This window comes from Cajanus cajan, chromosome 5 (assembly GCF_000230855.2).
Source record: "Cajanus cajan strain Asha chromosome 5, NIPB_CcT2T_4, whole genome shotgun sequence".
Classification (NCBI taxonomy): Eukaryota; Viridiplantae; Streptophyta; class Magnoliopsida; order Fabales; family Fabaceae; genus Cajanus; species Cajanus cajan.
The window spans coordinates 57,629,604-57,701,692 of NC_138521.1; the positions used below are offsets into that span (position 1 = coordinate 57,629,604).

At 29.7% G+C, this 72,089-nt stretch overlaps 5 protein-coding genes across 10 annotated transcripts in view; 3 read left to right on the forward strand and 2 right to left on the reverse strand.

The window, feature by feature from the left end:
- Nucleotides 1-5,254: 5,254 nt before the first annotated feature.
- LOC109797957 (amine oxidase [copper-containing] zeta, peroxisomal) lies at nucleotides 5,255-10,177 on the forward strand. 2 transcript variants are annotated; one of them, XM_029270907.2, is made up of 12 exons: nucleotides 5,255-5,501; nucleotides 5,768-5,877; nucleotides 6,031-6,336; nucleotides 6,670-6,782; nucleotides 6,890-7,220; nucleotides 7,317-7,532; nucleotides 7,632-7,868; nucleotides 8,096-8,281; nucleotides 8,686-8,826; nucleotides 9,229-9,497; nucleotides 9,627-9,708; nucleotides 9,797-10,177. In XM_029270907.2, exons 2-12 carry the CDS (start codon nucleotides 5,770-5,772, stop codon nucleotides 9,920-9,922), a joined length of 2,115 nt encoding a protein of 704 aa, XP_029126740.1. In that variant the 5' UTR covers nucleotides 5,255-5,501; nucleotides 5,768-5,769; the 3' UTR covers nucleotides 9,923-10,177. The 2 variants fall into 2 exon arrangements, with proteins under 2 accessions (XP_029126740.1, XP_020213728.1); XM_020358139.3 differs by lacking the exon at nucleotides 5,255-5,501 and having other exon boundaries at nucleotides 5,514-5,877.
- Nucleotides 10,178-14,496: 4,319 nt separating this feature from the next.
- Nucleotides 14,497-19,704, forward strand: LOC109796218 (uncharacterized). 5 transcript variants are annotated; one of them, XR_014434141.1, is made up of 5 exons: nucleotides 14,497-14,771; nucleotides 14,871-16,978; nucleotides 18,270-19,080; nucleotides 19,274-19,364; nucleotides 19,459-19,704. XR_014434141.1 is itself a non-coding variant. In XM_083075445.1 (2 exons), the coding sequence occupies exon 2, from the start codon at nucleotides 15,143-15,145 to the stop codon at nucleotides 16,940-16,942; it is 1,800 nt and encodes a 599-aa protein (XP_082931571.1). In that variant the 5' UTR covers nucleotides 14,497-14,771; nucleotides 14,871-15,142; the 3' UTR covers nucleotides 16,943-17,223. The 5 variants fall into 5 exon arrangements, 1 of the variants encoding a protein (XP_082931571.1); XR_014434143.1 differs by having other exon boundaries at nucleotides 19,572-19,704; XR_014434142.1 differs by having other exon boundaries at nucleotides 14,871-14,986; nucleotides 15,088-16,978; nucleotides 19,274-19,704.
- A 6,015-nt stretch (nucleotides 19,705-25,719) lies between these two features.
- Nucleotides 25,720-27,532, reverse strand: LOC109797173 (uncharacterized). The gene is made up of 3 exons (XM_020357120.3): nucleotides 27,090-27,532; nucleotides 26,858-26,987; nucleotides 25,720-26,763 (listed from the first exon to the last, which is right to left on the reverse strand). The coding sequence occupies exons 1-3, from the start codon at nucleotides 27,220-27,222 to the stop codon at nucleotides 25,926-25,928; spliced, it is 1,101 nt and encodes a 366-aa protein (XP_020212709.1). The 5' UTR covers nucleotides 27,223-27,532; the 3' UTR covers nucleotides 25,720-25,925.
- A 20,295-nt stretch (nucleotides 27,533-47,827) lies between these two features.
- On the reverse strand, nucleotides 47,828-49,113 carry LOC145958385 (small ribosomal subunit protein uS4-like). Its single transcript, XM_083075446.1, has 2 exons — nucleotides 48,846-49,113; nucleotides 47,828-48,167 (listed from the first exon to the last, which is right to left on the reverse strand). The coding sequence occupies exons 1-2, from the start codon at nucleotides 49,010-49,012 to the stop codon at nucleotides 47,984-47,986; spliced, it is 351 nt and encodes a 116-aa protein (XP_082931572.1). The 5' UTR covers nucleotides 49,013-49,113; the 3' UTR covers nucleotides 47,828-47,983.
- A 22,321-nt stretch (nucleotides 49,114-71,434) lies between these two features.
- Nucleotides 71,435-72,089, forward strand: part of HDA6 (histone deacetylase 6) — a 3,524-nt gene continuing 2,869 nt past the window's right edge. The window contains exon 1 of the mRNA XM_020358213.3: nucleotides 71,435-72,089. This exon is cut by the window's right edge and continues 118 nt beyond it. Coding sequence (XP_020213802.1) covers nucleotides 71,638-72,089 — 452 coding nt within the window. The 5' untranslated portion in view covers nucleotides 71,435-71,637.

Consider the following 72,089-nt stretch of genomic DNA (forward strand, 5'->3'; position numbering starts at 1 on the left):
CAACTATTAAACAAGTGGACTAACCGGTATGAAGTGGTCTCAAATTCTAATAATACTTTTGATATCTTAATAATTTTGTAATAAAAAATATAAGAATAATATTTAAATAATTGAGACATAATATTTCTAGTTTGATTGGGTCCTTAAAAACCTCATGACAAAAGAAATTATACTAAAAATAACATGTTAATTCTTTTAACGAAGATTATTCATTAATAATATGAATAAATACTTAAAAGTAATAATAATACGTCAATTATAATTATACCTCAGTTTATATTATGATTGAAGATGATTAACAATGTTTCTATATTTGTGAGGCAAATCCTAAGAGAGCATAACAACACATTGTGCGAATCAAATCTAACTCGAACTCAGTGAGTCACACAGCGCTAGGGAATGATTATAGCTTTGAAGAGGAGAGCTTCGACAGTGAGTCAAATCAGAGTTTTCTAATGGCTTATTTGGATTAGCTTTTAATTCATCTGACACTCTTTGATCAGAGAGACCAAAATAAGGAATACAATCCGAGACAAAAAATTTCAGTTCACAAAATTTACCTTAATCACTCAAACTCAAATTTCTAAAACTTCAATTTCAAGGAATCAATTATTTCATGTAAATTAAACACGCCGAACATGAACATAAAGTTACCATAAACATATCATATATAAATGATCTAGTGGTTCTTGTAAAAAATGAATAAAATGATCTAGTGGTAGGTTAATATTGAAAAGCAATGGTCTAGTAGTAGGGTAATATTAAAAAGCATATAGGAATATAATTAACAGCTAATCAACTTCTTCATATTTTATTGTATTTTGAAATGTATATTATGTTTATTTTAAATTTATATAAATAATATTAGATTATTTTAAATTAATATAGAATTTTGTATGTATGTTTTAAAAGTAAAAAAATTTCAATCTAATGATAATTTTTTAAAAATAATCATTTAATTAAAAATTATTATATAATATAACAGTTGATAAAAATTACAATGTATCATTTAATTTCTCTTTCATTAAATAAATATTATTTCATGTGAATTTTATCCTTTTTGATATTTGACACATCAAGCATAGACGGTGAAAAAGTAACAATTAATATGAAAAAAAATTACAAAAAACAAAAGTTAAACAAAAAAGTTTTTCATGACAAAAGGCGAAAACAAGTATATTACTAATATTATCTACCAACATGATAATTAAAATGTGAATACAAGATAATTAATAGATGCTTAAGAATCAAACTTATCTACTAATTATAATACATTTAAATTAATAAAAGATTAAATGTTATCATAAATTCTAAATATTTATTGTACTGATTATAAAATTTACTTATTATTTTAAAATTTTAAAATGAAATTTTATTACCATATTATTATATTAAAATAATATTTGTGTGTCATAATTGTACCTGTTAGAGGGCACACTCAATCTTCTGTTGGGAAGGGCCGAACGAGATCTTCTAATGCACTCTTCGGAGAAGGGGGAGGTACCTGCAAAAGACACTCCGACGTTCAAGTTAGGGCAAACACTATTTTCTAGGGTAATTAAAATGAACAGTGACATACCTCGCTACAAGCGACCTATTTATAACACCTGACATGGGCCTGAGCGTGGTGAGCCTATTCTGACACTTACCAAATTAGGTAATACGGTGTTAATCGGCAAGTTATGCCTTAATTGTGCTTTGTTCCTTGTTAACTATGATCGCTATCCTAATTACTCAATGTTGACTTTTGGCCGAGCCGATACAAAACGACCGAAACGTTTTCTCTCGGCTTTCGACCGAGCCGATAGGGGTGGAGTACAGCTTCGAACTCCTTGCCGAGTCGAAGTGGTATCTAGGCTGCGTCATGTTACGTGTCGGTCCATGTGGCCGATCCAAGTGGTCGGGCCGAGGTGATGTTTGGGCTGCGTCGATATCTGATAGGACATGACGTGTCGATCCACGTGGCCGGTCCACGTGGCCGAGAGGGTCCTTCCGGTACAATAATAATTCATATATTTTTTGTATTCTAAATAAAATTAATTAAATTATTAAAATAATATTTTTTTTCTATTGTAACAGCTACAGTAAAAATTTTATTGATTCACCATGATCATATGACGGCACAGGTTCACGGTAGCCGGCGCCTAACAAAAGAACTGCTATTAGTTTCATAAAATAAAAAAGTCATACATGTTGAAAAAAAAAATCACATGTTGGTTAAAAAAACTCAAAATATACCCTTCTTTTTAAAAGAAAAAAGTTCTTTCACAAAATTTTCTTTAAACTGCACTTATCATTGGACTAATGCATGCACATTTAAATTTAAGAATTATATATTTATGTGTTTTCTTTTTGTGCTACTCTACTATCAAAATTAGAGTTTTATTATAATAATTTATACTAACATTTAATGCAAATATTTATCATGCTTGTTATTAAGACAAAATTTTAATTAAAAAAACACAAGAAGCATTTATAAAATTGCATCTAAATTTTGTTTTCATATTTATGCCGTCCCTCTCCGTTTGGAGATACCATCCATTTCCTTGCGACTTGGGATAAAATAAAAAAATAAAAAAATAAAAAAAGACAATTTGAAGTTATTATATTGCATAAACATTCTGTCCAATTGTATACTAAAGTATCCTTAGTGGAAACACAACTAATGCAAAGGACTTCATATTCTCTCGTTCTTTATTATAGTATACACTATACACAAGGTAATTTTTAAGTCAATATAAAAACTTTATTTGAGTAGGATATTCCTTCCTTTGATTTATGGGCTATAGATTCATTCCCAACTCTATAGATTGCTTAGGTGGATCTTTAATTAACCTTTGGAAGTTAGTGGTGTTCTTTTAGAGATATCAACCCACAGCAAAAAAAAGGCGACACATAAATTAATTTGTAGGACTAGGTGTTCTTTGTATATTAATAATTTTTTTAATTTTATTTATAATTATTAACTAAGGTTAAGTTAATTTTTAAAATAATTATGACATATAAAAATATATTTAGGAGTACAAATTATTTAAAATGATTATTGTATATATTATTTAAGTATAATTTTAGGCAAAAATGAAAAAGAGAGATGGTGTGGCCTCTTTGCTGCTCATCAAAATAATTTCATATTTCATTTTGAGTAGTTCCTAGGCCTTCCGAGTTGTGGTGCTAAAAATCAGTACAAATGGGCGGTGATTTGGTTGGCTTCAATTTGAAGTATTTTGTTGGCGAGAAATGAAGCTGTATTTACTAATAAATTCACATCTCCAAATGATCTGGTCGAATTGATAAAACTACGCTCTTGGAAGTGGCTGAAAGCTAAATATCTTGATTTTTACTATCCATTCTCTTGTTGGTTAAGGGAACCTGCTGCATGTCTTAATCTTTATTAAGTTAACTATATATGGGTTGGAGTACCCCTTGTACTCGCTTTTAATATATTTCATTTTGCCTAGCAACAAAAAAATGAAAAAGAGAGGATGAAATATTCATTTCCAATAAATATTTTGTAATTTGATAATTTTTAAAAAAAAATAAAATGATAAATTGATAGTAATTTGATGTTTTAAGTAGTGTTTGACCTAATTTCTTTTAGAACTTAAAAGTTATTTTAAAATTGAAGTTAAAATAACCTTAAATTTTAAAGTTATTTGGTAATTGTATAGTTTTTTAAACTAAAAAAAATACTTTTAATTATCTCTCTCTTTCTCTGTCTCTCTATTGTATCCTTGAATCTTAATATTTAAAATAAGAAATAGAACTCAATAACTCTTAAAATTATCATCTTTTTAACACTTTTTTTTCTCAAAGTTTTTCAACATTTTTGTTAAAAATACTGTTTTCTTTAAAAATTATTTGGCTTAAACTATCCTTAAAAATAGATAAGTTCAAAATAAATTGAGTTAGAAACTACTTTAATCCTTTTATGTGCTTTTATAAGTATTATATAATTCTCATAAATTAAAAATAAAATCCCCCCTTTTTTTTATAAAGTTTAATTATTAATTTTATCTTTTATATTTGTACAAATTTTCCATTCTAGTCTCTGTATTTATATATTATTTATTTTAGTCCTATAATTATGGTCACTGAAGAATAAAACAGATTAAAGAGTATAAAAGTATAAGTGTACAGGCTAAAATAGATAATTGTTATATTTAAGGACTAAAATGTAAGAACTGTATATGTATCAGAATACAGCGAGTAATTAAATTTTTTTATTAAGAAAAAAAAAACTAGTCCTGAATAGATATGAATCATCTTAGAAAAAAGTTTCCCACGATCTTTCCACTCTACCTTTTTTTTTTCTTCTTCTTCTTCTTCATATTTCTCTATCATTTATTTTATTTTATTTATTATTGTATTTCTTCCTCTTGATTGGAGATGCATGAACTGATATAATATCCCCCTAAATATATCCTAAATAATCTCCAATTTTATTTTTCACACGAATTAAATGGTTAGAATTAACTTTTAGTAACATCTAAACTATGAAGTGTCATATAACAGTTTTTTAACTCGCAAATATATATTTATCTCTCTCGTTTCACAATGACACATATAATCAATTAGCATCTTCTGGTACAAAAATTATTATTATTATTATTATAAAAATAATTATTATGATAATAAAAATAAAAAGAATAAATATAATAATAAATTATTATTAGATATATATAATTTTTTTTATTTAAAAAATAATTTGAAATATAACAATGAAAATAATAATAAAAATATTTAATAGGTTAAAAAATTTCAATTTAATTTAATATAAATTAATTAAAAAAATTATCTTCTCTTTCTATTTTCCCTATCAAAACTACCTTAATTTCTTACCTAATTCATTTATCTTCCCTTTAGCCTCCCTTCCAAACATAACATTAGGGAAATGAATAGTCATCAAGTGTGCAGCTGTTTTCCTTTTTGTTGGATTGTTCTGTCGACAAAAGGGACATTTCTTTCACGATCACGTCATGTTGGATTAACAAACTTTTTTGACATTTCAACATAAAAAAATAAGAATAAATTATGTACTCCATTAATTTCTTTATAGTTTTATTTTATAAATATCTCTTCTTGACCATTGTTTCATCAATTAGTTCTTAAATTTATTGCAAGTGTTAGTTAACCTGTGGAGGATTTTGTGAGTGGAAATTAAATTAAAGTTTTGATTAAGAATAGTTAGGGTCTGAGTCTGATTATACTGATCTATTATTTATTGTGACTAGGTGGAGTTAATTGGTTTAAAAATGTGCATTATAAAAAGCAGACCCTCCTATCAACTCCCACTTATCGTATTGGTCCCCGCTGATAAGCATCCCTTCCATCAACTTTTTACGATCAACCTTAAATGAATCATTACAATGCACCACTATACTAACCATGCATGATGCATCCCTCCTTCTTCTTTATCCTTATTATCAACGCATAACAAACAAAAAGTCACAAAAAGAAAAAAAAGAAAACAGAGATATACACTGCAGTGCGTATAGAGAGCTGTAAGCACATGTTTTTCAGCTTCAGTTTCACGTTCATGTTGCATTATTATATATAACATGTCCCTCTTACCACACATTCTTGTGTTGTAACCTATTATTATTGCCTTTCTATACATGTTCATGCCTCCAAATCACTTCTTCGTACCAACGCCATTTCCATTTCCATACATAAAATTCTCAGAGCTAGAGAACCTTCCACTGATGCCCTTCTCCCGTGTTTTTGTCTGCGTGTTTTCTTATATTACATGTGTTGCAACATTAAACAGGAATGAGTATAATGGCTAGGACCCAATCAAGCCACCCTTTGGACCCTTTATCTGCAGCCGAAATCTCTGTGGCAGTGGCAACTGTTAGGGAAACTGGAGCCACTCCTGAGGTTAACTACACTATGACATGTTTGATTAAAAGATATATTTGTAATTTTGTACATTTGTTTTTTCTTATACAGATAATTAAAATTGAGCCTCTGTACTTTGAAGCAGTTGCCCCTAATGATTCTTTTTCCCCCAAATGTCTTTATATCTTATAGCACAGAGACAGTATGCGCTTTATTGAAGTAGTTTTGTTGGAACCAGATAAACATGTTGTTGCACTGGCAGATGCTTATTTCTTTCCACCTTTCCAACCTTCATTACTTCCTATAGCTAAAGGAGGGGCAGTAATTCCCGTTAAACTTCCCCCAAGACGTGCTAGACTCGTTGTTTACTATAGGAAGACAAATGAGACTAGTATATGGATTGTTGAATTATCACAAGTACATGCAGTAACTCGAGGAGGTCATAACCGTGGGAAAGTCATTTCATCACACGTTGTTCCAGATGTTCAGCCTCCAATTGTATGTTCGTTTGTCCTTATTCTGACTCAATTTCTTAAAATTGTCAACTAGTATCAGTATTTGAAAGCAATTTAATTCCTTACTTTGGCTTCTGCTGAGAAACTTGCATAGAATATGTTATACCAACAGGAACAACGTCTGTAGAAGCATTTTACCTTGTTACTTTTTCATTTGTTTATGAATGAGAATTCCATAATAAGTATTGAATAAAAGATCAGCTCACAATCTTCAAATTCAAGTGGTTCAAGATCTTTACATATTTGTATTTTGTTTGCCTTTTATGTGATAAGTTGCAATTTCAATTCCCTAATGTTTTATTCTGTCCATCTTCAGGATGCTATGGAGTATGCAGAATGTGAAGCTGTTGTTAAAGATTTTACTCCATTTAGAGAGGCCATGAAGAAAAGGGGCATTGAAGACATGAACCTCGTAATGGTTGATGCATGGTAATTTTAGTTGTGTCCATTGTTTATAGATCTTTGTTAGGATAAGTTGCTATCTTTTGTTATGCATTTTCTGTATTTAAACTTTGTACTTCATAATTCTTCTGCAGGTGTGTTGGTTATTACAGTGAAGCAGATGGTCCGAATCGTAGACTTTCTAAGCCACTTATATTTTGCCGAGCCTCAAGTGACTGCCCTATGGAAAATGGCTATGCACGCCCAGTTGAGGGCATCTATGTGCTTGTTGATATGCAAAACATGTCAGTCATTGAATTTGAAGACTATAAACATGTTCCTCTGCCTCCGGTTGATCCCTTGAGGAACTATACACATGGTGAAACAAGTGGTGGATCTGATAGAAGTGATATAAAACCCTTGCAAATTGTTCAGCTTGAAGGTCCAAGCTTTCGGGTTGATGGGTCTTATGTTGAATGGCAAAAGGTTGATGTTGAATTGCTTCTTTATTGAGTTAGTTACTTATTTTGCTAATGTCCAACTAGTTGTATAACTGCCACTTTGTTCTTTTCCCGTTAATAGTGGAACTTTCGTGTTGGATTTACGCCCAGAGAAGGTTTGGTTATATATTCGGTTGCGTATGTTGATGGTAGTCAAGGGAGAAGGTCTGTAGCTCATAGGCTGAGTTTTGTGGAGATGGTTGTACCATATGGAGATCCTAATGAGCCACACTATAGGAAGAATAGTTTTGATGCTGGGGAAAATGGCTTGGGGAAAAATGCACATTCTCTCAAGAAGGTTTAAGTAGCCTTTAACCATCCTTTTGAATGTGTTTTATTTACCAAACTCATCTTTCTGATTGATTTTCAATCGGTCTAAAGTCAACTTTTGTTACAGGGATGTGATTGTTTGGGCTACATTAAATACTTTGATGCTCATTTCACAAATTTCACTGGTGGAGTTGAGACAATTGAAAATTGCGTTTGTTTGCACGAAGAGGATCATGGAATTCTGTGGAAGCATCAAGACTGGAGAACTGGCTTAGCAGAAGTCCGAAGGTCTAGAAGACTTTCAGTTTCTTTTATGTGCACTGTGGCTAACTATGAGTATGGATTTTTTTGGTACTTTTATCAGGCAAGTCAAACACCATATATTTGTAAGAGATAAATATGCTTAAAATTAATGACATCATATATTATCTGGTTTTTCTTATTGCATACTTTCACAAATATCCAATCTTACATCATCCTTTGAATTATAGTGAGGCAACTAACAGCCATTTATAAAATGTGATCACATCTTTATGCCCTATTAGTTGGTATTCCTTTGATTCAGAATTATTTTTATTAATCTTGTTCCAGGATGGAAAAATTGAAGCTGAGGTTAAGCTAACTGGAATTCTAAGCTTAGGAACCTTGTTACCCGGAGAGTTTCGTAAATATGGAACCATGATTGCCCCAGGTCTTTATGCTCCAGTTCATCAACACTTCTTTGTAGCTCGCATGAATATGGCTGTGGATTCTAAACATGGTGATGCTTTGAATCAGGTACTTTCAGTGGAAATGCAAAAAAAAATTTTTGTCCTACACTCGTACTATTTCAGTTTATGCTGCTAGTGTTGAACACTAATTAGCAGTGATCTTAAGTAATTTAAGTCATAGTTACCATTTTGAAGATTTCTTATATCTGAATTATGTGCAACTAAGTCAGGATTATTGATTGTATCAAAACTAGTGTCTTCTTCTTGTCTGTCTTGTTTCTCACTTTCTTTGATAAGGGGCTGCTTCGTTTTAAAGTTACATAAATGTGGCTACTTCCAAAATTTCATATTCATTCGAAATTGTACTTGTAATTAGAACTCTCATCTTCTAATAAACTTACATAACTTTGCTACTACATTTTTGTTTCTTTTCCATGTCCTCATTCTAAGCACTATCAAGATGCTTGGTAGGTCGTGGAGATCAATGTCAAAGTTGAGGAACCAGGGGAGCATAATGCTCACAACAATGCATTTTTTGCTCAAGAGACTCTGCTCAGATCTGAATTGGAAGCCATGCGTGATTGCAATCCTTTGACTGCTCGACATTGGATTGTAAGGCTTTCCCTTTTCCTAGGGCCAAATTCTCTATTCCATGTTTTTTCATACTTTGAAACTTAATTCTTATTTTCTATGGTGAAATAATCGATGTTTTTCTTGCTATCCAGTATCCACCAACAATTTTGCACGTAGTTTTACTTTCTTCATAAAATTTAGTTTTATTTTAACAAATCAGTTTAATCTACTTTTAGAAGTATTAGGCCAGTGTAATTTAAAATAAAAATATTAATGAGATGAGTCTACTAAGTGAGTACAACTTATCTCATATTAGTAAATTTTCTAAATCTATATCAGTTCGGTAATTTTGATAGCAAACTACATTAATTTGGTAAAAAACAGTTAAAATCATGTGTCTTGGAACATAGTTTTTGACTTGGTTCTTTAATGATGCTTCAGGTAAGGAACACAAGAATAGGCAATAGAACTGGACAGTTGACAGGCTATAAGCTAGTACCTGGTTCAAATTGTTTACCTTTAGCAGGTTCTGATGCCAAATTTTTAAGAAGAGCTGCTTTCTTGAGGCATAATCTTTGGGTAACACCCAATTCACACGATGAAATGTTTCCCGGAGGAGAATTTCCTAATCAAAATCCACGTGCCAACGAAGGAGTAGCTACATGGGTTAAGCAAAACCGATCTTTGGAAGAAACTGATATAGTTCTTTGGTCCTCTCTTTCTCACGCACATCCATTTTATGAAAATTTTGTTAAACGAAATTAGTAAAGTACCACTAGACAAGAAAAAATTTCCTATACGTATAACATAATGCATATAACTTTGTTAATTAATTTCAGGTATGTATTTGGAATGACACACATCCCTCGTTTAGAAGAGTGGCCAGTTATGCCAGTAGAACGCATTGGTTTCATGCTCATGGTAATTGTCTCGTTGATTTTTTCATATGTTTTTTTGTCTTAAACTGAGTGTGGGGTTTGTGTGACTGATCCGGTGTTGGTGGGTGCAGCCTCATGGATTCTTCAACTGTTCACCTGCAGTGGATGCCCCTCCTAGTCCATGTGAGTTGGATTCTAAAGATAGTGACATGAACGATACCAAGAAAACTGAGGGTGGCTTAGTGGCAAAACTTTAGACACTTGTTTTATACTCTTATGGTCACGTGTTGTCACGTAAAATTGTGGCTCATATTCTGTCATCGACTCTGAAACATCAAGTAGCTAGTGCAGTGCATGCAGATTATCTTTTTCAATCCATAGGATCTTAGTCGTGTTATATCCGTGTGTTTGTTGTGTTGTCTGCTCTCGTAGTACACGGATTCAAATACTTCTTTTAGAAGGTAAATATTCAACGTGCTTTAGAGCTGTTCTAGTGTTCTACGTAAAATAAAGAGCATACTTTAACTAATCAAAACCGGAAAAGCTCTTACCAAAAAGAGCAAAATTCTTTACGCATTCAACTAATCAATATCATCTTTCATATAATTTTTAAGATAATTATTATACAATTCAATAAATTTACAATAAAATATAGTTTGTGATTAAATGACATGTAAAATAATTTTACACTATTAATACATAGTCTTTTCTTGATGTTTTATTATTTTTATAAGAACCAATTTAAAATGTTTTATGCATTAACTTTTTTTTTTCTTTTCTTTTTTCAGGAAATGCTCTTATTAAAATCCTCTTAATTAAATCAGTAAGATAAACGTTTCATCAAGTTGTTGTTCAATTTTAATAAAATTTGACATACACATATAAATTGATATGAACTTTCAATCTAACGGTTGGATTTACAAAATTCACATTTAATTTAAAGTTATTGAACGGTGTAACACTTAGTAAAAGTTACATCAGTGTCATTTGAACTCTCCTCTCTCTCTCTCTCTCTCTATATATATATATATATATATATATAAAGAACATTTAAAATGTTCAGGTTTTTGTGGAATCAAAAATTTAATTACATAAGAGCATCTACAACACTGTTATATTACTCATAAGCAATTTATATTACATTTTTATAATTTTTACTCTAATGAAAGTTGTTTATAAGCACCTTTACTTTTTAATCACTCATATTTTATTTTTAATAAATTTTAAAAAAATTAATTATTATAGTTATTGACATCAATAAAGGAAAGAAATATTAAATTATTTTTTTATTCTTAAGCAACCGTCTCTTATATAAGCAACGATGCTTAAATTTTAGTAATTTGACCTACCATGTCAGCATGCACTAATGTAGGTTTCTTATAAGCAATGCGAGTTTAAAATTAAGAAGCAGATAAGAACCTAACATTATAGATGCTCTAAGAGCTTAGTTCAAAAGAAGGAAAATAAAAGAGCGCTTGAAAAATTATAAAAAAAAGAATTTCACATGAGATTAATATAATAATTGTTATTACAAATTAATGGAAAAGGGTATATATTTTATTTAAATAAAAATAAAGAATAAAACAGAAAATAGATGAAAAGAAATAAGTAAGTCAGAGTTTCGAGAGATAAATTAATCTTAATTAGTATTTTAGCATGTGTAATGTACATATTAAATATTTACCATATATAACTAAATTTAAAATAAACTATTCATATAAATAATTATTATATTTGAATATATAAATTTATAATAATTTAAATAAATAAATATTTTTAAATATCTAAATTATATTTTTCATTTATGATACATAATCTATATTGTAGTATAAAATTATATTTATTTATTGATAATTTATTTTAAAATATTAAAATTTAATTCATAAATACTTATGATAAATGAAAATTGAATTAGATGTGAAATTAAAAAAATCTATAAAACTGTTTCTCGCATAAAATAACAGTCTGTGTTTTATATAGGAGTTGATAAAAATGGGGCAAAGTAAGGATTTTGGTATCCCCTTTATAATATGTATAAATTTATTTAATTATAAAATAAAAATAAAAAATGAAAGAGAAAATAGATGAAATAAAATAAGAGAGTGAAAGTTTTAAGAGGTAAATTAGTCATAATAAAAATAGAGATGTAAAGATTCTGATATCCTTGTTATAATATTAACTGACCTTATTTTAAGAGGATGACCGACCAATCTATCATGTCAATTACAATGACTAAATTAAAAAGTTGAATTTAAAATAGGAACCACTACTTAATAAGTACGTTCGAGATATGTGAAACCTAAAAATCATGGATATAATAGAAAAACGTTGAGATCAACAAAACTCTACCATTAGGTCAAAAAGAAGAAGACGTTGGATATCAGGTAGGTATTCATTGAAGGAGAAACACATCTAAAGAAGAAAGAGAGAGAAAAACTATTGAATTCTTCAATGATAATATCTTCTTTATAATGGGAACAAATATGTATGTATGGATAATAAAAATGATTAAAGATTTTGATATCCCTTATATAATATGTATAAATATATAGACAATATATGAAATATTATTAATATACTTTTATCATAAGTTTAATAATTTTTTATTCATTAATTTTTTAATTAAATATCTTTAACATACTAATTATCAATATGTTTACTAGTCTTTCTACTCTAAAATTTGTGATACTTTATTTTTTTTTAATCTAAAACAAATGGTATTTTTAAAATTCTCAAGTTTTATTAATTATTTTTTGTACATATTTTATTTAGTAATTATTATTAAAATTCTTTAAAATAATTATATACCTACACTTTATTTAAAAGACACGTTAACATAAGTTAACACTTATCAAGAATAATAGGAGGGAAGACTTAGAGGGCCATGGTCGTTCTATTTATTTAAAAATGTATCAAATTTAATTTAAAAATATTTTTTTTCTTCTTAAATTTATATAAAAAATATATATTATAGATTGATAAATAAAAATTATCATATTAATTTATATTTTTTTTTCTAAAAAAATGAGATTAATATATAATATGATAGAAAGAGTGATAAAAAATATAAATAATAATGAATTATTTATAATATTAAATTATTTACGTATAGTTAAAAAAAATCTTGATTCACAAAGATCTAGCATCGCTCTTAAACCTTATAAATTAAAAATATTTTAAATTAAAGATAATAATATGTTATACTTATTAATATAATTTTGAAATATAATTTTGAATTTATCATGAGCCTTTGATGAGGTTCTACATAAAAAGCAGTCAAGTCCATTGCCATTGGGCCCGAATATGAAACTCATTGTTTTGTTTTGAGCGACATTATTGAAGCCATGTTGCACGCCACGGCAGCAGCGTCAGTGAAAACGTAACAAGCAGGTTATTTGAGAGAGACGTGGCACCCTCTCATTTGCATCTTCTACTAAACGACAATTTATGCCCACGTCAGATTTCAATTATGAGAAAAAGCTACCTCAACTCCTCAAATACTCTACCCCAGACTTAGACTTTTCTTTTCTATATTTAAAAGTTGCTAATTAAAAATGAAAACTTCAATTTGTTTTTTTATTTATATATTTTTTTAATTCATTTTAAGTTAATAGTACATTTTAATTTGAAATAAAAAATAAAAAACAAAAAATATTCAATTTAAATTTCTAATTTTATTTAAAGTTATATTTTGAAAATTAATTCTTTTTAAAATTATATATTTCAAGACATTTGTTTCAACCTAAATAATTAATTCAGGTTCAAGTCATATGAATATCCGATTGCTTTAAATACTTGAAGAAGGTTGTACATAGTAGTTTTTCTTGACTTAAACAGTTAAACATGACTGTTTTAATTGAAGATATATGTTGTTTATATTAAAAAGATTACTTACCTCAAAGTTTTCAAAGAAAAAAGTACATATTAACATAACATCCTTTAATGAAGAATGTTTTGACTTTTGAAGTAAATGCTTTTAAAATAACTAAATAATTTTTTAATTTTAATTTCAACTTTTAAAACTTTTAAGCAATTATATCTCCTAACCTCTTGTTTATTTTAGAAGTAAATTTAATGAATAATTTTAAATTTTTATAATAATGTATTTCACAATAATCTTTTAGGAGTTTCTCTTTTAATATGAAAATATTTTTAAGTGTTTTCTTTGAGAGAATTTTCTTTTTAACTTCTTATCTATTTTAAATTTTATTTATTTTTAAAATAAATTATCAATAATAAAAATAATCTTATGTCATAATATAAATTATATACCATAAATTTTATAATATAATTTATATAGTTAAAATAACTTATATATTTAAATATAATATTTATTTGTATATAAAATTTATTATAGATTTTAGTTATATATAATAAATATTTAATCTATATATCGTACAAATTAAAATATTAATATAAAATTAAAATATAAAAAAATCGAGAAGAAAGAGTGAAAATGAAATAGAAATTAAGAAGTGAAAGTTTTTTTATTTTTTTATTTTTTATAAATGAAACAGGTAGAAAAGAAATAAAAATGAGACAGGACCCAAAATAAAGTTTTTCACACAAAGAAGTTGTAAGCAACGAAGAAATTCTCACACATTGAAATTTAATTGATTAAATTATATAGTTAATCAATTGAATTTCATATTTTCAATTAAAATCTTTTGTTTTTCTAAATTTAATTAATTAAAATTTTAATTCAATTGATTAAATAAAAAATGATGAATTAAAAATTATTTTTCAGAATCTTTGTTTTCCCTATATGAATTCACCTTTGTTTTTTTCTTACGTTTTATCTTCCTAGGAAACGCATTTCATGATTTGGGACAAGGGACGAAAGAATCGTGTTCTAAAGTATGAATATTTGGATTTGGCTTTGCATTGTCAACAACAACCTTTAGTTGACTGGAGTCCAAGTCTCTAACGGGCAACGCTGATGATCCATCCTCGCATCTCGATTCTTCTCATTTAATATTATTCTATTCTCTTACTCCTTTCCTTCCTACCATTTCCTCTGCATCTTCTTCAATCTCATCTATCAATAAAAAAAGACCTTCACAGTCCACACTCTCCCTTTTTTGGTAAAAAATATGATCAACGAATGTATGTTTGTCCTTTATTTGAATTTTCCCTATCTATATTAATATTAATCATTTTTATATTATTAATATATTAATATTAGTGACTTACTACTATTCACAGACGGAGAGTCGTGTAGGAAGGAGGCAGCAACAAACAACGTTTTACTGCTGCAATCAACATTCAACTCGTACAGTAGGAGGAGTACTAGATTAGCATTTAGCAGCCTACTCCTCTTTGTTTGTTTCTTCCTTCCACAATTTCTCCTTTTCTTCGTTATTCAGCAAAATTAAAAAACAAGGATCATCATTTGCTTCTATCTCTCTGCTTCATTATATAGATAAGATAAGAGACGGAGAGTGAGGAGGGGAGTAGTGTTGGGTCTCCACTCTCCGATGATGGGTAAACCTAACCCTAACCCGGAAGAGGAAAAGAGCCTCCGGGAGGAGCTGTTGGGTCCCATCTTGCTGGGAGAGCGCATCATAAAACTGGCTCAGGAGGCAGAGTCGTCCAAGGTGGACTGCGCGGAGCTGGCGCGGAAGGTGCAGGTGGTGTGCGACAACCTGCGGTCGGTGGTGCGCGTGGTGTCGGGGAGCCAGTGCGGCGTGAACGAGCGTCCCATCCGGCGCATAGTGGGCGAGGTATCGAAAAACCTAGAGCGCACGGTGGCGCTGGTCCGCAAGTGCAAGAAGCACGGCGGCGTCCTCCGGCAGGTGTTCTCGATGACGAGCACGGGCGACTTCCGGAAGGTGTGGAACCTTCTGGAATCTTCGAGCGGCGACATGGAGTGGCTCCTGAGCATCTTCGAGTCGAAGGGCTCCAACGTGTCCCTCCCCCCCATCGCCAGCAACGACCCCATCCTGGCTTGGGTCTGGACCTTCATCTACACTCTCCAATTGGGCCAGCCCAAGGACCGCGCCGAAGCCGCCACGGAGCTTGGTTCCCTGGCCCGAGACAACGACCGTACCAAGTTCATCATTTTGGAAGAAGGTGGGGTTCTTCCCCTCCTCAAGCTTCTCAAGGAAGGCTCTTCCCCCGACGCTCAAGTCGCTGCTTCCAATGCTCTCGTCAACATCACCACCAACCAAGACAGGGTCGTTGCTTTCCTTGTCGACTCCCATGCTGTCCCCACCCTTGTTCAGGTCCTTGGTGACTCCCCCATGAGGGTTCGTGTCTCTGTTGCCAATTTAGTCTCTGCCATGGCTGAGCAATGTGTTGTCGCTCGCGAGGAGTTCGTCAGGGCCAATGTCACTAGACCCCTTGTGTCATTGTTGTCCATGGACACCGTCCTCGCCGACCCCATGGCCGGCCGCGCTAGCCTTCATTCGCTTGTTCTCAATTTGTCCAATGCCGGTGACGCCACCTCCGATGGGAGTAGCCGAGGCTCCAGCCACCATAGGAGGGACAGAGAAAGGGAGGTTGAGAGCCCCGAGTTGAGGTATCATGTCAAGGTCTGTTGTGCTAAGGCTCTTTGGAAACTCTCCAAAGGGTGTCTTCTAACTTTCAAGAAGATTACCGAGACCAAAGGCTTGCTTTGTCTCGCCAAGATCATTGAGTCTGAGACTGGGGAATTGCAGCTCAATTGTCTCATGGCTGTCATGGAGATCGCTGCGGTGGCCGAGTCCAATGCTGATCTTAGAAGAGCTGCTTTTAAGCGAACTGCGCCCGCCCCCAAGGCGGTTTTGGATCAGCTTTTGAGGGTGGTTAAGGAAGAGACCAATCCAGCATTGCAGATTCCTGCCATTAAGGCAATTGGTTCCTTGGCTAGAAATTTCTCGGGAAAGGATCCGCAAGTTCTTGCTCCTTTGGTTGCTCAGCTTGGTAATAGAGATGTTGATGTAGCCAGTGAGGCTGCCATTGCCTTGGGGAAGTTTGTGTGCCAGGAGAATTATAACTATGGTGACCATTCTAAGGCAATAGTTGAGGAGCTTGATGGAATTCCTAAGCTAATGAGCCTGCTGCAGATAAATCATCGGCAACAAGTGCATGGCCTGAAATTACTTTGTTTCCTTGCCATAAATGTAGGCAACAGTAAGGTCCTTGAGCAAGAACGTGTCTTGGGTACCCTAGAGAGGCTTGCTCGTCCTGTTCAATCTCAACATCCTGAATTGAAGGATCTCTTCGCAAAGGCCATACACCACCTCACTCTTTATCAGCCAGGAGCTCAATTGCACAGACAGCCCTTGGGGCTGTAAGCACCGCTGATTTCGTTAATCAAAATAATGATCCTTGTAAGTCTTTTGAATGAAAAAGTAAGAGTGTATTGTATTTAGAAAATGATTTATTACATTTCAAAAATGTCAATATTTCAATTTAAGCAGCCACTTTATTTGTGGTGTTCACTGATTGGTCATCCAAATTATACATAAAGCTGGTTGGCTCAACAAGACGAGTAAATTTTCGAATATGATTTCGGAAATGTTGCACATGGTATATAACTTGGAAAGTATAATTGATGGCATTTCCAAATTTTCTATTTCTTGTGACTTCTTTGCCCTTCCTTTCTTCTCCCGATAAGCAACCCTGCATCAATTTGATGTCTATTTGATAGACTTCTGTTCTGTGTTTTACTTGGTGTATACAATATATACATGTACAAAGCCATAGTTGCAACTTATGGAGATTAAAACGCGACATTGACCTTCCCTTGAAAAGAAAATAAATGACACAGCCTTGAATTATGTCTACATGCATGACAACATTTTACTATGAGTTTATCCCTCTGAATTTATGCTCTTCCCACATGTTGATGCAGGGTCCGATTGTTTGTGCTTTTCTTATAGAAAAAGTGGTATTATAATTGAAAAAATGTAAAAAAAAAATTATAATAATTATATTAGTATGTCAAAAAAAGCTGTTTTAGTACCTTTATCAGAAGCTAAAAATAGCAGCTTCCGAAAGAGCTCTTAAGGTCTATTTAGATAAAATTCTGCATAAGTATAGTATTCATAGGGGAAAAAAATCAAAAAGAAAAAATGAAATAAGTTTCTTTATAAGTTAAAATTAACTTACATAAAAGTTAAAAATAAGTATAGGGTTTAAAATTTAAAAATAAGTTTTTGTAGAAACTAATAAGAGAGTTTCTATTAACTAACTTATGCAGTTGTGCATAATAAGCTCGTTTTAAGATATGAAAAAATTTATTTTATTTTTCTTTCTATTTTTTTCCTCTTATGAGTAAGTACTCACAGAAATTTAATTAAAAATACCCTTTAAAAAGTTATATCAGTAAAGAAAAGCCTTTATTTTTTTTCCCATAGTGGGAAAAAAATGTACTCATAGGATTATGGCTCTATTTTATGCTCCGTGCCTATATCTACATTAAAAGTTATAATACTGTTATATTTGGTGAAACTTTTTGTCTAAAATCAAAATAAAAGTGGTTAGATTAATGCTTTATCTGCTTACCCTGGGAAAATAAATCTTATTCACTGCATGGATATCAATGTACTTAATTTTTTTCAGTTGCAATTATTCATTTGTATTGACAAATTTTATCACCGAAATGTCCCACTTTCTCAGGATTTCCTTCTAGAGATCTAAATTCCTGCAGAGATGATATGAATAAACTGAAGGCACGTATTCCTCAGATTTAACTACCTCTGTAATCAAATTCGGAAGAAAAAGAAAGGAGAAAAGAATAATAGATTTCAAATTGTTGTGTTATTAAGTGTGAAGGGAGGAAGGGTATGAATATTTTGCATTGTTTGGTCGAAGCATATCAGGAACTTGTACAATATTACTGATGACGTAAGTTAGCCTGAGGATTTCTTGGGATGTACTTCAATAGGCAATCTATCTTATGCTTGAAGAGGGTAGTGGCAGTCATAATTTTGATTCAAAATTTATCTTGGTTGCCATATCTGTAGAGTTCCTTGTTATTGTTCACTATATGAACCTACATATAATGCAATGGGTAAGGTTTGTACAAAGTTATCATGTTATGGATTAGTAGAGTGTCTTCGAAGTTTGCAGCTTGCACTCTGGATAGCACTAGTATGTTGTTTTTAACAGCGGGCATGAGCATCTTGCGTTGTTTTGTGGAAGCATAATATCAACTTGTACAACAGAATTGATCATAAATGTTGACATGAGGATATCTTGGGATGTTCTGAGAGGCAATCCAATATTTTAGAAGAGTGGCGGTTGGTGAGGAATTCAAGACAAGCTTACTGGCAATATTGATTCAGAAATTATCCTGTAAAAATTCTAAAGAATTCCTTGGTATTATGGACTGCATAAATCTACATAATGGACTGTCTGAAGTTTGTACAAAATTGTCATGGATTAAAAGGGTCTCCAAAGCTTGCAGCTGCCTTTCTGGATAGACAAGGTGAATATTTGTACAAATATGTCGTTTAAAGCCATGAACGTGTAGTTTTATTATGTTTTTATTTATTTCAATCGGGGTACATTTTTGCTAAATTATTCTGAATCATTTTCATTTTGCTAATGCATGGTATATACTGAAAAAGAATTAAGTAAATAGTCTTTGACCAAGTTGTAAACATGGAATGGACTCGTAGGTGGCTAAGTCTTCAACAATCCACATGCATTTCCGTTTTCTGCTGAGTTGCGGTATATCTATCCCGAAGATACTTGTGACAAGGCTGGAAGGTACTATCTTTCGTGGAATTAGTGTGATAACTTCGTTAGACCTAATCTGTTAATTGCTATTAAATGTCATCACTGGAAAGGGATTTTGTTGTAGGTTGTAACATAGTAATCAGGTTGAAGACGACAAATGTGTTGATGACAGCAGAGTAGACCACTCTCAATTCCCATTTTCTTCGGTATGCTAAATTTTAGTCTGTTGTTGTACAGGCCTTGTCACTGGTTTTCAGAAAACAATATGCAATGACGTTCCTTGAGTTTAATTGATTGCAAAGACCATTTGAGCACGTGATCACAAATTTAGTTGCTCGATTACGTATCTAATACTATCAAATTTTGATTAGACGTCCTTATATATTTTAATGCACATACAGTGTATACTTGGTTGAATGATGGTCCTCCATAAAGATAGATCCACACCAATTCATTTCCCATTTTCCCCGAGGCCTAAACTATCTGATGGACAATCGACCTGCCTATTGCCTATGGTATATAAAGAAATATATTTAGATCCAATTTTAATAATGATTTTTTTATTATTCCATACTGAACTTTTATTTATGAATAAATTCTCCTTTCTTATCTAAAGAAACGGATTTGCTGTCACTTGTCTACTAAAGATGATAGTGTAGGGCTAAGTAAGATGGCTCAGACAAGCAAGTTATTTTGTGAACAACCATGTGTGTTTTGTCCATTGCCAATATTTTTGGATTGCACTTCTGCACAAATTATCACCTACTTCCTTTACAATAAACCCTTGGGAAATATGTAAGAGTGTTGGTTTTATTTTTAGTTTTTTTTAAGTGAATAGGAGGAGGTTTTGTACCTGTAATTTCTTGCAAAGTACTATAAACCATTATTTTCTCTGGGCTATTCCTGGTGACTTGTGTTGAGAGTAACTTGAGTAAGAAGGGAATTCAACTTCAAATTTACTTTGTTAAAACAAGTAATTCATTAGGAAGTATGATGAAACTAGAAAGTAACACAGTACTCGTATATGCAATTGAAGACACTCACTGAATACGTAATTAGAAGTTTCGTGGTTTGAGTGAGGAAAGCGCAATCAGTGAAAAACACATTTCCATGGATGTCAACTGGCAGCTTATCTTTGATGAGTAGCTATTATTAAGACGTTCAATTTAAGGAATGCTTTATGTACTTTTAAGTTTGTTCGCTTTCTCGTTAGACCCAAAATAAAAAGGAAATAGAAAAAGCATCTTGTTTCCTCTGCGGTGTTAAGGTCATAATCACTTTTAAGCCATAAGGCCGAATTCATTCGGTAAAAGTACTCTAGCAATTTTTACCAGGTTAAAGAATGCCGAAATGTCAAACATAATCGTTGTTAGATATTTTGCAATCATTCTAGGGAGTTTGTTTCTTTTATAAAAAATTTGTTACTATAACATATATCATCGACTATTCTTATGAGTGCTTGTAATTATACTCGCAAGGTCTTTCGGGCTCAAATTCATCATTCCCAATGGCAGTTAAAGTGTGTCTTTGACATTGTTATTCATTCTGATGGCCAGGTCCATCTATTTCCTCTAGAAGCGCAAACTCTCGGGTTAAGTTCAACGCCTCACTTATGCATCCGATTTAAAGCCAAAACACCATGAATCATTGGGTTCTACCTAACTTCATTTTCATTCGATTTCTCGACTTCTTCACTTTGGTGCCGTTGCCAATCACAATAGAAATCAATTGTTAGCTATCATTTCAACCTCAACGTGTAAATTGTGCTTAGCTTTCTTTTTTTATTCCTTTTTCTATTCATAATAAGTGATAGAACGGAGGGATATCATCAATAATAAAGGACAAGACAGTAATGATATATCGGGGCATCTGGCAAAAAGACTCACTCAAAAGATTAGTGTACATGTTAAAATTACAAGTAACTTTTATCTAATTATAAAGACTCAACTAAGCCATTAAGAGGCATCTTTCTTTGAAATTCTTAAATGGATTTCACTTGTAAAATTTTGTTATGAAAATTAATAAGTAATTGATTTTAGTAAAATGACAATGAAAAAAAAAATGACAAATTCTGACAAAACGACTATGAATAAAAAATGAAGGGAGTATATTGTTAGGATTATTTTGTTGGCATTTATTTAAGAGGGTATTTACATCAAGAGGAGAGGGTTGTAACTTCATTATTTTTGTAAGTTTATTTCATAAACAACTTCACAATAGTAAAAAATTGTCTGTTTTGAATTGAAGCTCACATAATTTTTTTTTTGTCATCTCCTAAAATATTTTTCAATCATTGAAGTATATGTGCATTTTATAAACCCTTATTCCTTCTCATGTTTTATTGATATCGGACATTGTTTGTATCCCAATAATCTTTCATCAAACAACAGACTCAACCTCTCATTTAGCGAATTTTTCTTTATATATCATTTTATCACTTATCACTTGGTGGGACCTGGACCTAACATCTCATTCAACGCAAATCTTTTCACTTATCACTTTTTTGTATCCAACCTGATGTTGATTCAACGAAATCTATCTTTAAGCTTCACAATAATGATCATAATCTGCTTTAAGCCTAAGCCTTCACGATGTTACTTTTAGTTATCTCCCAAAAAGCTTTTCAACCATTGAAATATATGTGTGCTTTATAAACTCAAGTGATCTAACATCTTATTCAAGAGAATTTATCTTTAAGCGGAATTTATCCATTTATCACTTTTTTGTATCCAACCAACAATTCTTATCACTTTTTTTTTGTAACTAACTTGACGTTTATTTAGAGAAATCTATCTTTAAGCTCCATAATGATGAACTATAGTCTGCTTTAGGCCTAAACTCTCACAATTTTACTTTTGATCATCTTCCTCAAAAGGCCTCTCAACTTACAACGTATATGCGTGTTTTATAAAATCTTTTTTTTCTCATATTTTATCAATGTAGGACCTTGTTTGTATCCTAACAAATATGTGTTTCTTTTATTTATATCAAAGAATCAAACATATAACTATAAAGCGTAATGTGGAAGCAATATAAAGATCGATATAAGAGAAAAAGAAGAGTCTTTCGTATTATAGTAATTCATAAACATAAATCGTAACTGAACAATTTACATATAAGATAATACTAATAAAGTAAAATATAAATGGTAATAATAGACAATCACTATTAAATATTCATAAAAAAAAATTTATTTTTACCTTGATTTTTTTAAATGAGCACATTATCTCGTCATCCAAGTACTTTTCAACAAAATTACTAAATAGGTCCACCAATAATTCCATACCCTTATATTTCATCAATAATTTATTGAGTAAAATTTTCAAAACTATTTTCATATTATATACATAAATATTTTTTAAAAATAAAATAAGTATTCGAGCTTAAATAAGCAACCGGTTCTTATGCAAACTATGCGAGATGCACTCTGAGAAAAATATTTAGTTAAGATGGGTGCTTATTCAGTAAGAACAGGATAAAAACCCATGTTTTTAATGCTCAAATATCAAGGAATCTTTTGGAAAAGCGTTGTTCACCAAACAAAATTTTAGTAGTGCAAGAAAAAATCGAATCCGCATAATAATATATATAAAAAAAAGGATGAGAATTAACCCAATAAAAATTTGTGCTTACCTTACAAAACATAAATATTTCACGGGCCAATAAGTGTAATTTGACATTATACACACCTTTTACATCTGTGATTTTGTAGTATTTATTTATTCATCTTCATAGTTTAGAGTAACGTGTTACATTTTTTTTTTTACTATTCCGAAGGTTAGAGCACGTGAAAAAATAATTTAGGATTCAAATTGAGGTTTAAAACTTTATGATGTATAAAGAGAAAAAAAATGTATATATATTTGACTAACATCATAACTAGTTGGCATTTTTTCCCTTTTATGCATGAGACAGCATCTTGTCGGTGTCCCTATATCATATAGTTAAGAATTTGCTAAGTTCAAAAGCCATTATTCAGCAAAAGCATTTCAATATCACTTGTCGGATGCACCGTTAGTTGACCCGAAAAGGCTACAACATTACTTAGTATTTCACTTCAACCACCTTTAATATTTCTCTTCCCTTTTTCCTACGTTGTCTTTGTTGATTATACTTTTTTACTTTTATGACGAATTCAAATGGTGCCCGAACTCCTAATTAAGGTTGTTACTTGTTAGCTAGAAGCTGCGTCGGCATATGTTTTTCTTTCTAACAAATGCTAGCAGTGTCATTATTACATGGATAAAGTTCAATATGTATACTGTAATTTCTGAATTATATTATATCAAAGTTGTTTTAACATGAAAAACAACTTAAAATAATCTAGCGGTCGTCCAAATCTAAAATATTGAAAGAGTAACTTGTTTCCTATTAAACTTAAAGTATATACGTATATGTTTGCGCATATTAGCATCATGAATTTTCATGAGATAATTTTTTAAAAACCTTAGAGTGAATTTGTCTACCTTTGTCCAAATATCCGCATATGTGTCAAATTGCCAATAGGCGCATGTCCTAGCAAGGTGGACACATAAATCCCAAACTTAGAGTTAAATTATAAACGTATATTTGTTTTTATTAGCATATGTAATTCTGTTAGTAGTGTCTTATATTAAGGGTTATGGGAGTATTTAATATTTTTAAAAATAATTAAAATATTTAATAAAGTGTAATAACTAGTAAATAATCCTTAACTAATATTCTTTTGAACACTTATTAGCCGCTGAGAGGTTAATATCTTGATTTCAGCGAAACAAAAGAGAGAAGGTTTGACACGGTCCATAATAAAAGGTTTTACGGTGGTTTATTTAATCATAACTTAGAACCTGCTTTTGACGGCAATGTTATTGCCTCTGATTTTGCTGAGAACCTTAATGACTTTTGACCACATAGACATGGATAACTGCCTCCACAATCTTTGATAATTACCAAGGCTTGGCGGCAGGACCTTTCGTAATTTGCAATAACATGTGTACAAGCTAGCCCCGTGGCTTAATTATCAATATATCTTTTTGTCAATGTCTGTCATAATTTGAACCTTTAGATCAATTGCCTAAACAGCGATACATGATAAATCAGAAGCGTGAGCTTAGCCTAAACACTTCAAGTTAATTAATTTATGATGGGGTTATGCACTGTCCTTCTCTTGCTTTTGTGGTATGGTTATGCCTTAGTTCCCAGCTGTTCCAATTTAAGTACTAGTGACTTTCACCGCCTTAATTTGGTATATGGCGCAAAGTAGCAACCCAAGTAGGGCCATTTTCGAAGTTACTGCACACTTTTGTTTGCTACCCAAGTCAACATTGGCTCTAAATTACACGCACAGCGTCCAAACCAATTAACATCATCAATGATCTCTTCATTCATCATCACCATCGCCATGGTTTTCCAAATCCACACGACCAATTGACTTTTTTGGATGGGTTTGCGTGAGCTTTATCCTGATTTATGACTCAATAATGGCTTGTGTTATGCCTCATGCATGTGTGGTTGTAACAAGTACTAGAGTAGTTGGTGTACGTCATTGTGTGGCTTTCTCTTCTCTCGTTTCATTTGCTTTAATTGGATATCTTTTTCATAATTAGAGAACATGTATATATAAGCAACTTAGCGAAACAGATAGGCAAATTAAGTTAAGCTGCCATAAATTGCACAGTCACATCCCCTGTGATTGAAAGCATAATTTCTTGAAACTGTTAGAAACCGAAAGAGCTTAGGCAATATATATAAACATAAATATATATAATTAACAATGCAAGTTGAGGTCATACCATAATTATGCATGGAGTGGTTGCGCCGGTGACTGCTATGTATTTTCTTGGATCAGCCTGTAGTGACAGCAATATAAAGATGATTTTTAAAGGTGGTTTAAATTTGGAACCGTATATGTTACACAGAACGAGAGGACCCTATAGCTTTAGACTTTAATCAGTTATATAACATCTCTCTCCAATAATGCAGATTTTTGGCAGCCAATTTTAGCCTTTTGGAGGGATTCACCAAATACATGGTGCTGCCAAATGCCAGCGAAAGCATCATCACCTCATTATACGATAGGACAGGATAATCTTCTTATTCAAAACTGCCAGCGTTCTACCAAAGCCCACTATATGTATATCGAGAAACACACGAGCGTGTGTCCCCATGTATCATATACAATAATATAATACATATTATAAAAGGAAGGATCAAGGAAAATGAAATGAAACTCGTATTTTCTGCAGTGTATATGGGTTTTTGTCCTTTTATCATATTTTGAGTCTTTGACCAGCTAAAGGAAGCACCACAAGGATAAAGGAGAAAGAAAAAGAAAAGGATAGTACATATACTCAATAACTGCATGTAATTAATAATATATTACAGTCATAAGCTTCACTCAATAATATCATCAAGGGTATATCGTTATTCAAACTTTGGCTGATGAAAACAGATACATCAATAGGAATAATAGGTGCGGGGGAGGGGGGATAATCTCAATTCTCAAATCATTCGTTACAAATCTCCTGTACTATCAACATCGTTCTAATTTTGCTACCTCGTTTCAACATAAAGAAGAGTTCAAAAAATCAAAAGAAAGAAAGAATTTACAGTTCATATATGCTGGAATACATCAAAATTTGCTCCTGTTAGATCTTCTGAAAGTGACGTTAACGGAAAGCTAGTGAAATCTATCGAATTGTGAGTCTGCAGCTGCCCTTCTTCCCATGAACTCGTCTTAAAATCCTCGGATTTTGCGCCATTTACTTGGAACTGAAACAAAGGGTCAAACTTGTTGTCACCGTCCCACGAGAACCCTGCATTTTCCATCATGTGACACCCTCCTCCAGGGTAAATGGTGCTCATGTTTGAGCTATTGCTGGAACTTTCTTTCACCTGATCATTCATGAACAGTGAACTGATTTTGGAAGCTGAATTGTTGTCTGAAAACTCAGTCACCGACACGTTCCCATGATCAGAATTGGTTAGACTTGGCATTGAAGAGAATCCATAGCTTGAATTGGGCCCAAAGAGGCTCTGATCAGATGCTTTAAGGCCTGTGTGGTACTGACTCACAGGTAAATTAAAACCACACTGTGCAACATTCATTGGAAAATCATAGTAGGATAAAGGGTCCAATGCTGGCTTTGTCATGAAAATTTCTCTTGAAGCTTCTGTTAGCGCTCCATCATAGTAATCGGAATCTATCAGAAATGCTGATCCCTGTGATGAAGGAAAGGTTAATGGAACTGAAGGGCCTTGAGATAATGGTGTTTGCATAGGTGATGTCTCTGTGATTTTCTTTTCTTCCTTTACATGAGCTTCTGCAAGAGGCTTGTGTGTAGTTGGGTCAATCCCTTGCTTCAGAAGCTTCTTCTTTAAACACGAATTCCAGAAGTTTTTAATCTCATTATCTGTTCTTCCTGGTAACTGTGCTGCTATTTGAGCCCACCTGATATTCAAAAGAGAACCCATTTCACAACCATTTTCTTGTTATGTACCAAGGGAAAGAGAATTGAGTGATAATCCTTGAATATATATGTTACCTGTTTCCAAGAACTTCATGAAGACTGATTATAAGATCCTCCTCTTGCTGTGAGAACATCCCTCTCTTTAAATCAGGCCTCAAGTAGTTTATCCATCTCAACCTGCAACTCTTTCCACATCTTTGAAGTCCTGCAATTCATGAAATGAGTTAAGCTCTTTCATTCCCATGTTTGAAGAATGTAATGGAAGAGAAAAAAAGAGAAGTAGATGAGCATGTAAGTTGTTATATACCAGCTAGTTTGGGAACAGAACTCCAGCATCCAACTCCGAATCTTGTTATGTAATTGAATAGCTTCTCATCTTCTTCAGGGGACCATAAGCCTTTCCTCAATTTTTGCTTCACACAACAGGAATGGCGACCCATTTGTGAGAGGGGAGTGGGAATGGCAATGTTACTTAATATTGGAGGAAGAGTGTAAACTGTGATGAAGTGGTCACTGCCTCTATATAGCGTGAAATATTACCCGGGGCTTGTGTTGTGTCATTTAATTGTTTAAAGAGGTAGAAATGTTGTAGGGTGGAGAGGGAGTAACTAAAACTAATTGTGTTGATTTAAAGAGAGGAAGGCTAAATCATAAATCATACTTAGGATTGAAGTTAAGAGAGAGAAGGGGAGGATAGAGAACCCTGAGGAAGGTGCAGCAATCAAGTGGGTTTTACGCAAATCCGGTGCTGCTTTTGCATTGGAATGGATTGGTTTTTAAGATATCTCTATTTCTAGGAAATTATAAAATAAATTATCAAGGGAATGACTCTTTAAACTTGTACTGTATCAGTGAGAATAGAGTTAACAGTTAAGTGCTTCCTCTTTTTATTAATGGTCAATTAAACTCTAACTACTAAGTCTCTTTTCTTTTCGATTCCCTCTCAATTATAACCTCATATAGTAAATGATAATCATGTATATATTCTGCATGTTAAATTTCTAACCTTTTGGCGCTTTATTTGGTTAATTAATAACATGGACCAAGCATGACCTCTTAGATAGCTGATATGTATAACTTTTTTTCTTTCTTTTTGGATATACTGCATATATCCTTAGCAAAAAAGTCAATAATTAATCTAACTAAGATGAAGAAAGTAAAAAAAATTAATCTCTTAAGAAATACAAAGATTAATTTATTTAAAATATTAACATCTTTTTATAGATATTTTTTATATATTAAAATTTATAAATACATACTTAATGGATAAGATATCTATGAATCTTATTACACAATGTCCTGTGTATAATTGATCTTGAGTTTTACCCTCTAGCAATATGATCAAATGGGTATATGTCATTGGAGAAGGTTGCGTCTTAGTATTATTATAATTAATTAAAGATGTAAGAAGGCTTTATTTTAGGTACTTTTAATCTAGTGTGGGAGGAGTCCGGATTCTCTGCAGCGGTGCAGCCCCTGCAACCAAGGTAAACACCGTCTATAACTAAGTAAAAAAAATATTTTTATATTTAAGGATTTTATCACCATCTGATATAAATTCAATGGCTGATATCTCTTCTGTAGAGGATCCAAATGAGTGGAAGGAGTGCACACAGATGTAGGTAAATGTTAGCTGTAATTTGTTTCTCTTTCATGCTCGAGGCTGAGGCTGGGGTACAGTTTCTATCTAGGGATGGCTCATTTTTCTTTTTTCCTTTCAGATTTAGTTTTATTTTATTATTAAAATTTGACCTTTCCAATTATTATTATATTATAAATTTTTATTATGTTAAAAACTTTACAGAGTTACAGTAAGTCAAAATTAAATTACAAGGGAGTTTATTCAATTGGTTTAATAATGTATGAAATGTACACTCTTACTACTAAAAAAATATTATTATTATTTTTTACAAATTTTATGACAAAATTTTTTCATAGAAAAAAAATTATGGTAAAAATTCATATAAAATGTGGTAAGAATTTTCTTTTATTTTATACAAAAATAAATTTACAGGTAATATTTAGTATTATAATAAATGATAAAAAAAATTTACAAGTAATTTTTCTTACAGATTTTCTTGTTAATTTTATTCCACAGAAAAAATAAAAAAGTATTTAAATTTATAAGTTTAGTAATTAAAAGTTTTAATTAAAATATTATTTTATTAAATTATTTATAAATATATTATTATAATTTATTTTTATTTTAAATTAAATTAAGTATATAAAATTTTATAAATATAATAAATTAATGATAATGAGTTTTAATTGAATGATAATTTATAAAATTTTAAAATTAAAAATATTTACTTAACAGAATAGTATTTTATTAAATTATTTATAAATATTTCATAAAAAAATAATTTTAATTTAAAATATTAATAAATTAAAAATTTATTTTAAGTAAATGTATAAATTAATGATAATGAGTTTTAATGTAATGATAGTTTTTAAAATAAAATTATTTAATAAAAAACTATTTTTTAGAATAATGAATATTTTAAAAATTAATATAATTTATAATAATATAATTTTGTAGTTCAATATGATTGAATTAATTTTCCTTATAAGGATATGGTCTAATTAATATTTAAAGAAAATCTTGAAACCCGTGTCAATTAAAAATAAGATAATTAAAAAGTATATAAATTGAGAAAAGATTCATCTTAAAAGTTAATTTGTAGATTGAATTAGATATATAATCTACATTATAAGATTTCAAAAAATTATCAATTTCAAAAGATTATCAATCACATGTTGGAGGTATAGAAGCATATTCATATTCTTGATGCTTTGTAAGAAATTCTTTTGAGTTTTTTGTGAGTTTAAAATTCATAAGAAATTCAGCAAAAAAAAATTGTACAAAATTACTTTCAGATTTTAAATTCGCAAAAAGTTTTATAAGAAAATTTATTGTGAATTTTAAAATTTACAAAAACATATTATGCACAAAATATTACCTGAAAATAAAATTTCATAAATTTTTTTATACAAAATCTGCATAAAAAATCGTATATAATAAAAAAATTATAATAATATTTGTTAATATCAAGTTGGATTTTTATGCATAAAAAAGCTAAAATAAAATTAATGAATAAAAAAATATTAAAAACTCAAAAATAAATGATAAAATATAATAATAATAATAAAATTTCGCCCACTTCTTATTGTTTCAGTGTTTCATCCCATTTTGAACTCGTTTTCTCGTTTCTCCTCTCTTTATTTTTTTTATAACATCTATTCAATTTCTCTATTTACCTTTTGCCCTTTCTTCTTATCTCCCATCTTTCTACTCTATTCTTGGTGTACTTTAATAAGCACTCTAAAAAAATCAAGAGAATTATGCTTGGCTTGCCACAAGACAAATTGCAATACATTTAAGTTTTGGATACGTGAAAAATAATGAAAACAAAAAATCTCTTGTTTATAGTTTTTTAATTTCTTTATATTTGTTGGCCATAGCTACTTTTAGTTCTGTGAAGGTTAAGAATACTATAAAATCAGCCGACAGTGGTTGATAGAAGGATGTGTGGGCTCCAAGGAAATCTTGACTCTAAATTAAAAAGGACTCAAATGGTACATATTAACTTGTGAGTCCAATAAAAACAGTAAGCCTATGCAATTTCAACCCCCCTTTCTTCCCTTCATCTTGGATTCTCTCCCAATATATAATTTTCTATCTTGCAACTTTACTATTATCTGCAATCGCCATGGTAACTTCTTTCTCAAAGAGTTTGGCCAATCGTGGCAATTATATTTATAGATAAGTTCTTCTTGAAGCAATCATAGATCATGTATGACAATGCTCTGCCTAACACAAAGTATTTGTATAATATGAGTTTTACTTATTATGTTAGCTTATAACACAAGTTGTTGATCGTTCAATTTTTAAATAAAGGCTCTTTATCTCGCATAGAAGATTTTTGTCGTCATGCATGGAACAAACGCTTAAGTAATGAATTGAACAATTTTTTTCCTTTGAAAATTAGCCTTCACAATTGACATATATGATAAGAAAGATTCTTTTCAATGTCTCATGTTTGACGTTTAACTAGTATTATATAAAAAAATATATATCATTTATTAATAGATAAAATAATTTTTTTTCTAGAAAATAGATAAAATAATATTAAACATTATAATTTGTTGTTAATTTGAATACATGCAAGAAAAATATGTGAGTGTCTCATTAACATAAACTACATAGTAAAATAAGATAGTAATTAATACATTTTAAAATATTTATTGCAATTAAGAGTAAAAAATATACTAAACTTCTTTTATAAAAAAATTAATAAGAGTATTTTCTAAAATACTAATATATTTGCTATTTATATTATAGTATTAGACTCGTGATATTTATATTAAGAAATTAATATTTATTAGATAAAAATTATCAATTGAAGATAATTTGTTGAGTTTAATAATAATACACATAAAAAATTGTTTTATATAGTCAATTAATCACAAATCATAATATGAGTAAGTAATTAATTCTTATAAAAATTAATAAATTTATTGTAGGTGATGAATTTTGATTTGATGACAGTATAAAAAAATTATGCTATAAATTCATATTAATATATAATAACAAAAATAATATATATATATATATATATATATATATATATATATATTCCAGTCTTAAATATATGAAAATATAAAAACATATTTATTGATTTAAATATAAATAAACTTTAACTAATTTCACTTCATTTGATGATATCATGTCTAAAATACTCTTTATTTAATTTATGTTTTATTTTTAATAATTCTCTTTATTGTTGATATCAAGTTTTAATAAAAGGTATTTTAAAAAATTAAATTGACATAATTAAATAAAGTTTATTAACTTTTTAAAATATTTTTTTCTTGTTTATATTCCAGACTTGAGGCAGTATTGAATAATGAAATTTTTTCATGAAAAATTAGAATAACAAGTCAACTACACGTGTTCCAAAATAAACCTTATAACTACTTAATTAAAAGGTTTAGTTTATTTAATAATGATATGCATACACACTTCATTTTTTTAATAATAAAAATTTTAATTAATCGAGTTAGGTTTCAAAAAAACATTATATTAGAACAAATTTGACTATAAATTGCACTTTTAGTTTCTTTATTTTTGTTGATCCACAATTTTGATTCCTTTATTTTAAAATACAGACATTTAATCTCTTATTCTATAAAATATGGAATTTTTGTTCTCCCACAAATTTGATGTTCATTGATCATTAAATTTTGATGTTACCACTTATAATGTAATATTTAATGACGTGATGTATAGAAATAAAAGTTAAAAATAAAATACAAAAGATCTTCGTTTGTGTAACATCTTGAATTTTCTACTAATATAATATCTTAATTCTTATTTATTTTTATATTTATTGGATTATTTTCTTATAATTGTTTTAATTAATTAAAATAGTTTTATAAAATATTTTAGAGATTTTTAGTAATAATGACTATTTTTATTAATAAATAAAAATTTGTGAAAATTATTTTTTATAATGTTTGTTAGAGAAATATATATATTTTTATGATATTTTGTAATAATAAGTAATTGGAGAAAAATGAAAATTTTTATTATAATTGTTATATATTTTATTTTAATTATAATTATATTGGGAGAAATGTATTTACTTTATATATTATATATTTGTTAATTATTAATTATTGTATTTTGTTATAATTATTTGGATTAAGAGAAATATGTTTATTTGATATATTATTTATTTATAATTTTTAATATTTGAGGGAAAGGTAAAGAGAACTATGGTTAAAATGTTTTACTAAGGGTTAAATGTAGGTTGAGAAGTTTTTAAAAGAGAGGCTTTAAGAGTGGGGAGTTCGTTTATGTTTTACACTCCTCAATTCCTCTTCACGCATACTTCGAATAATAGGGAGAAGGACCAAAGATCGTTGGAGATGACTTTAGAGATTTGCACCCTTTATCTAGCCTTCATCGAGGTAAGGGGGAGTGAGTAATCTCACTTTGGACGTGAAATATTTGTTGGATAGTAAGATTTACTCCAATCATGTCTTTGTTGTTTGTGAGGAATTTTCCCAAAAATGTGTTTTGTCTTCTTTGTGATTCTTTAGTATTCTATTTGATGTTATTGATGTGAATATGCATTGAATTTGATATTTGATTTGATGATTGTGAATCTTGGGTTACCCGTTGATTCTTGTGGAGACCTTGAGAAATGCATTTTGTTGTTTATATGAGGAGATGGTATGAACATTTGGATTTATGTAATTGATGGGTCAATAAAGTTATTTTAGGCTTTTAATCTATGATTTTATCAATTGATGGTCGATTTTGATGATGGAAGAGTTACGAGGTTCGAGAATCAAAATTTGCACACATTAGATTTTATCACAGGTTTGACCAGTGATTGGTAGGTCACAAGCATGACCAACATCATGGGTGTGATCAGTCATGGCTTTGATTTGTGAGTCATGGCTATGACTCATATTGATGCTCCATTTTCTTTTTTTTTTTTATTGTTTTTTCTTCCCTTTATCACATGTACTGCTTAAGATGAGTTATACTTATGAGTTTGAGATAACTTAAGGATGATTAGCTTAAGGAAAAGATCTAATAAGTATAAAGAAGTAATTGAGTTAATGTTCAAAAGATGTAGGGGTGAAGAATGTTCTTATAATAATTATAATTGGAATGCTTTAGTAGTGTGGCTTGGGACTATGATTCATAATGTTAGTATGGAATGGTTTACCCTTATGTGTTTGATCTTATGAATGTTTTGATGTATCTATATTAGTGCTTAGGAAAGAGAAATAATAAGAAGGGACAATTGGGAATACGTTACGATATGAGTTAATCATTAACAACTTGAAGTGTTTTGGTGATAGCAATGCCTAAGGACTTAATGTGTGATTGTGATAAATTTGCTAGATTAATTAAGTTATCGATTTAAACTCTTAGTCGCATTGATCTCTTAGTGACTATGGTTGAAGTGTTAATATATGATTTAATGATCTCATAATGGTTCTTTCTTGAGGTGTATCAGACGATGTTGTGTAATCATTATACTACTAATGTTGATAATTGGTTGTAGTGTGTAAGTATGCCATTGATATGATATATTGTGAGGCATGTATAAATTGATTGATGTGCTTTGACATTAATACAATTGATGTGTATGGATATTGTAAGGGTCATATGATGAGAAGTTTAAGTGAGGCTTAACCATGATATGATATGATAAGACGTGTAATATATTATGGTATAAGATCATGTGAAATGTTATGCATAGAGTTTGTTTGACATGCATTATATGCATAAAAGTGTTTATAAGTCTAGTGTGACACCCTTACTACCCAACACATATATTGTAATAATGAAAACTTAATAATAATTTTTTTTTCAATTTCGGTAAAAAGGGTTCACATGAGAATCTTCAAAATTATTCTTCAATAATCACAATAATAAAAATGAAACGCAAGAGTTTACAAATTTTTTTCAAAAATAATATTTACAATTCCAATTCCATATAAAAATCTATGTCCTAAAGAAAATCATCTGCCCCGATGTCACAATATCAGAGCATACCCACAACTCAACCGTTGGCATTCTAGATCCCACTCGTAGCCGGATCTTCCTCACCTAAAATATCCACAAATTGCACGGTGAGAAAAGAAAATATCTATATATATAGCACATAAGAAAACACAACATATTATCTCATTATAACTTAATATTCATAAATATTTCAACATATCGTATTTCAATCAATCATGCATCGTCATCACGTCATAATTCTCAATCACCCAAATCATCACAAATCTTGCACTTCACACTATGCCAAGGTCACGCTACCCATTTAACAATCTCAGGCCGTGCTCACCCCTGATATAACACTGTGCCAAGGTCACGTTATCCCTATCCCAGGGTCGTGCTCACCCCTGACATGTTAATCAAGGTCACGATACCCATTTAACAATCTCAGGCCGTGCTCACCCCTGATATAACACTGTGTCAAGGTCACGTTATCCCTATCCCAAGGTCGTGCTCACCCCTGACATATTAACCAAGGTCACGATACCCACGTAACAATCCAGAGTCGTGCTCACCCCTGATATAACATTGTGCCAAGGTCACGTTACCCCTAGCCTAGGGTCGTGCTCACCCCTGACATGTTAACCAAGGTCACGATACTCACGTAACAATCTCGGGCCGTGCTCACCCCTGGTCATAGGTGTGAAGAACCATAATCACATCTCATTCACATTCCACACAACATCTCATAATTCAATTCCATACGCACATCTCAAGCAATTCACATCTAAGTCATCAATTTTTATCAAGTAATATAACAATAAGATTCATAAATTAATATAATAATCAATTTTAATACAATCTTAACATAAACGATAAAATTCCCAATTATTCCAAAACCTAACTCACAGGCACTTTTCTACAGTTTCGTTCTTCCTCTCAGGTCATCATTCTTACAAATTAAATATGTATTTCTAATCCTCAACACATACAGAATCTAATGGGATCATTAATTTCTCAAACAAAAATATTCTAATTTTTCCAAAACTTAGCTTACAGACACTTTTCTATAATTTCGTTCTCTCTCCCAGATCATCATTCTTACAAATTATTGGCATATTTATAATCCTCATCACATACAGAATCTAATGGGATCATTTATTCCTCAAACAGAAATCATCCAACTTTTCACAACCTAACTTACAGGCACTTTTCTATAATCTCGTTTTCTCTCCCAGAGCATCATTTTTACCAATTAATCATATATCCATGTTCCTAAATACATACATAATCAAATAAGACCAATAATTCTTCAAACAGAAATAATTATAAAATTAGGGTTCTTCCGCTACCCAATTTCCTCATGTAACTACATATAAATAATTTCATTTTCCCCGTACCTGGATATGAAGAAGCTGAATCTAGATATGTAGAAGTTGAATCTACACTAGATCTGGTTGATCTCCCTCGCTGGGTTCCCCTCGGTCTGAAGCAGAAAGTAGAGGAAAGAAGAGAGAGAGCAGAATAAAAGAAATCAGAAATGAGAGGTGTACTTTTTGGGAGTGGCAAACAGCTCTATATATAGGCATTCTGCGCCGGAACGGCCCGTTCCAAAACCAGAACGGCCCGTTCTGGTGTGCATTAATTACACCCAACGACCATAATTTTGGGAACGCCCCGTTCCAAGCCCGTTCCCATTTAGGGTTAATGGCATATTTAATAGTCCGGAACGGCCCGTTCCATCTTGAGAACGGCCCGTTCTGGGCTATTACCTCACATACAATTTGGTAGTTTGGAACGGCCCGTTCCAATTCCGGAACAGCTCGTTCCAAGCTACTAAATCACCCCTATCACCTTTATAAAATTACCAAAATACCCTCAATTAAAATAAATAAATAAAAAGTGAAATAAAAACTGGGGTGTTCATCTAGGATATGAAATACACCGACAGGGAATGCCCCTTGTGTAAAAGCTTAGAGATGGCTTGGTTTGGAAGTTTGAGTCTCACCTTTTGTGTGCATGGGATGTATCTTGCATGACTCATCTATCTCGACCAGACCTTTGTAGTACGTCCTCTTAGTGAAAGTGTGTAGAAGGTGTGACCTGACATATACTTCTAAGTTATTCTATGTATATTGCTAGTGCCAATGTACAATTGTGATGTGTAATGTTTTATTAATTGGTGCCACATGCATAATAACATGTAATTCGTGTCTATTGCATAATGCATCTTAATGTTATGTGGTATTTAGTTGTTACATTATGAATGAGTGAAATATGTTATATGATGAATATGCTTATATTATGTAAATATGTCTTGTTTGTGTTTGATTGTCTGGCTATATCTTACGTCATGAGCTAGAGTGAGATGTTTCCTACTCCCCTTATTTTGTGTTGTTTTTCTTGTATGTTTTTGTAGGTGATCTTCAACATAATGTTGAGGATGTTGGTAACGAGGCTCAGTCCTCATAGAAGGGTTATGTCCGAATACAATGTGACATCAGGACTTAATTAGGAATTATCTTTGTCATGCTTTGCGATATATAATTGGTAGTTTTTTTGCAGTAGGTTTCTTTGAGATTTTAGTTAGTTTTGTTTTGTTAAAAATGCGACACTTTCCATATTGAACACATTGGGTTTTATTTATAAAAGATTTTTTTTATTCAATTTTATTTATTCATGTATTATAGGATTCAGGATAGAGAGTGTACAATTTGTATCTATTTTTACGAATAATTAATATTTATTTTATTAGTAAAAATCTTATTTGTATGTTTTTTTTCCCAATTTTTTCATGTCTAAATGTCATATTACTTAAGTATCAAAAATATGTATTTTTAAAATTAAAGGGACCTTTTATTTTAAAATAAAGGAATTAAAATTGCGAATTAATATAAATAGAGAGACTAAAAGTATAATTTAGCTAATAAATTTGAAAATTTATAAAAGTGCTTATAAAAGTATTTATATATATTATCCACTAACAAAATCCTTAACAACATGAATGAAACTCAAAATCTTAATTAACGTGAGTTTGTTACTTAGCAACTAAATTATATGTTGATACCTTTTCCCTTTCTATAAACTAAAACGGCTAAAGTGGGTTAAAACCTGTGAGGCTGTGAGTCAACTCGATCCATGACGGATTTGAGTCGAGTTAGACTAGAAAATTTTAGTCTGTTTCATTTATAAGGAAAATTTAGCTCAACCCACTTATAATCTGGCTCACCACAAACCAACCTGTGATGAATCGGATTGACTCACCTAATATATACTTTTTTATTTTACTTTTTATGTTCCTAAATGTTAATTTATGTGATTATATATTTATGTCATTGACTAAATTTTGTACATACTAATTGTAAATTATAATAATTAGTATCAATTTGATATAATTTGTCAATATTTTATGTAATAATTTTGATTTTATAAGTTGGTTGTAGTTAATATCTAATTTTTTTTTGACATTTTATTTGTCCCGTTTGTTAACATAATTGTAATTCTAAAATATAAGATTATAATATATTTTTTTATAAAGTTCAATAAATTTTTTTATTTTTTTTTATTTTTTAAATTTAAGTGAGTCAACCTGTGATAAGTTGGACCGGATTGATTCTTTTTAAACTCACCTAAAAATAAATCAGACCGAATTGACCCGCTTATAGTCCAACCCATAATAGATCATATTAAACAAGGTCAAATTACCCGCTTTGAGAGCTCTAGTATAAACCATCGGCTCCTGCGGCAGCCGCATATACTTTAGTGCATTCTGTGTTGGGAAAAGTTCGTGCAGCCAAAAATAAAATTTATGATCATTTAGTTATGTATAATCAGTTTTTATTTAATCTAAGCAGATAATAATGTTGGTTATTTTTAATAAAATACTAATCTGTTTATCTTCTTACGTTCTATAAATTTATTAAGAGGTATTACAAAAATTATCACAAATTCGCTGATCAAGCAAATATTAAAAACTTACGTATAGATGGATGACTAGACCATTGAGAAAAGATTATATTAGACAAAAGAAAGAAAAATAAACTCTATATTGGTTAGTGAATTGTTTACGGTGGATTTCATTTTATGGATCCTTTTTATTCGAACTAGCACGATTTCACGTTTCAATTTATGCGTGTTCGTGACATGACAGAATTGAAGACTCTCAGTGGAAAAAATAAAATCGTACAAGTAAGAAATAGAGTTTTCATTAAATGGTAACAGAATTACAATTCGTAAGGGTAACGAAACGTGTTTAGAATGACTACACTACACTAGGCTAGATTATGCTATGCTACGCTATGCTATGCTACTCCTAAAAAAGGAAAAAGAAAGGTGGTCGAGAAATCGTACCCAAAGCTATCTCGTACGCACAGTATGCCTTATGCACAGGCTGCGGAGTGCATGTGAGGTATTGTGAGAATTAGATTTTCGACCTCCTGCTACGAGCATGGCTCGTTTAATTTATAGACAAAGATTTGGGAAAAGTAACTGTTTCTGACGTGCCCCGGAAGTGCATAACCGTTCTAAACTTTCACCTCGACCTCGTGGCTTATTCCCGGGCACGTCTTTGGATAACTCTTGGAACTGCTCATTAACTTCCCCAAACCGTTCTGCAGCCTTTGACACTTATCCCATGATTTACTTCAACCGCTCTTAAATCGTGTCTCCTTTAAGTTCTTCATTCTGAGAGGTTGCGAAGTGTGTTCGTGTATGTCCGGATTCTTGGGATTTCGAGTAACCAACGAAAAATATACTACTCGAGTGTTTCCTGAATTTTCTTGTACTTTGAGAGGTTGCGAGGCTGTGAGCCTTTCTCTTGAGCAGCGTCCTTCCTAGTTCAATAATTTCGAGAGTTTCTCGAAAAGTGTCTTCGTGTCCTTCCTGGTACAATGATTTCGAGAGTTTCTCGAAAAGTGTCTCCGTGTCCTTCCTGGTACAATGATTTCGAGAGTTTCTCGAAAAGTGTCTTCGTGTCCTTCCTGGTACAATGATTTCGAGAGTTTCACGAAAAGTATCTTCGTGTCCTTCTTCAGATACTTCTTTGCCATTTTCCGATCACCTAGGATTTAAAGCACCTCTGTATTTCGAGTGCCTCCGAATTCATTTTCCGGTACCAACATGAATAAACATATTTCACCTTTGTATTAATACTTAAACTTTTTTACGGTTATTGTTCTTTTTTTACTTAAAGGAGTTTTACAGTTATTATTGATTGCTAAATCATATTTCATCGGTTTATACTCCTTCATCTCAATTTTTTTTTAGTTATTTAAGGCAATATATATGAATTAAAAAATATTTATTATATCTAAATTTAGAATAAAAATCTTATTTAATATTTCATTATTTCAATTTTATTATTTCGTTCAAAGTTACTGGTCATTAAAGTAATAAATAAGTGTATATAGTTAAAAAAAATATTTAAAACTAAAAAATGTCAATTGTTTTTGAAATGAAAAAAAAAAAAAAAAGCTTAACAAGCTAAAAGTTTGAGATGGAGGGAGTATGATATATCATGAGTAATTTATATATTCACAGAGAAAATAATATAAAAGTTTTGTAACGAGCCTTACATCAACAAGTTTGCATGGTCAACCCTGGGGCGTAAGCAAATAGAATTGAGATCGATCTATGGATCCGAACAACCCAACACAATTCAATTATATTTTAATTGATTGAGTTGTGATATACAATTTTATGTTGAGCCAGTTAAAATCAAGTTGGGTAACGGTTCATGATGTTTTAATTCGATCAATTCCATCTAATTTGACCTAATTAATAATATATTCTAATAATAACAAAAATAATTTTTTTTGGATATACATATCTTTAAACTATTTTTTTTTTCTGTAATCACCTCTAATCCACTATTTCTCTAATTATTATTTTTTTTTAATTTTAAGTCTCTCTCTCTCTCTTTTTACTTCACTGAATTTCATTATCCAAATTTTACTCACTTTTTAATAATTATCCACTTTTCTATATCTCTATACTAATAATAAAAGGGATTCACTCTTTCTCTCTCATTACTTATTTATTTAAATTCTCTCTTTCTTTACTTTTTTATATTTCATTCTCCAAATCCCTCTAACTTCTTGAGTAATCCACTCTATTATTTTTACTTTTTATTATTTTTTTATTTTTAGAAACATAAAGAAATACGGATCACCTCTTTTACATTAATAATAATAATAACGGCAATTTATATTATTAATAAATATGATATACATTTTTAGTATATATATTTCGTTGATCATCATACTCTTTAACTTCCAAAACATGTTTTCTCTTTCATAATTTTTATTTAATTTTTACTTTTTCTATACTCTTTCATAAATTTATTTTTAAGTTTCTTACATCCACTAAATAACTATTCAAAACCGTTTTCATTCTTTAATTATTAATCATTCACATATTTAATTTCAATAATTTTATTTATATTTTTTTAAATAAAATACATAAAAACACAAAATGACTTTTGTAATAATAATAATTGTTATTATTATTATTATTTAATAAAATCTAATGAATCTTTCAAACAAGAGACACTTCGGTTAGTTTTATATTCACTAACTTACCTTAAGCATGCGATGTCCACAACAATTTTAATTTGTTTTTATTATGCAATTCAAACAAATGGTAGGTTTGTTTTGGACTTCATTGTATTTTTTTTTAGTGTTTGTTTGAGTCTTTTGGCACATGTATTATTTTATTTATAATTGTAATAATGTGAGTTTTAGATTTTTTTTTAATTTACTTATATGTTTAGTTGTAAGTTGTTGTTAGTGTTGTTATTTGAGAATTTTGGAGTCAAGAGACTTTGAAAGTGAAGTCATCTCTATATTAGTAGAAACATAGTTAAGTTGGTTCGGCCTAAAGAAAGGTATATAAGGTTTTTCTTATGACGTGAACTTCATAAATTCATGTTTTAAGAAATTATAGAGAGAAGTTTTCTAAATCCAAAATTTTCTTCTCCTCCTTTTAAACTAAAAATATTTCCTTTATTCCTTCTTGTAGCCGATTCACTTGGAAAGTTGGAGAATTTGAGTTTTTGGAGTTGGAAATCTCAAGTTAAAGGTCATACGAAGTTTGTTTCTTCTTTTATCCTCTTCTCGATTTGGATTGGCAAGAGGTAAAGGAAGCTTTGTGTTTTTTAACAATTGTTGATGCATGATGTTTATTGTTGCCTTGAAACAATTAATTGTAGCTAATATTGATTGGATTCATGAGGATGAAAATTTGGTTGTAGTTGAGTTCATTGAAGGTGTTTTGAGTAGAATATGTTGATTCTTGGATTTTGATAGATGCATGTTGTTTATGAGGATGAAATTGTGTTTTTCGTGTTGTGTAGATGTTGTATGTTGTAATGCATGTTGGATTTTGGATAGATTTCAGGTAGATTGGGCAGATCGAGTTTCTACATAGTTGCAAAAACTGGTATTGTGTTAGGTGTGCCTTCATGACTCCAAGCATGGTTTGAAGTAAGGGATTCTCATTCTCTTGATGTTGGGCACAAGATTGGTGGCACCAAGCATGAGGAGAAAGAATCATCTCTGACTTGGCCACGTTGGGAATGAGTTTGAATGGCATCGAGTGTAAAGAGAGAGAATCTTCTCTACCTAGATTGATGTCAGGGGCCAATGGTGTAACGTCAAGCGTGAATTAGATAGAGGCTTTTTGCCTGATTGGGATCAAGCATAGGGTTTTGTCACGCTAAGTGAGAGGGAGTGCTAGGTTTTCTATCTTAGCCACGTTGGGCGTGGTTAGTTTAGCGTCGAGCGTGAGCGAGATAGGAAGCCTTCTACCTCAATGGCGTTGAGTGCCCATGGGATAGTGTTAGGTGCAAGTTGCATGGTTTTAATGTGATGTTTAAGTTGGTTCATGAATGAAATATGATGATTAATTTGTATGATGAAGATGATATGATGATAGCTCATTATGTTTTGAGTTGATAGGCTATTTAATGATGTTTATGCTACTAAGTTGCAAGCTGATAGATGATTAAGTTGTGAAGTTATATGATGTTATAGTTGATTAAGTTGTTAAGTTGTTAGACATATGGTATAGATACATGTCTTTGCTAAAATACATGAAAACTAGATAAGAGTAAAGATGTTTTAGAGATTAAAATATCACATTATGCAAATATAAGTTATGGTGTTCTACGAGTCCAATTGAGAACCCTTTAGTGATGGAAAACCCTTTGGAGAAACTAGATTGATGTAGTTCCTCCTCCAAGCTCCTTGCACGGATCGTTTCCTTCTTGGTCTCCTCCTATCTTTTTCGAGGCTCCCAAAGGTGTTAGAATCCTTCTTCAAACACACATGGAAGGGTAAGAGCTCCCCTTGATTGATGCCACACTTAAGGAGTGATAAGTCACTCCAAATCTCACCACACTTACGAGAGGATAAGAGAAATGGAACAAGTTTCAAGGAAAGAAACAAGCTTTGAGAGAGAGAATTAGGAAAATTGCATCTAATTCATTAAATTCCAAAGTAACTTCAGCCAATTCAAGAAAATCCTATATATAGGAGTTTGGTTGACTTATGGTGCAAGCTAGACTAACCATGGTCAAGTGTAACCATGGTTAGCTATCTTGTACTTAAGCTAACCAACCTTAGCTAACTTTCTACAAGTCTAGTTAGTTGTCTAGAAGCTTATGGAGCAAGCTAAGCTAATACTAGTTTAGAAATAACCTAGGTTAGCTTAAGTTAACACCAACTATCTAACATAATTATTACAACTACTAGACTAATTATTACTTTGACTAGTTTGTTGAGATGTCACTATCGAGGTCATGTGACTTATTTAACAAGCTTGGATGGCTTCTTCATTAAGCTTAGACATCCAAACCACTTGCTTAGGCAAGTGGACGTCCAACCTTAATGAGCTAGAAAAATGTTTGGGTCATCCAAACCCAAATAAGTTTATGGCCTAAGTTAGTTACACCTCCCCTAAATTACTAATTTCACCCTTAAAGAAAAATACAAAGACAAAAATTTCTATACTACTTGACCCAAAATACATGGTCAAAAATGTCCTATACAATCACTACTAAGAAGAGAAAAAAGAAAATGTAAAACAATCAATAGGAGTCCTTAAAGTTGTTATGATGATATTGTTGTGGTGTTATAAGTTGTTGAGATGTTGACATGATGATGTGGTTTATAAGTTGAAGTTGATATGTTGAGTTGGATTAAATGTTGATTAAGTTGTTTATGTTGTATTGTTGTAAAATGATGTTGTGAATGTATGTTGATTTCATTTCACAAGCTTACCCTTTCTTTTCCTTGTGGTTGAAATTGCAATGATCATACTTTTTATGGAGAAAGATAGGATTGATAGGGTTAATAGGTTTGCTTGGATGGTTGGTGGTGAGTCTTGTCGATGATGGATCTTTTGTTTGATGCTACTCTAATGTAGCATGATCGATATATAGATATTTGACTGGCAACTAGGAGTTATTTTGCGTACAGTTATGTAGTCATTGTAGATTATATATATGCATACAGGGTATATATGTAACCCTGTAAAAGGATTTGTTGATTTCAGTTGTTTTATTTTCTATCCTATACATATAGATTGTATGAATGGTCAGATAATTGTTGCTTGAAAACCCTAAATTAGTATATTTCAATTGGTATGTTCCGCTACATAGTAGTTGAACTATATTAAGTTTAAGAACTTGTCAGATTAATATAATATATTTTAGTTTTATTTGAGAAATGTATTATAACTTGAAACTAGTCATGTATTACATTTTCTAATTTTTCTTTTTTTAAAAAAAATTGGAATATATTTACATTTTCTAAACCCTAAACCCTAAACCCTAAACCCTAAACCCTAAACTTACTTAATCCAATCCAACCTAATTATTGGGTTAGATAGCTTAATAAAATATAAATTTGATCCAAACCAATCTAATTATGTTTAATTGAGTTAGGTTCTAACTTTGGTTAAACCCAACCTATTTATAATTCTAATTAATAAAATCAAATGAGATAAGAAGAGAAATAAAAAAAGAGTTGTTATTAAGCATGAAATTGATTATTTAATAATGTAGTTAAAATATGATTAAACAATTAATTGGTGACTCTTATTTATATTGAAGTAATTTAATTATTTTAACTATTAAAATCAGTCTAATTATGAGAGTTAAAATAAAATGGACAAAGTTCTACATTCAAACTTTATTATTTTAATTTCTAGACGAAAGGGAAATAATTTAACTGTTTAAGCTGTTAGCCAAATGAATGAAGTTATAATACAAAGTATATTTTTTGATTTTTTATTTATAAAAATAATAGCAAATAGCAATGGCCAGTTAATTCGACTAAATTTTAATCGGTTTAAATATGCCTTTCAATTATAATTAGACAGTACTATAATCAATGAAGTATCGTTAAGTTATTACAATCCAATCATCCCATATGATTCAATCGAGGCAAGACAACACCGATACTCAAGCAATAGCAAGAGGTCTATTAAAAGTTCGCATTAAATGAGATATTGTACTCATTTAATCATACTTACAATTATGTGTTTGACGTAAACATCATATAGTTAGTGTGAATAAATGTGATACATATGATTTTATTTTTTACATGATACATATGAGCTACAGCTCACTATTATTTAATTATAAGGAAGTTATTATGTATTTTCCATCGAAAGTAATATGTAAATTGAAAACCCATTGACCAATATACTATATTAATAATTAAGTCACTTTCGAAAGATTTGAAACGAATTGAATAATGCGAAGTGCGAACCCATGGAAAAGAGCTACTATTTTTTTTTTCTTCAATTTTTTTATCACGTGTATTTTCAGTTCATTAGGTTAAAAATTAATCCAACTTTGACATTCGACAGAAGAGTTTTCACACATAATGAAATTCAATACGAAATTGTCTGCTAAGTAGATTGAACTTCAACAAGTGAACTTCAAATTTAACTAAATCTTAACATTTTGGCATAATATATGACTTTAAATTTACATTTCTTGTAACCGTAACGCTTAGCTTCTTATTGAAGTTCCTAAGTTTTATTTTCCTTCTCTTCTTAGGCGCACAAGGTCTTTAGTGAGGGAGTTTGTTATTAGAAGCTTAGTGGGAGAGAGTTTAAAACCTTGGAAGATCGCAATTGTGGTGTGGTGCGAAGCTATTGGAGGTCAGAAGTTCGAAGCCTCCTTTTTTCTTCTTCCTCTCTCTCATCCTCACTTTGAAAGCTCATAATCAAGGTAAGAGGAGTTAGAACCTTATTTTTAGTAGAATTTGGTATTGCATGTACCTTGATTCTAGTTGAGTGCTTACTGATTTGCTTAATTTGATGAAGGTATTAGATTTGGTAGAACTTGGTATTTTTGGTGAAAGAGAAAATAGTTGATGATCTAATTGTTGTGTTGCGGTTCCGGTTGCATGTTTGATTTTCTTCAAAATCTAAGTCAAATGTTGCTAATAGGTGAGAAATACTAAATTGAAAGGATGAACTACTAGTTGGATGAGAGGATTTTGGAGATTTGTTAGGATTCATAGTTGTTGGGTTTGTTATTCATGAAATGTAGAACTTTCTAAGTTTGTGATGCTCACGCTTAGCGTGGAGATTGGAGAGTACCTCTAGAAGGTTGAGGCTAAGCGTGAGTTTTCACACTTAGCATGACTGAGACTAAGCATGAGTTTTCACAGTTAGCATGGCTAAGGCTAAGCGTGTGTTTCATTCTTAACGTGAGAATTGGGTAATGCCTTTGGAGGGCTAATGTTGAGCATGAGATTTCATGCTTAGTGTGGAAACTTGAAAATTTTCTTATATGACTCTTTGGAAGCCTAATGCTTACACTACAACAAATGTGCTAAATAATGGAGGTTGTTTTTGCGTTTAGTGGAGGTTTTTACCCTCCGCAAAATAAATTGCAGAGGTTTTCAAAAACCTCCGCAGTTACATTCGCCACAAGCAATTAGCAGGGATTTTTAAAAACCTCTGGTATCGATAGTATTTTGCGGAGGTTTTTTTGTGGAGGTTTTAAACCTACACTAACTGTGGAGGTTTTCTAAAGGAGGTTTTAAACCTACGCTAGCTATGGAGGTTTTTTAAAGGAGGTTTTAAACCTACACTAACTATGGAGGTTTTTTAAAGGAGGCTTTAAACCTAAACTAACTATGAAGGTTTATTGAAAGATGTTTTAAAACTATACTAACTATGGAGGTTTTTTTTAAAGCATTCTAACAATAGAGATTTTACAGTCGAGTTTCTAATTCTCCCTATTTTCTTGTATATGACAATTTTTTATACTTATTTTAATTTCATAATTTACATGTATTACAATTTCCCATTTTCTTATGATATCTATAAAAAATGTAATAAAAGAATACTCATAATGTGGACGTAGAAATTATATTTCCAATAACAAAAATAACAGTGTATAGTTCAAAAATTTACAATTCAAATTTCTATTGTAAATCAAAGTATGACATAAAATCCATAACAAAGTAATATTAGTCTTGTACTAATTAAAATTTAAATCCAAAATACATTATAAGAAAACTAAGGGTTGCTAGCACCAGAAGATCCTCTTGCATCCAAAGGTGTATTAGAAACACTTGAAGCATCATTTAGCTGAAATAAGAAAAGAAAAAATAGTTAGTTATATATACTATATACAAGGGTGTATCACACATACTATATCATAATGACAATCAATAAATAAAAAAATCAATTCCAAACAATTATTTTAAAGAACAATAAAATTAAACATGACATACTATGTAAATTAAAACAAGATTAAAATAATTAATAAATAAAATAATAACAACATTTATAAGTCAAATTATTACCTTTAAAGAAGTGCAACAGTAAACAATAATATTTAGACAAGTGTGAACTTCTTACTAAACTATAAAAATGTAATGCAGGTTGTAAACACATAAAAATAAAGATTACAATATTTAATCAAAACAAGAGAGACATCAAGATAAACTATATAAATACTAGATACTAGATATCGAAGATTATATATGATTTCTTTTAATTAAAACCTTGTAACTTTGGATGAGGTGACACTAATTTAAAAATTGAAAACAAAGAACCATATATAACTCACTCAACCAATTTAAAATGATTCTACATTACGATGGAATCGATTAATAAAATAAGCATTTAATGGAATAAGTAACCAACCACTTCTATATGCTATCTTTGGGTTTCACAATAATGTTTAAGCCCCAACATGCTTTTACATGTCAGTGTGGTAGTGTGGCTTAGAAGTTATCCGACTCACATTGCCCATGCTATAACCTAATAATGTTATTTAATTACTATGAACGAGACTCAAGCTTTTCCCTGTATATCTTCAGGGACGTAAAACTAGAGTAACACAGACATGTTTGATTCAATCACCAAAGAAATTATGATGTTTTAAACCAGGTGAAAATACTCAGGGGACACTACAAGTTCATAAGTAGATGCCAGTAAACCAATCAATCACCACCAAAGTTATTAAGGGAAAATCTTGATACTTTAAAATATTTAAGTTCAAAAAACATAATATATCACGCAAATTATATTCTCAAACAAGGAACCAAGAACGGAAAAAGTATAACAATCAATAAGCATAAACTAGGGAAGCAAGGTAAAAGGTGGCACAAGGTCTAATACCACTAGAGAAAGACAAAATTAACAGTCTAATCCTCATCTTCCTCATCCCCATCACCACCGGCAGCCTTCTTAGCAGCAGCCCTTTGGTTCTTTCTCTTCACTCTTCCGGGGCGTCCACCACCAAGAGGACTAGTAAGCGAGAAGTCAATGTGCTTCTGAGAGTCAACCCTCACCATGAAAGATGGAATGTTCACCACTTGCCTACCAACCCTGCCAATCCCAAAACAAAAATAAAAAATTGCCATCACCAAAACAATAGATAGCATACATCGACAGCTTCATCTTCAAGCGAATAAAACCAGAAAATCAAAAGAATGATAAACCCCCATTCAGTTCATGCAAAACAAGGTCCTTTTATAAACCCTACATGATTAAAATCAAAATTACGCAAAAACATTATGAGTCTAAAATCTAAATGGATACAAGCTCAGAAAAACTTGAGTACTTCCCCCTACAGAAAATAAAAAGCCTTTTCCAGCACACAAAATCTTTTAAACTTATATCCAATCATACTCAATCTCATTTGCAGCTAATTTGTTTGATCTTATTTTATATTACCCAAACAGCTTATATAAACAACATACAACTTGCATAAGAATAATTGAACCCTATTCCTCCTGATGTGGTTTACCACAAGAATCATAATTATGTGGTTTACCCAAACACACAAAATCACACAAATGGGGCTTCATCACAAAATGCAGGCAATCCAACAAAGTGAAAAGGCAAATCAAAAAATGAAATTTCCCTAAACATATCCAATTAGTCCACAATACTACTATAAACTAACAAACACAGCGCCCAAAAAATAAAAAAAATTCACCAAAACAAAACACAATTAACTCGCAACTAACACAACCATCAATGAGATTGCGAAAACGGAGGAACTTGATATGCCTCTGCCTGATGAGAACCCTAGCGTGGTGAATGGACTTGGCCATGCCGGACTTGAAAACAAGGGTTTGGAGGCGGCGCTCGAGGAAGTTCTCGACAGTGAGAGCGAGAACGTAATCGAGCTTGTTCTGGGTCTCGTCGAGGAGACCGTAGCGGAACATCCTGCGAAGTAGAGCCTCGCCCTCGAAGATCCTGCGAGGGTTCTTCTCGTCGAGTGTCAGAAGGTTCCTGGCGTTGTTGCGGATGCGGCTGAGGGCGTACTGTACCCTCCACAGCTCTCGCTTGCACCGGAGCCCGTACTCTCCGACAAGCTTCAGCTCCGCATCAAGACGCTCCTTCTCGCACGGACGCCGAGGCTTCTTGAATGTTTTCCCATCTGTCAAACGAAACAAAAAAAAAGTAAGAAATCAACGGCCCAAGGCACCCGCGCGCACGCCCCTATCATAGGCCTTGCCCTCCCCAACCGTTCCTCCGTAGACCTCGCGGCCCATCCAGTCGGTGTCGAGACACGTTTCAGTCACGTAACGGGCATTCTCGTTCGTCCTCCCTCACCCTCACCGGAATCTCAAGCGTCAAAAGGAATCAAAATGATGCAAACGGGATTTAGGGTTCACTTTGGAGGCTCAGGAATCATCACAGGATTTAGGAAACATTAAGGAGCCATGTAATGATAAAGAGGGTTTAAGAATTTCTTTTTCTGATTCTTTTAAGAGGGAAATGAAAAGATTGATAAAGAGGATTTAGGGATTTCTTTTTCTGATTCTTTTAAGACGGAAATGAAAAGATTTTTTTATCTTTTGAGAGGGAAGTACTTGTAGAGTCACATACTAATTTCTTTTTGTTTTAACTTTTAGAGAAAAAACATTTAAGTGGAAAAATATTTTTTAATTAGAGGAGATTATAAACCTCTATAAATTAAAATAATATTTTAATTAAAGGGAGTTATAAACCTCTGCAAATTAAACAAAAAAACAGCAGATTTTAATAATTTAAGGAAGGTTTTAAAACCTCCGCAAAATAACCTCCACTATTTATCATTTTTTTTGTAGTGTTAGCGAGGAAACTTAGTCAGATATTTTCCTTTCTATTTGAGTTGGTTGCTTACTTAATGAACGAATTGTTGATAAGATTTTTGTAAACAATTGTATCCAATCTTTGTGGTATAGGAAAAAGGGGTTGTCGATCCTTAAAGACTTAAAAGTTATTTGTAATCAAGAAGTAAAAAATATCATATTAAAGAGCTATTTGGATTAAATTTCACCTATCTCACTCATATATGTTCTTATGATCATTCATATATGATTCTTATTATCCAATGTCATTGAGTTCATAAAATCATTCTAAACCAATTCCTTGCATTAAGAATAGAACCATAATCACTAACACTAAATAATACGTCATATATAAATGAATCAAAAGGGATACATATGAGTTTAGGGTTTACATTTAATCCCAACAAAATAAAAGGATCAGCCCCTCATGATGATAAGAACCAATTCAAGATACAAGGAAAATGGAAAAGAGAAGAAAAGAAATCCATAAGAACCCTTATTCCTAGCTGGTTCCAAGATCCTTCATGCTTTGTTATTCTTTTTGCCTCGTTCCTCTTTGTCTCCCATTTCTCTCTATGTTTCTCCTTTTATATGTCATCCAAAATAAAATAAAGTATGGAGATGATAGATTAAACCACTCAACACTTTCCAAATGGCTAAGCGATTTGAGCATTCTTCTTAGTGAAGAAACATCAATGGTTGAACCCCAAAGATTCGTTGAGCCCTTTGAGGTCAGATCTTTCATGTTCTATGGACCCAAACCACTCAACGTTTTCCAAACGGTTTGAACGATTTTGGGTTTTCCAAAATCCTTACTCTTTGCCTTCAAATCGCTCAGCACTTTGCCAACGGCTAAGTGATTTTGGATTTGAGTTGGAATTATGCTTGCTTTTTCACCTGCAAGACCAAAATCCCAAAATCAATATACAAAATGCCATCAACTCTCAACAAAATATATAATTTCATATCCTTTTGATTCCAGTTACAAACATAGGGAGATTACTTATCAATTTCATATAAAAGCTAGATAAGTGTCAAAAATGATCAACTAATTAAGTAAATTAGACACTTACCAATTGTATTATGAACACTTGTTGTTGGAGTTGTTTTATGGCTAAATGATGATGAATATGTTATATGTAGAATGATGATAATAAGAATTGGTATGCTATATTATAGTTGAAATGGTGATGAGCATTAATATGTTTTGTATGATTGATATGCTATATGGTTAGAGTGTAAAATAAACATTGGTATACTATTTTTGAATGAATAGTTGAGCTAGCATTGATTTGTTATTCATGGTTGAGGTGTTAAGCTTTGGTATACTATTTTTGAATGAATAGTTAAGCATTGATATGTTATTCTTGGTTGAGGTGTTGAGCATTGATATGTTATACACGATTATGTGATCTAATCTATATATGCATTGAGCTGGGTAATGTGTATAGAAAATGTATATTGAATTGTTGATGTTAAGAATGTTGCTTGCATTAAAGTATGTTGATTGACTTAAGACTAAAGGAGATGGTGTTGTTTAGAAAGTTAAAGATCTCATATAGGTACTTTTATTTTAGCACTATAGGAGGCCAATTGTTGAAAACCCTCCTTGAGTAGGTGTGAAACTCTTGGAGTGGATTTTGTTAAATTTTTTATAGGTCTTCAGTTAGTATGAAGTAAAGTATGAAATAAAGGACTATAACTCTTAATAAATTATTGAAAAGATTGTGTCGTTCCTTGTAGATAGTTAGTAGGTTAACTCTACATGTGACTTGGTAATACATGTCAAGGCTATCATATGCCTATACCCAACTACATTATTCCTAACAGTGGAACCAGACTTTCCAAGTGTAAGTGACGACTCCCAAGAAATTAGAAGTTAGGGATTGGCATCCCATTTTAGTTGTGATCATGCGGACGCGTTTTGGCGTGAAAACAATTGAATTGGTTTGGTAGGATCAAATCACTTATACTATTCTAATGTGTTAGAAGATCTTCGTATGTAAATGAGTGACGACACATTAATTAAGATGTATACATATGATATGTTATTGATTGGTGTGTTCATATGCATTGAATGAATATATTATTGTATGATATATTTTGGTGTGTAACCTTTAAACATGTTGGTCTTGGGTTGTTTGGTGAATGTTGTAAACCATGAGGTATGTTTTTAGTTAGTTTACATGTTGGATAGTAGTATAGATGTTCTTTCTTATACTCGTATATGTGTTTTTGAAATTTAGTTTATTTTTACATGTTTTTCAAGTAGTTTAGATTGTGATGATCATGACTTTCATGAGAATAGGACAAGATTAGTCGAAGCAAGATTTTGAGAGATGTTGCAAGACCATTTTAATAGTGTACTCTTAGTTTGCTTTTGATAATATGTATAGCAATGCTTTGATCGGCACCCTCATGTCATATAATTTACTCTTCTAGATTATTTATATATTTATATATGTATATACTTATTTTATATTTGTATAGTTAATTTCCTTTATATATGCATGAAATATATATATATATATATATATATATATATATATATATATATATATATATATATATATATGCTTACGCGTGCGCGTGCATGTGACTGTTTTAGAATTTTACAAAGTGTAACAAAGTAATTCATTCGATATTTACGTAAACGATTCGCATGTCTGCGAGATTGGGCGAAGGGGCTTTCATTCCCCTGAGATTAGCCTGAAACCAATCATCTTATTGTCATGGGATAGACTTCATTCATCTTGAAATCGATTATCCAAATAACATAGAATCAGATCTTTACTCTAGTGAGTTTGGTCTAAAACTGACCACCAACCAACAATGCATGGGTTGGTGATTCTAATCAAAATTTGATCCTGGATGGAACAATTTTTATTTTTAAATTATAATTTGTGATAGTATAAATAGGAATTGATTTCTAATTGTTCATCAATTTTACAATTAATTAACTATCTGGCATTTAAAAATTTAGAAAATAAAATATCAGTTGGGTAAGACAGCTGAAAAGGGAAGAGGCATCAACGTGTTTAAGAACATTACCTAATCATCCGCATCTTCCTCCCATATTCATGATTCTTTAAATTGATGGCAATTTTGGTAACGCAAACATTGGAGTAAGTTCACCTTCATTTAAATACATGCAAATACTATCCATCATCACACTCCAAGGGGATTGAAAGTACACAAGGAATTTTAGGGAATATGAAAATTCGTGTACAATGCGTCAAACTAGTTAGGAACAAATAAATTAACTTGAGTATTAAATCCAAATTAAGATATTGAATGTGATTCAAAGATACTCCCATTCTGGGTGGTCTAGGTAAAGTACTTCATCATATACAATTGATAATAATTAGAAGGGGTTATAGGTTATTTTAATATCAACCCTAACTCTCCTTAATTCCTTTATTTCCGGTTAAACAAACCAATTTAATTATAAAAAAAATGAGATTATCATGTATCATATAGTCTAAAAACAAATAAGATTTAAATTTATCTGATACGATGCCTAAATCATAAAGAGAAATATTTAAAGTATATCAAATTTTAACAATTTAACTATTGAAATAAAAAATTCTTGATCTATGCATTATAGACTTTTAATTCAATGGTTGGATCATTAAAATTTGATGTAAAACATGAGTTATTGAGTAAAATAAATGAATCTTTCCTTATATATATAGAAAGGAGGAACCTACTTACTTCACCCAATAACTCATGTTTTACATCAAATTTCAATGATTCAACTGTTAGATTAAAAGTTTTTAATGCATAGATCAAGCTTGCAAATTTTTTAAAAAATTAAAAATTATTTGATATTTCATTTCATTAATTCAAATCAACATATAAATTATTTTTATCATTATCTGTTAATTTGAATTAATGAAACGAAGTATCAAACATCTTTCAATTTTTAAAAAAATTTGCAGACACAATCTATTCAAATTTAACGGCTGGATTGTAAAAATTTGATACAAAACATGAGTTATTAAGTGGAATAAATCTAAGTAGACATACTCTTTGAGTAAGTGAATCACTTATCATATTATATATATATATATATATATATATATATATATGATTGATATTGTAATAAAAAAAAATCTTAAATATACTTATTGTCCTTATAATATATATTAATTTTTTAGTTTTGGTCCTTATAATCTTTTATAAAATGGTTCTTATTGCAACAATCTGTCATAGTCTGCACATTTAATGATCCAATTACTAGTAGCAAAAACATAAATGCAACTACATAGAATTAATATACGTACAATACATGAAAAATAAATGTAATAGTATATTTATAGGAATAAAAATCAACAAAAAAACATAAATATCCCTCAATGGATCTACAGCATATCCTATACATATATGTATATACAATAATCCAAAAACTGAAAATGCAACATAAGTTGTCAATCAAACAACACTACAAAAAGACAACACTAAGCTACACCACTATCCAGCATAGCTCTCAACTCAACTTTTGCCTTTGGCCTATCTTTGTCCTACTCCCATATAAATATGATCATCGTAGTCCAACTACAAGGAAACGTGCAAGGGTAAGTCATTAAATCCTTAAAATGTTGCTTAATATGTTATTCACAATTGTTTTGTCCTATTTTACTATTAAGTCTTTGGTAAAACTTCACTTTTCTTGTTAAGTGTACAGTAAACAAGAAAAAATTTAAAGAGATGAAATTCATGCGATTAATGAATAAAATGGAGCAATTATGAACTTTGAAGTCATGCAAGTTTGTACTTGTCTAATGCACAATCATGCTTCAAGTGAAAGCACACCCAAATGCATGCTTGTGTTATAAAGCACGGCCATGCTTGCCAACATGCGCAACTACGCTCCCCTTAAAGTGCCCCTAAATGATAGATCACCTTACCACTAATAAAGCATGATTGTGCTATAAAGTATGAGTGTGCTTTCCTATAAGCTTTCTCGTGCTTCCTGTTTTAACAAAGCACATCCAAGTTATTAAGGATGGTTGTGCTTAATAAAATATGCATGGTCATGCTTAAAAGTCCACCCTAATTTTTTCCTATAAATAGAGATATTCAGACCACATTGTAATCATTTAGTTTTTAGTTTTAGTTTTATATTTTCTCTCTTTCTCCTATTTTAGGGTTGTGATGTAATTGTTCTTTTGTGAACCCCAATGATGAATTTATGAGTTATTTTTACTGTTGTATTATTTTAGTATTTTATTTCTTATCTCAGATAATTAGAAGTGCATGATCAAACTCTTTTAATTAATAGAAACATAAAATAATTGAATTCTAAAAATTGGCATGATCAAGCTATTTTCTTAATTTCTAATTGAATTAATTTATTAATTCGCTTCTATATGCATATGCGTTTTTTTAGAACAAAACTCTTATCAATTTGAGTTTTTTCTTAAGATAAAGATTGTTGGCTTCCTAAAACCATAGGGTTGTCAACAATTTCAAAAATACAATTAGCGACATTGTTTTATAATTCATGAAATTCATCTTTGGGGTATAAGTCACAACCCTAGGGTTTTTATCAATATTATATTTCTATTTTTTGCTTTAATTATGTTTTATATCTTTTCCCAAATTAAATTTGTATTCCTTCAAACTACTGAAAATCACGATTTTGTTGGTAATCGCTTGAACCTAGTCCTTTGGGTTCTATATCTAGACCCTGTTTATTATTACTACTATGGTAAGATATGTTTTCCTTTAAGCGTATTTAGATGAAACATAAGTTGCTATTCAACAAAAAATCACATTGAGTATAGAAGTAACATACAACTATACTACCAACCAATTACAACATATAAACCACATTACACAACTCCTTGTAGTTTCAACTTTATCAACACAATAGCAATATCTCAACTTACAACACAACAACAACATCTCAACTTACAACACAACAATGCAAACTCATCACAATTCAATAATAATGCAATTTTTTCAATCCAGCAAGATATCAGTCAATTTGGATAAAAATCCACAACAACATGATTTCTCAAATTTTTTCATTTAAACTAGGAAAATATAGTATTCCTATCAAGGTAAGACAACTTGGATGTGGGTCTACTATGACCTTAGCATACATAACTAAGCCTCATATGAGATTAGTCTGTCAATTACCCCCAAATACTATTGCCCCTTCTAGCACTTAGTTTGGTATTTTGGCTAGGATAGCAAAAATATTCATACCTGCAAGTATCCGTAGATAAAATCTACCACAAATAATAAATGGGTAACCTAAATGGATACCCACAAATAATGGGTATGGGTATTTTCTTATCCGTTTATAAACAAGGTAGGGACGAATATGGTAGTATTCATACTTGTAGGTACTCACTAAATAATATTATTTAAATATTCATATTTTTATCTTACATTTTTTATATTATTTTTAATATTTCAAAAAAATTATCATTAATTATAAGTTTAAAAATTAGTATCAATTATTTATCATAAATATTTTAATATATTTAACATCAAATATAAGTTTAAAGTTATTTATAATATTTTTTAAAAAAATTAAAATAATTTATGAATATCCATGGATACTCATGGGTATTTATAAAATTCGTGGGTACCTGCAAGGATATGGGACGGGTATGGAGCAAATTTTTATCTAATGGGGCGGGTATGGGCATTCTACTATTCACCCCCCACAGGGCTCCGTTATCATCCCTAATTTTAGCATCCAACCCTGTACCTTACTCTAATTTGATTGTTTTATACACGTATAGATCAACATGGTCCCTATACGAATCAACATTGGTCGCTTTATAATCAATATAGCTTGACCTAGTCCTTATACTATGCTCGTTTTATAAACGGTAACTTGACTTTGTCCCTATAGGACATCAACTAAGGTCCTAAAGGATACTCACAATCCACTTTAAGAGTCAATTTCTTAAGAAGGATTTTCAAAAAATTAGGCTCTCAGAGCATCACAACACAATATCCTCACAGTGAGGTATTTAACTTTAAAATCATCTTTCCTCTAGTTATAAGTCAACCAACACAATAAAACTTAATACATAAAACATTCTCAACACAACTACCTCAATTTTTCAAAATATAACTTTTTAGCAACTCAACCATCAATATACATTATCCCAGATCAATGTATAAAAAATTAACAACAATCTCGCACCTAGTGTTAGTGAGGCAGAGAGTTCTTGGTCTATGTCACATCTGATGCTTTGAAGTTGCACTTAGCATGATGATAAATTTTTCACTTGGTAGAATCACAAATACGGCTTTCCACACCTGAAACTCAAGAAAATCCAACATGCAAAGCCAAAAATAAAAGCTATATATCATAAGCATTTCATTTCTCATCAAAACAACTACATGCAACCAAAATCAATCATCATTCACCCAAAATCTCCTCAAATGTATTCAAACACCCAAAACCCCACAATATAAGAATTTCACCATTTAATCATCAACATAGCCACGATTTAAATGAAAGCCAACAACATACAACATCAACAATCAACAAGATTTAGGTTCTAGCTTCTCTTACCTTAAAGTCAATCAAAAAAGAGGAAGAAGGAAAAATGAATCTAAGCTCTAAGCTAACTCTATACCGACTTGGATTCTCATCCTTCTAAGCTTTGAATCACTTCTCAACCACCATAATCACTCTTAAGGAAAGGGTAGAAGTGAATCTGAACATTCAAGTCAAAAGAAGGAGAAAGAGCCTTCAAACTTCAGAGCATTTATCACTAGACCATCTTTCTAAATTTCTTTAAGAATGAACTTATGAAACTTAAATCTTAAAAAGAAACATTATATATCTTCCCCTTATAGGTTCAACTTGACATCTGTTCAGAGACACTCCAAAACACTAAAGCTTTTGAGAATTCCTAAATTCTCAGACTTTCTCAACAATAAAACAACAAAATCACCATTGCACAAAATCATCAACAATTAATAAAAATGTACGGTGTTACATTTATAATATTTTCATTTTTTATTTACTCCTTATAAAAAAATTATATTTGTCCTTATAATATATAAATAAATACTTTTAGTTATTTTTTTTTCAAATGGAGAAACTTAAAACAAATAAATTATTATTAAAATTAAAATAAAAAATAAATATATTATAAAGACTAGAGTAAAATAACAAAGAACAAGGAGGAAAAAAAAATTATGGAACCAAAAGTATATTTAAAAATAAAATAAAATAAGAGAGAGAGAAAAAATATCATGGAAACCAATCCTTTCTTTATATATATTTTCTTCATTTTCTTTGCTAGTAACCCATTCTTTTGTAAATGCTACTTTTGCAAGTGGTGAAATAAGTCCTTGGCAACATCAGCACGATGTACCTTGACATAAACTTTCATCCCCCCTTATCCCTTGTTTTTCAGTGTTAACAAAAGTAGACAATAAAGAGACTAATCAAATTTTCCTTAACTCTCCTTAAACACCAATTTCCTTTAATTATTCAAAAGTAATCAAAAGAAAGAAGGCCAAGTACACAATATTGGGGGCATTATTTCTCTCGAGAAGTTGACTATTCCAAATTAATTTGGTTTATTTCTAGCTGTACTATTTAGTTGATTTAGTGTTTATAAATGAGAAAATGACAACCTGCAGTGGCAGTAATTTCAATGTATCTATCAACAATTTCGTCCCAGCCTGCATTTTTGACAATCAAATCCAGAGACATGCATGTGATTTAACACAATCTCGTTTGTCCTTCTGAACGATACAGTATAACATACAATGAACTTTTATGTTTGTCAATTACTTCGCTCAAATATGTAAATAAATTCCTGCATGTTTGAACAATTAAACGTGCCTTTCGTGTAGTCACGCACACCTTGCAAATATTTGAAGTTGAACTAGTTAATTCTGAAAAATTGCGTTTATGTGACCAGGTAGATCTACATGCCCCATTCTGTGAATAAAATGGCATTTATTAGACTTATTTTTTAAATTATATGAATTATATATAAATTTAATTTACTCCATAATTTTTTCAGCAACAATTTAATTAATAAAATTTAATATTTATACAAAATTATTAAAATGTCATTTTATGACGTTTTGCATTATTATCAATTAAAAAAAAAGTGTATACCATAGTAGGACACCAAAACAAAAGTAAATTGTATACGAGGGGTCGACGAGGATTGGAAGCTACTGGTCTTTCCTATAAAAGAATTGTCATTTTCAAACGGTCCCAACCAAGAACAACTATAAAGCTTTCTTTTCAAGTGATGATGATCACAAAATGATAGTGAAAGTTTAGGGTTCTGATTCTGAAACCATTTCTTTCCCTTCATCCTTCTCCCAAATGATTAGGCCCTTTGCCTCACTCTAAACTTTTGTCCGTCTTCATTAAAATACAACGAATTAACAAAGAAAAAGATGGGCCTGAATTTTCTTGTCGTTAACCCCATTCCTAAAATGACCATCAAGGACACATTTATTATCTCAAATTGAATTCTATCAGTGATGAATAGAAATGGGTTTTGAACACAAACTATACAGGCTGTCAAATCTTCTCAAACAGTTAAAATTTACAATACATAAACTTCTTTTTTTTATCATTTTTTTAATTTAGTTTTAATATGTTATGAATATATTTAGTTACTCTTAATTGAGCACATGGATGATATATATGGTGTAATTAGGACAAATTAAAATTTAGTTTGGGTACAAACAAAGAGCACCCATATCAATTGCAGGAAATCATCTTAAGAGATTCGCAAATTTTGCAAATTTTGAATCAAATAGAATTTATGGTTTAGAAAGAAATATATCATAATTATGCGACTCCTTTAAATGTCTCAAAAATATATGAAAATGTCTATGCATAAGTATCTTGAAGTCAATTATCTTTCACCGAAGTTTGTGCCTTAAACGTAATCAGACTAAAATAAATTACTTATTTTAACCACCAAAATAAGGAAAACTTATAAATTACTTTTAAAACCTAGTTATAATTAAATTTAATTAATTATAACTAAATTCTTAAGTCACCACATTGTCGGCCAGTGTCTACAATACATCTTACATCGTCAGCTGCTAAACATACTTTACTTCAGAATTCTTGTATAGAAATCTCAACGATAAATGTAAATATATATTAATTATTTTTACCGAAAATTAAATTAAATTTTATCTTTTTAAATTATTCAAGCACTTATTCACAAACATTAAAAAAAAAAAAGTAAAAAAGTAAAAAAGTAAAAAAGGTCTTACAAGTTTCACTTAAAAACTTAGACGACCAATATAGGCAACGGTAAAGAAAGATTTCAACAGCATAATACAAACATAATCATCCATCTCCTTTGTACACATTTGGTGTAAATCCTTCAAAAGAAAATTTATTCAGCGAAGTTCATCCATTTTCTTATTAATTGATACCACGCAACTCATAAATCCCTCTTAATTAGCAAAGTTGCATTCATGAGATTGTGCAGCAAAATGAACTTTTTTGTGGATGAGAATTATTGCTCAAATCTAAACAAAAGCCCAATAGGTTCATCCATGGGAGAAGACACAACTTCTGACCATCCGTCCCCACGATAAATTAAACACACATTTTCTGTTTTTAAAAGAGAAAAGTTTCCTAAAGTTTTATTAAAATTATAGATTAATTTTGATAATATATATTTACTTAATTTAAATTATATTTATTAATGTATATTATTAAAGTGAAACTCTAACCGCAATTATAGAATTATATTTAAGTATTTTCCTTTTTAAACATTAACTTACTAGGAGTTTTCAAATAATAATTTTCCAATGTAAAAGAAATAAGATATATTAATAAAAACGACAAGCAAACTCAAACCAACATTCTGATCACTAAAAGTAATAGTAAGTTGTTCGATATTTATTTTTTTAACTGAATAAGATTTGATCTCTGTGTTGCTATAAAATTGTAATTAAAAATATCACTTTTTTTTTATAAAAATAGAAAAGATCGCAAAGAAAATCGCAATGAAGATTGAACCTAGTCTCGATGCTTCTAACTACTCCAATTTCTTCTTACTCAATCACAATACTAACCCTAGTGATTTTAGAAATACCAATTTATTTCTATAGGAGTCAATTTAGTGAGAAGAAATTATAACTTTTTATATTAAAATAATTAATAAATAAATAAATAAAAACAGCATGCTGAGCTCTCCCGTTAGTCCAGCTCATCTTATAAACATTGGGCCAAAGTGCATAGGTTTATGGATATGGGTTAAGCACGATTAAAGCCTCGCTAAAGCATTTGTCGGAGGCACCCAAACTGCTTAGACACTCAAGCCTGCCAATTATATACTTGCTTAATTCAAATTAAATCGGCTGTAACTAGGATGAGTTTAAATTAATCTATATTGAGACACTTAGTTCATAAGCTAATAAACACAGTTCTTTCACTTTACATCTTCATCTTCATCTTTATTTTTATCTTTATAAAAGTAGTAATGTTGTAGTTGAAATGCAGTCATGTTATGTATATAAAAGTAATAGTATTGTAGTAGAATACAGTCATGAATGCAAAGAATTTATGTATTTGAAATTTAATTTTTCCATTTATTTGTAGTTTAATGATATATTATAAATTTAGTATTTTTATAAGTATTACATGTATTTATGCAAAATTTTCTAAAATCCTTAAAATAATTGTTAATTGTATACTTTTTAATGAAAAAAACACATTTAAATAGAAATTTAGTTTAAAAAATTTATTAAAAAATGCATAAAATTTTATACAATAAAAAATCTAATAGTTATATATATATGTGTGTGTGTTTTGGAACAATTTATCTAATATCTCTTCATTTTTTTCCCCTTCATATTAATTGTCACATTTTCATGGTTTTGTAATATAGATTTTAATGAATTTTTTTTAAAAGATTTTTTTAATCAAGATTTTGTAATATAAATTTTAATAAATTTGTTTCTTAAGAATTTATAAGATTTGAAAGATTTTATAAAATTTCAAAGGACAATATGAATTTTTTTTAAAATAATACAATTTATCTACATACAAAAATGGAAAGGCTTAGATAAAAATAAAATAAAATCAATACACTTTCAATCCTTTAATAAATAATTGATTATGATTTCATGTTCTAAGTAACATTTTTATACATCCATATTTATATTTTTCATTCATACTATTCAATTTGAACAATATATTCAAATTTATATTTATACATTCTGTAACTTATATATATATGAAAATAATCTATTAATAATATAATGAATTAATTAAATAAATCATCTATGTGTAGAACATGTTATCAACCTAATTCTTATAAACACATAAGTCATTTTGAAAAGATCACATAACAATAAGAACAAAAGACATAGTTCCAAAGTTTAGAGGGTGAGAAAAAAAAATTTCACAAATGACTAAAATCAAAATTTATTTATTTTACAAAGATTAAAAATATATTTAAATTACTTTATTTTTATAATTAGAAGATATAATAACATACTCTTATCATGAGTTTGCTCATTTTAGGTGTAAAGTAATATTTTTAGTTGTGTCTCATGTCCAAAACAAATATTGAATTTAGTCATTTATTAAATAACATAAATATCAATTGTGTAAAAACAACTTTTGAATATAAAAAAGTTGAATTAATTATTTTAAATGTCAAATAATCTAATTTTAACTTTAAACGATCCTAAACCAAATTAAAATATTAAAATAACATAATCTTCCATATTAGTTTAACCTTACCAAAATAATGGAAACCAATAATCAATCATAAGATTAAATTATATTACTTTTGAGATAAAGATTTAAATTTTTAATTTTTAATTTTAAAAATATCTTTTTGATATAAAAATATGGTTTTAAATATGTTTTAATCTTTATAAAATTAATAAGTTTTAATTTTTGATCCTTACAATTTTTTTCTTTAAAATTTGAAACTATATTTTTAGTTTGTATTACTATGTGATTTGGTTGATCGATCATTGTAGGGTAATTTTTTAAAACTAATTACATAAATAGGGTTGTTTTGAAACTATTTACACCTTTAGGGCAGTTTACTACAGTGTCGTTATGGACCATAGCGATACTAGTGTCACGTGTATATTATTTTTTTAGAAGTCATGAAAGCTATATTATAAAAGTCGTCAAAGCCGGTAGCGCTTCAAATAAAGTCGCTACAGCCACTAACGACACACAATGGCTTCATGTTCGGTTGGGAATTTTAAAAAAATAAATTAATGAAGTCGTTATTGCCTATTTACGCCTTTAAATTTTTTTTTTCAAATTTTTCATTTTTTTGGATCATGAAGGCTATACAGCCAAACAAGTCGCTATGAGCCCACAACGACCTTGTTTTTTTTTTTCTTCTAGATTTATTTTACCAATTTTTTTTTAAAAAAATTAATTTTATAATTTTTTTTCTTTTGCATTTTTTCTACATTTTTTCCTTCAGTTATTTTTTTCTTTTTATGTTTTTTCTTTTTTTTTTCTTTTCCAGATGTATTTTAATAATTTTTTTTTTACTATTTTTTAAAATTTTGTACTTTTTTTTATGGACTACTAGAGTCGCTAGGGCCCATAGCGATTTTGTGTCGCTATAGGCCATAGCGACCTCGTTTTGTTTTGTTTTTTTTACTTTTCTCCACATTTATATTATCAATTTTTTAAAAAAATTTATTTTATAATTCATTTTTTTCTTTTGATTTTTTTTTATTTACATTTTTTTCCTTCATTTATTTTTTCCTTTTATATTTTTCATTTTTTTTTCTTTTCGAGATGTATTTTAAAAATTTTTGTTTACTATTTTAAAAATTTTGTAATTTCTTTTTCTTTTTCATTTTGTTTTTATTCTGTGACTCAATTTTTTTTTTTCAGTTTTTTTAAAATTTTTTCTTTATAAAAATGGAGTTTTTTTTTATCTTAATTATTTTTATTTAAATTTATCTTAAAATATACTATTAATTTATTTTTGGTTGACTGAGCTATTTTGGGCTATTTTTAAAAAATCTTGTTTTTTTTTTAAATTATTAAATTATTTTAAAAGCTCAACTCTTAAAATAAATATATTTTAAAATATTTTTTTATTTCTATGAAAAGAATTTATTTTTTATAAAATTGAGTCATTTTAGATGGTGAAGCAGCCCATAACGATACTAGTAAAGTCGCTACAGCCGGTATCGGTAGCAACTTCTACGTGGCTAAATTCAAGCCGTTTCAGTTATAAAAAAATATTACACGCGGCACTAGTGTTGTTATAGGCCATAGCGACACTGCAATAAACTGCCCCCAAAGATGTAAATAATTTTAAAACAACTTTATTTACGTAATTAGTTTTAAAAAATACTCTACAATGGTCAATCAGCCATGTGATTTTTTTTTAATTACTTATATGTCTATTAAAAAGTTAAGTAGTGATACTCAATATTTATAGGTCCTTTCTAAAATTTGTAATACTTTATCAATGTACGACACATCTAATAATTCTTATAAATCTTAAAATAAATGTTATTTATATATCTTAAAATATCATTTGAAAGGAAATAAATGTGTTGATGTTCTTGTCGAGTTTGGGACTCAAGGAGATGACTGTTTGGTTTTGTTTCAAGAGCAACCAGTAGCTATTGAAGAAATTTTGTTAGATAACTTTGAGCATGTTATACCAAAGAGTTTCTTTTGTTTGCAGTTTCTTTCTTTGTCAGTTGTTTTTCTTTTTTCTCTCTTGTTTATCGAAAAAAATATCATTAGAGATAAAATATAATAATTTTAAATTTTAGAAGATGAAAATCAAAGAAAAATATTTTACAAAAATCAAAACTAATTTTTACTCATTTTATATTAATGAAAAATAATGTTTACAAATTTTAAAAGGATGAAAAAAAAATTATAAGAACTAAAATCAAAATTATATTATCTTACAGGGACTTGAAACATATTAATAAAAAAAAATATTATCTTTTTATTTAGGATGTTGCTTAGAGTAAAAATAGTAAATTTATTTTAGAGATATATTTCCTTTTATAAAATTTGAATGCAAGGTTAATAAATATTCATTGAGATATTACTGTGGTTGCAAACATATGTGACAGAAACACCAAAAAAAAATAAAATTTGTGTGATGTTTTCTTATATTTTTAATGTAATTTTGAACATGTTTTTTTGTCGTGTGTAAAGAAATATTTATTTATTTATTTTTGTTTCTAATACCCTAAGGGGACAATTGTTTCACGATTAAAACACCATTCTTAAGAATGTGAGTTTGAGAATATATAATTCTTATGTTTATTACAAGTTTTAAAATCTTATTCCCGGATATTATTTATTTTCAGGAAAGTAGTTATCTCATATTTTAAGTCATTTAATTCATGGTGAAGGGTGGGAAAGTTATATTCCCATGAAAATATAGAAAGCTATTATCTAATTCAACTATAACTTTCATTCTAACTTTATTTTTTTAATTTAATTATTTTAAAATTTGAAATATTCATAAGAATGTTTAAATCTAACCAAACTTATTTTTAACTATTCTTGTGAATAATGTTTCTAGTTGTATTATTTCATGGAATCATATTTCCAATAATATATTATCATCTTGTAAAATAAATACCTCCTAATTAAAATATAGAAGCATTATACTATTATGTATAATTTAGTCTATTTAACTTAACATCGTTAAAGTAAATACATTTTCTCCCATTTAGAGATTAAAATATTACATCACCCTTTCATCATATGTTAAAATGTAAATAAATTACACTTTTTCTCCTTAAGAAAAGTAAATAACTAAATATTAATACTCACTCTTATATTATATTAAAATATTTAGGGGGGTGTATTGGATTAGGATTTTAAAGGACTTTTTTAGTTAAAAAAAATCCTGCGGATTTTAAAAGACTTTGCAGGATTTTCATGACTTTTAAGATTTTGCAAGATTCTACAAGACTTAAAATCAGGATTTTAATGGATTCTGCAAAACTTTTAAATTAGGATTTTAATGGATTCTGTGGGATTTTGTGGAGTTTTGACATTTGATAAGATTTAAAAAAAATTATACATTCAAATTTAAAAAGAGTCAAAGATAAAAATAATAAATAAAAAAAATAATGTCTAGATAAATAATAATAATAATTCTCTATAATATTCTATCCTCTTTTTATAGTATCCACTATCAATTGTAACAATTCATCGGAATCATCCTTAATCCAAGCTTCATAGTTTTCTTTCTCTTTTCATTTTTCTTTATTATTTCCTTGTGAATCTCCCATTTGAATTACTAAAACAATATATGTTAAAAAATAGTTATATAAATAATTACGGATAATAGACAAAATCAATAAAATTATATTATTATTTTTAGAAGCACACCATCATACAAGATTGAATATATTTTTGCTATCCAAATGGATCAAATACCTCAGTTATTATAAAAAAAATGTAAAAACGAAAATATAGAAACATAAGATAATTTTTTATATAAAAAAATTAGTATATTCGATACTGAAAAAATATTTAGATATATAATTTTTTTTATATAAACAGAAGTATTTAGATATAGAGAATATATATATATATATATATATATATATATATATGATAATTTTTAACGATATTTATAAATATAAATTATTCTAACAAATATTTTAACAATATTTTCTTTTTTAAAAAATAAGTTAATGAAGGCATAAATCTTAAACCCTAAAAAATTAGATATTGCAATGTCTTATGTTAATTTTCTTTTTTTAAAATATAAAAAATCTTAATTTCATAATATAAAAATAAAAAAGAAAATTCATAGTAAAAAAAATAAAATAATTGTTGAGTCATAAAAGGAGGAGGGATAAGAGTAACAAATTCAAGGGAAAGAGAGAATTCGCAATTTTTATGCTAAGAGGGTTCTTCCCCCTACTAAGATCCATTTTTATCTCATTCTACTCACAAAAACCCTAACAAATTCATCTTATACATATATATATATATATATATATATATATATATATATATTGTTGAGATTATGATATCAATTTCATCTTTCACCTTTTTCTTTTCTTAACGTGTGTCATAAAAAAAAATTACCACTTAAAAGTTAAAATTTCAAATATTTTTTTGTGTTATATAAAGGAACAAATTCAACTACATAGAATAAAATAAAGTAAGTCAATTAAAGAGAACGAACAGAAAAATAAAACAAGTCAATGACACTATCATTTACATATTAGAGTTTCACAAAATAGGAGAATGGTATGAGAATAGTATTATATATGAGCAATGAACAATAGTGTAGTATTATTAGTAGAGAAAAAATGGAGAAGACAGGAGCATAGAAAAAAAAGATGAAAAACTCACTTGAAAATTCTTAAAACACTTGAAAAATCATTTCAAACAATCCTTCAAAATCCGATGGGTTTGGATGGGATTGTTTTATGAATCTGGTATTTATAAATAACACTAGAAAGTCTTTCAAAATCCCTCTCACACAACAATCCTTTAAAATCCTTAAATTTTTGAATACCAATGGATTGTTTTTAAGTTGTAAAAAATCTCAAATGAATACCAGTGGATTTTAATGGACTCTTTAAAAAATCCTAAAAATCCATATTGAATACCACTGGATTGTTTTTAAGTGACATAAAATCCTGATTGAATACCAATGGACTTTTTTACTCAAAAAAAGTCTTTTAAAATCCTACGAAATCCTAAACCAATACACCCCCCTTAATTTAACATTGTTAAAAATCTTTATCGTAAGATTTTTAAAAATATTTTTAATTAGAATATATGTAAAATATTTTTAGTTTATCAAGTTGATATTTACTTGTTAATTTAACTTTTTTTTTGTAAATTATATAAATAAATTTAAATAATTTATAAAATAATAGTTTAAAATTATAATATTTATATGAAGAAACATACAAAATATGCATACCTTTTTAAAAAATTGGAAGCAGTTTATTATATAAAATAAAAGTTATATATATAAATAAATTAAATTAATAATTATATATTTATACCTGATTTTTACAATTTTTGTATGAAAAACATATAAAATGTGAATACATATAAAAAAATTGAGAGCATCGTAACTATTTATGTTATTAGAGATTTTTTCTTTTTTCAAAAAATATATTTATCAGACTATTTACATAATTTTTATAATTTTACTTTATGTTTGTTAATATTCATAGCCAACAATTAATTGTAATATATATATATATATATATATATATATATATATAAATAAGGGAATATTGATAATCTTTTATGGGTCGGGCTTGAATTTTTTATTGGCCAAAGATTCCAAAAAAAACGGAATACCTAAAAAAAATTCAATGCTAAAATCAAGATGGACTCGTATCTTTAGAAAAATAATAAATGAATAATAATTTTATCTCATTTTATGTAATTATTTATACTGATCATAATAAACTTTGGTATTATGGACCTTGTTCTCTGATTACCAATTAGGTAATGCGGACTGATAATTGATTATTCTTTAAATTTACTTGCTTTCTTCATTAAATACTTAATTCTTGTCATATTTTTTTAGGCTTAATAGCATCAACTATCTCGTTCTGTTTGGCGATTGAAAGTGACGAGCTAACGTGAAGGAGATCTATCTTGGTCTTTTCAAAGGATGAGAGGACCTATATCAAATTGCGGGGATAAATAACTTTGTTGAACTTTAACGTCAGAGTGTCGATTATCTTAACTAAAGTTATCAAAACGGGTCAACCCAACTCATTTGACCCAGCCCACCAAATTTATTAGCTCGGCTCGACCCACAATGGTTAGCCCACCAATTAGGGGTGTTCATGGATAGGTTTTTTCAAAAAATCAATCCAAACTGAACCAAACCGTTTTATAAAAGTGGATCAGTTAACTGATCCATTTTTTATAAAGTAGATCGGTTTGGTTTTTTAAAATATGGATCGATTTTTTTGAAATTATATCGGTTCGGTGCGGTGCAGTTATCCACTTTTTTACTCATATATGGATCGGGTTTTTTAGAAAACCAAACTGAACCGAACCGATCCACTTTGTAAAAATGGATTGGATAACTGAACCGGTTTTATAAAGTGGTTCGGTTCGGATTTTTTTTCAAAATGGATCGGATTTTTTAATATGGATCGGATTGGTTATGGATCGGTTCGGATCAATTTGGATTTTTTGCACACCCTTACCACCAACCCACCTAATTTTTTTTAAAAAAATTATAATTAAAATACTTAAATTAAAGTGTGTAAAAAAGTCAAAACAAGAAAATAAAAATCCTTTCGTGAGAGTGATTATTCATCAATATTAAATTTTATTGGAGGTTTGAGTAGATAAATTTATAGCAGTTTCATGTTGTTTATCAATGATTTTATCTTTATCTATAAAAAAATGATATCTTGTTAAAATAATACACATATAATAATAAATAGTTAAGTGAGTTGTTAGTGGGTTGGATTGATGGACTAGTAAGTGGATTGGATGGGTAGACTGACCCACCTCGGGCTCAACCCAGGTGGGCCGAGTTGAAAGTGGACCAGGTCACATTTTTTTACCCATCGTAATTTTTTTCTTCCAATCTAACTTGTTTTCAAGATGGGTCGGATTAGCCCACAAGAACTCACTTTAACAGTTCTAATCTCGACTATCGAAGTGGTCGAACCCAAGGGCGATGATGTGGTATGCACTTTTCCTATGGTATTAATTTTGTTTTTCGTGATTGAACAAAAGGTTGACATGTGACTTTCAACTCCTCTTTAATATATATATATATATATATATATATATATATATTTATTTATTTATATAATTTTTTGTAATATTTTATTTTGATAGTATGGTATATATGTACATGATTAATATATAATTAATCATTAGGGATGATTTTAACAAAGATTATAATTAATTTTAAAATTTTATTATTTTTTCACTTAAAATTTTATTATTAATGCGTTTATAATCATATTATTGAACAATAAATGGTTAAATTGTTCTTAATTTAGGTGAATTTTTTTAAGGGAAAATTTCTCTAAATATTAATATTTTTATATAATAAAATTTAATAAGTATAGTAATTAATAATTTATAAGAAAAAAAATCAATTTATCTAAATGTTTGTAAAAATACTATACTAACAAAATCAGTTAAATATTACCTTAATATATTTATATCAAATTTAATTGTCCTAATATATATATATATATATATATATATATATATTAAATTTAATAAAATAATAATTAATACTAAGTAAAAATAAGTATTTTATTTAAATATATTTTTAAAAATTAACACCTATTAAAGACTACCTTAATATTTATGAATTATGATTGATCATAGTCTTCAATTTTTAACCATGAAATTTTAGATATTAAATTTTAAAAGATTCACAATTCTAATTTCAATGTTAACTGTTTGAATGTTCATTTAAGTTGTAAGATTGATCATGACATGTGATTAAATAGATACTACAATAACTAATATCTAATAACATTTAAACTAAATTATATTTTTCTTCTCCAATTTATTACTAGTTTTTATGAGATATAAATGGGGAATAAAAATATAATTTTGCCTATATATTACTATTATATACTAATTGTTATAATAATCACTTAATGACATATCAATATATCATAATCAGTGAGGAGTGAATGCAAAAATTTCAAGCAACAGAGACGTTTTACAGTCATTAAATTTTAATATTTCAAACTACATTTATTTTATTTTATATGTATATTTGAATTTTTTAATCTTATAACTCTTTCAATATATCGTCTTTAAGTTTTATCACTAAATTTTAATATATTTAAATATTTTTTAATAGTTTAGATAACTTTTTTATATTATCATTCAAATGGCTGATTATAAATTTAAATTTAAATTTATATATTGAAATAATTTATTTATTATAAATTATAATATAGTATAAGTTGTGGAATGAAAAATATTTTGTTATTTAAATTTTAATTATATAAAATAAATACATATTATCTATAATTGTTAATAAAGAAAATATATTTTTAAATAATCACTTTTGTCTCATTTTAGTTTTTGAATTTTTTTTTCATTTAGTTATACAATATCTTCTTATATATAAAAGATAAAATGAATTTTATATATATATATATATATATATATATATATATATATATATATAAATGTAATGCGTTAACCTCTTTAGTATATAATAAACAAACTAAAATATAATTTTGCATATACTAGTATTTATTTTATAATTAAACTTAAAGTAAAATAAATGTAGATTTTTTTTAGACTAATTGCAAAAATAGCACATGAAATACAACTATAAAGAATAAAATAAAAAAGTATTTAAAATATCTAATTAAAAAACTTAAGAAAATAAGGTCGAATAAATTTGTGGAAGCGATATTTATGTTAAAAATTAATTTTTATTATATTTGAAATTATAAAATAATTTATAATTATAAATATATATTTTACTTATTTGAGTTGTTATAATATGTTTTTTCTTTATCCGCAACATAATAAAAAACCTATAAAACGAATGCTGCGGATTAAAAAAAAAAAAGAACAAGAAGAAATTGATGTTTGGGATATAAAAAACAGATTTAGCGGCATGGTGAAGAAAGGAAAGAAAGGGGTTGAATTGAATTGTAGAGAGTAGAGAGTAGAGAGTAGAGAGAAAGCGAGGCGGAAGAGGGTTTGGTTTGGGTATTGAAATTTGGATCTGGTAGTGTACAAGTAGCGAAAAAGAGAGAGAGAGGTTTATACATTTATAATGGGATCGCATCGCATGGGTATGAAAGAGGAGGAGAGTGGCATAGAAGAAGGTGGTGCCTCGCTGCCATCAGCAGGCTTAGATGGGAAGAAGCGAAGAGTGACATACTTCTACGAGCCAAGCATCGGCGATTACTACTACGGCCAGGGGCACCCAATGAAGCCCCACCGCATCCGCATGGCGCACAACCTCATCGTCCACTACTCCCTCCACCGCCGCATGGAGATTAACCGCCCCTTCCCCGCCTCCCCCGCCGACATTCGCGGCTTCCACTCCGACGACTACGTCCGCTTCCTCTCCTCCGTCTCCCCCGAGACCCTCTCCGACTCCCGCCACCTCAAGCGCTTCAACGTCGGCGAGGACTGCCCTGTCTTCGACGGCCTCTTCGACTTCTGCCAGGCCTCCGCCGGCGGATCCATCGGCGCCGCCGTCAAACTCAACCGCCAAGACGC

Coding starts and splice junctions, on each gene's coding strand:
- LOC145958385 (XM_083075446.1), bottom strand. CDS start 49,012: ATGTTCCGCTACGGTCTCCTCGACGAGACCCAGAACAAGCTCGATTAC. Junction 48,168..48,845: donor ATCAGGCAGAGGCATATCAA/GTTCCTCCGTTT, acceptor TGGGATTGGCAG/GGTTGGTAGGCAAGTGGTGA.
- LOC109797957 (XM_029270907.2), top strand. CDS start 5,770: ATGAGTATAATGGCTAGGACCCAATCAAGCCACCCTTTGGACCCTTTA. Junction 7,533..7,631: donor ATGCACATTCTCTCAAGAAG/GTTTAAGTAGCC, acceptor CTTTTGTTACAG/GGATGTGATTGTTTGGGCTA. Junction 8,282..8,685: donor ATGGTGATGCTTTGAATCAG/GTACTTTCAGTG, acceptor GATGCTTGGTAG/GTCGTGGAGATCAATGTCAA.
- LOC109797173 (XM_020357120.3), bottom strand. CDS start 27,222: ATGGGTCGCCATTCCTGTTGTGTGAAGCAAAAATTGAGGAAAGGCTTA. Junction 26,988..27,089: donor TTCTGTTCCCAAACTAGCTG/GTATATAACAAC, acceptor CATGAATTGCAG/GACTTCAAAGATGTGGAAAG. Junction 26,764..26,857: donor CATGAAGTTCTTGGAAACAG/GTAACATATATA, acceptor TTTGAATATCAG/GTGGGCTCAAATAGCAGCAC.
- LOC109796218 (XM_083075445.1), top strand. CDS start 15,143: ATGATGGGTAAACCTAACCCTAACCCGGAAGAGGAAAAGAGCCTCCGG.